Source organism: Athene noctua, chromosome 3 (assembly GCF_965140245.1).
Source record: "Athene noctua chromosome 3, bAthNoc1.hap1.1, whole genome shotgun sequence".
NCBI classification, from domain to species: Eukaryota; Metazoa; Chordata; class Aves; order Strigiformes; family Strigidae; genus Athene; species Athene noctua.
This window is the reverse complement of record NC_134039.1, coordinates 58,252,436-58,306,016: the sequence shown is the minus strand read 5'-3', so window position 1 is coordinate 58,306,016 and position 53,581 is coordinate 58,252,436. Positions and strand designations below refer to the sequence as shown.

Here is a 53,581-nt window from a genome sequence, read left to right as displayed (position 1 = left end):
GACCAATTAAATGTTGGTATATCAACAATTATGATTCTGGGGAAAAAACAAATAGAAGAAATAAATATAGGCTAGGGGAGGGGTGTCGTGGTCTTAATGCCAGCTAATGAGCCATCACTAGGAAATTCAGAAAAGCTGACATAACTTCTCTAGGAACTTAAATGTGTTGATGATTTCTAGGTTAGGAAGAGAAGTGACAGCTTGTTAGTATTTAGAACTGGCTGAGCTTAATAAGCAAAACTTATATTAAGCTAGAACAAGGTAGTTTCTATTCAATTTACTTTGCAAAATGCAACATGGGGATTACAATGGAGAAGTTCTCAAACAAATCCTAAAAAAAATAGGGTAACCATGAATATTCAAATGCATATATATACAAATTTCAGAGAATGAAGAACAGGAAAGGAAATGCAGAAAGTTTCAGCAAGTTCGAGTTATCCCAGACTGGTTTGAAATGGACATAGCTCCCCCAAAGACTCAACGCAGTAAGAGAATATAAACAAACTTTAAAACTTTTTCAGCTTCTAACAGAGCACACCGATAGTGGTATCTATGTCAGAACTGCACATGTGAGGCTCACACCCTCAGCAGCTGTAAATTGAAAAAAATAGCCCTATTATTGCCTCTATGTGTTCTGAATTTAACAGCAACAATGAACAAAACTGAAAGAAGATCTCTGTAATGTTGTGATTGTTGAAATAAAACCTATTTCTTATATGCAGTCTTAAGCTATTACAAGCACAGTGGGAGGAAATCAAGCTGTTCCATTGAAAAAATTGGTATTGAAGATCTGGGATCCCTTCAGTGGGTACAATGACTTCTATTACAGGATGAGGTGGCTTCTGGCCATGATAAGCCTCAAATTCTGCTGCTAAAACTTATTTCTAGGAGCAGTTTATTGCTCTTATAATCTGCAGCTAAAGTGTCTATGTAAAGCCCTGAGTAACAAGTGCAGAAGTTTTGGCTTCTCCTAAAACATCTGCAGGTTGTGACTTTTTTGGTGAGGTGTTGTGGCAGGTGCACCCGCCCAATGAGAGCAGAGCTTCTTAGCTGCTGAAGTGTAGCCGTTGGGGCTGCCTTTGCTCTCAGGGCCTCGTGGTAACTGGGGCCTTTGGCCAATGGGAGCCGCTACTGACCACAGGTCAGATCGGGCCTGGGTATCAATGGAGTCCCCTGGGAGCCATTGGGAGCTCGTCCCCTGGAGCAGCAGCTGCGGTCGAGGACTCTCCCCTTGGGTCAGGACGCTGCCCAAGGAAACCCCTCGAGGGGCCTTGGGTCAGGACGCTGCCCTGAGCAGGTCCGCGAGGTTGAGAGCCCTCACTTGCCAGGTGAGCGATAAAGGGTTTTGGGTTGTTGTTAAGCCCTAGGTAGCAGGGCTTTGTAAAGCATTCTGGGTTGCTGTTAAACCCTATAGAGTTCTTTGTTATGTGTTTTGGGTTGCGTTTAACCCTAGAAAGCTGTTCTGTTCTCTTCTCACAGGCATTCAAACCTGTAATTTACGTAGAACTAGTTAACTGTTAATAATAATTTATTTTTTTTTTTTGGTGGTTGGTTGTTTACTTGAGAGCATCTGTAACAGGTTGTTCAACACATGGATGCCTACAGTGGGATGCTTTTGGTGTGCCTTGCTACTGTAACTGCTTTTTCTAGCAACAAGTCTAAGTCAAGCTGCAGTCTCTCTGACATGCATTGGTCCTTATGTCACATATGATATGAACCCATACCACTTTGTACAAAACTCCTTAGCAAAGCCAGTGTTGCATACAGGTGCAAAAAACTGTGCCAGAATTTCTCAAAGATTCACCATCCTCTGAGAACTAAGAGGAAAATTTTCTCTCTCATAAAAGACGTTTCGGAAGGAAATAAAATATTTAGCCATCTTAGTGCAACAGTATTATATGCTGTCACTATATCACCTGGGAAGTTAAAGAACAGCATGATATCTTAAACCGTGATAGATCATAAGGGAGACAATCTTGTCTTTGGATTTTTTTAAAAGCAAGAAACTTTCCTCATACATCCCCAATACTTGTGCACCCCATTCCTGTCTGCACAGTTAGATACAGCCACAACCATAGTAAATGCTCCCAGAGGTGGTATCTGGAAAAGAAGAGCACTGAGTTTTATGGGGCTGCTTACACACAACTGTCTTCATGATCATGAAGACTATCTTCAGATTGCTCTTACTTGGCCAGACCTCCACCATACAGTATTTACTGTAACTGAAGTAAAAGGTGCCTGCACAGCTTTGCTCTCTGCAATATGTCTTCATTCATGCTCAGTGAGGCACTGACATAAAGACTAGTACTGCCTGGGAATGCTTTACACCTCCCCTTCCTTCACATGGGGACTTATGCCCTGACACTTTCTGTCACCAATGTCCCCAGCCCATACTATCCATACTGCCTCCTCCAGCCCCTCCTGGCAAGGTGGGATGACACAGGCAGAGGTCTGAGGAGGTCAGTCCCTCCACCAGGCAGAAAAATAAAGCCTCATTTTCTTTAGCAAAATTAACATATTTGCAAGAGAAAAACCAAGACAAGAGGGAAGAGAATCAGGCCTAGATTTGTGCTTACCCACTTGTCTAAAGACATACATTAGAAAATGGTTTTATGGCACTTTGAGAATAGCAAATGAAAACTTCTACAGAGGTACAAAATATTATATCATCATTACTGTATTCTTTGAAAAGTAACATGAAAAATGCCATTTTTAATATCCTCCAAGAGGCCTTCTTTAAAAAAAAAAAAAAATCTTACTTAAGGTAGCTTAAAAATAAGAATAGCTGCAACGAAAACAAGCTCACAGCATCTCACCTGTGACAGACCTGCTAATGGACATACAAAGGAAGCAATGTTGCCCTTGCAGGGAGGCAGCCATGACAGCATAGCTTTGGGAGATGTCTCTGCAGTTGTTAATGCAAGAGACCTACCTGCAAACCTTCTAACAAGGAATTATACAGGAAGTGCAAATCCAAATTATTCAAGTGTGCATTTGTTTTACCAGAACTGAATTAGAACAGAGGCAAAAGCATCCTACCACCACACAGCTATTTAGTGTGCAGTGATCCCTTTGACATGCAATTTATCTTTCAAGACGGGGAAACCACCACCTGCATTTTAAAACTCTTTAAAAGATTATCCAGGCTGACATACCTTTGTGTTTCCTCTCTGATCTGAGGTAGCAGAGTCGACAGTAATGTTCCTCGGTGTCACAATCAGGCTGCAATCATCAAGCTGCCCACTTCCAGAGAGGCGAAAATTTACCATGTTGACATATCCTTACTGGCAGTGTAGCTGTTTCATCTCACGCAGAAGGAACATACTGCCGTGTTAGGTTTTGACAGATCTCCAGAGAAAAAATGCACTTAGCTGGCAACTTCTATGCAGACACTGTGATATCTAACCCACTTTCACAAAGACCAACAGAAGCATTTTCATTATTATTGACAATATAATCAGCATGATATGGATTTTCATTATAGTATTTTCTTGTTAGTAGGTTTTTAGAGAAGCTTTAAGATTAAAAATATTGTTTTACTAGTATCTAATCTCTACCAAGAAATTAAGGCCATCAATTCCAAGTTCTAATGACTAACATTTACTCACAATCATTAGTTCCTTCCTCTATACCAGTAGCTGCCTGAAAGAAGTTTTGATGTTGCTAACGCTGTAGAAGACACTGCCATTTGAAATCTGAAGTCTAGCGTGTTGCTGTATATGACCCCTTGTTTACCTGAGAGAAGATAAATAAATTCAACCTCCTTTGTCTTCATTCTAATCAGAATTGCTTCACTGTTAAAATGGAGTGATCATTTATTCTCAACACAAACATATTCTGTCTTGGAAAAGAAATGCATCTTAGTTCAGCATGGGTTTTATAGTCACCAAACTAAACAGCATGTTGCTATAATTGGGGGATAAATATTCTGCCCTGCTGCATGCCCTTTTCTCACTTTGTTGTTTTTCATGATGTTTTTCTCTGGCTCCTGAGCCAATTGTTTGTCCTAAGTTATCCTTGGTGTGATCTCTAATGCCCACTCCATGCTTTACTGTACTGCCTGTGCTCTGCTTTTGGTTACTGAACAAGTCTGACTCTTGGGTGTTGTAGCTAAAAGAACATATTGTTTATAAAGAGTAATAATAATACATAGACAGCATTAAAAACAGTGAACAAACATTACTAATTAATTATCTAAAGCAATTGAAAGGGCTTATAGACAGATACTTCGGGTAGTAGCTGGGCATAATTATAATTACTTTATGGTTCAGAAGCAAGAACAGCACTGGGGATACAGGGATCTGCCCCACCATATCTAAAAACTTGGTCTTGGCGCCAGGAGAAGAATTGTCCCAGAGGCAGCCTGCAAGGCAAGAATGAGGTGTATATTTGCAGTGACTAAGCAGTATTGGACTACTCAAAGATCTCAACATAGTGAGGTGAGATGGGTCTCATTGAAATGACTCTGTTAAGCTGGTAGCACCCAGATGCCTTTTTCTTACATTAAAAATCCCCATTTGTTAAAATAATGGTGGATTAAATCTTCCCCATCAATAACATTTTCTACTAGATGCTGTTTCTAGCATGCAGTCTTATGATTCCAGTAGGATAGAACTGAATCTGTGGTACTTTTTCAAGATTATGTACAAAGATAATCTTCATTTTTAGAACCACCTATATCAAGGAAAAACATTATTTCTATGTTATTTTGCCAGCTAGAGTAGCTAGGCTTGGTATACTTCTCACCAGTTAAAGAAACCTGGGAAGGGTTTGCCATGCCCCAGAATGGGAGCAGAAGAGCCTGTGGTAGGACAGAGATGAGAGTACGTTGATTTGCTGGATTTCCAGCACATAGAAACAGAAACTTGACCAGGAAATAAAACTCTTATTAATCTGTTTAAGGCCTGAACTAATATAAACCTTCAAGACATCTTGACAAAGCAGTGAAGGAAATTAATTACTTGTGATTCTAAATTGCAGTTTCCAGCTTAAACGCTGCCTGGTATATTACAGAATCATAAAATTGTTTCGGTTAGAAAAGACCTTTAGGATGATCAAGTCCAACCATTAACCTAGCATTGCCAAGTCCACCAGTAAACCATGTCCCTAAGTGCCACATCTATCCATCTGACAACCGCCTTGCTACAACCTCCTCTCAGGTAGTTTCCCCTCAGCCTCCTTTTCTCCAGGCTAAACAACCCCCGTTCCCTCAGCCACTCCTCAGAGTACTTGTGCTCTAGACCCTTCACCAGTTTTGTTGCTCTTCTTTGGACACAGTCCAGCACCTCAATGTCTTTCTTGTAGTGAGGGGCCCAAAACTGAACACAGGAATCGAGGTGCGGCCTCACTAGTGCCCAGTACAGGGGTAAGATCCCTCCCCTGTCCCTGCTGGCCACGCTCTTGCTGACACAAGCCAGGATGCCACTGGTCTTTTTGGCCACCTGGGCACACTGCTGGCTCCTGTTCAGCCAGCTGTCGACCAACACCACCAGATGCTTTTACACAGGGCAGCTTTCCACTAGCATTGCATGGGGCTGTTGTGACCCAAGTGCAGGACCCAGCACTTGGCCTTGTTGAAACTCCCCCAGTTGGCCTCAGCCCATGGCTCCAGCCTGTCCAGGTCTCTCTGCAGAGCCTCCCTACCCTCGAGCAGATCAACACTCCCACCCAACTTGGTGTCATCTGCAAACTGACTGAGGGTGCACTCGATCCCCTTGTCTAGATCATCAATAAAGATGTGAAACAGGAGTGGCCCCAAAACCGAGCCCTGGGGAGTGCCACTTGTTAACTGGCCACCAACTGGATATAACTCTATTCACTGCAACTCTTTGCAGACATTTTTTTACCTAGCAAAAAGTTTGCCCATCCCATGAGCAGCCAGTTTCTTCTCTAGGAGAATGCTGTGGGAAACGGTGTCAAAGGCCTTACTAAAGTCAGGGTTGACAACATCCACAGCCTTTCCCTCATCCACTAAGTGGGTCACCTTGTCATAGAAGGAGATCAGGTTTGTCAGGCAGGACCTGCCTTTCATAAACCCATGCTGACTGGGCCTGATCCCCTGATTGTCCTGTATGTGCCACATGATGGCATTCAAGATGATCTGCTCTATGACATTCCCTGGTTCTGAGGTCAGACTGACAGGCCTGTAGTTCTCCAGATCTTCCTTCTGGTCCTTTCTGTAGATGGGTGTCATATTTGCTAACTTCCAGTCAACTGGGGCCTCCCTGGTTAGCCAGGACTGCTGATAAATGGTGGAAAGTGGCTTGGCGAGCACTTCCACCAGGTCCCTTGGTACCCCTGGGTGGATCCCATACGGCCCCATAGACTTGTGTGTCGGGGTGTAGCAGGTCACTAATCATTTCCTCTTGGATTATGGGGGCTTCATTCTGCTCCCTGTCCTTGTTTTCCAGCTCTGGGGGCTGAGGACCCAAAGAACAACTGGTCCTACTATAAAACCGGAGGTAAATAAGGCATTAAGTACCTGAACCTTTTCTTTATCCTTTGCCACTATGTTTTCCTGCTGCATCCACTAAAGGATGGAGATTCTCCTTAGCCCTCCTTTTGTTGCTAATGTGTTTATAGAAACATTTTTTATTGTCGTTCATGTCATTTCATGATCACTATGCCCAAGACAGCCTCCAACCATCACATCAACCACAAGCCCTTCACAGGAACCAATGAAAGTTCAGTCAGATACAAAAAAACTCCAAAAATCTTTAAGAGTTCTGCAGCTCAGAGCACTGCAGGGTTTTTTAACCACTTGGAATCCAAACTCCTGAATCAATCCCCTAGGCTTCCTCTGCAATGTATAGGGACACCTACAGCCCAAGGACAGGACTCTTTATGGGAAACTGGCTGAGGAAGGACTAGCCTAGCACCAGCCCTTCAGAAAAATCTGTGGACACACACATTTCAATCCCTGCTTCTACCCATATCTCAGGCAATACTGTGCTACAGGAAAGTGCTTCTTATACCATATGCAGATCCGCAGTTCTGCATTTTTCACATGACCTATGTTTAATTTGTTTAATCCAGGTGTAATATATAAACATGTTCTTGTGTGGATGCTGGCTCTAGACCCACTTCAGTGCAAGTGCTGCCTGCAGAAGCTGGGCGAGAGCGGTGAAAGCAGCCTAGCCATCCCAGAGCAGTGTTGCACCAAGACTACATATGCAGACACCAGAAACTGTTTCAGCTTTCCCTTAAAAACTAGATGTGTGAGAAAGCCAGATATAGGCAAAAGATAGTTTGAGAAATACTACCTTAATATAATTTAAATATAACCCCCCACTGAACTACACTTCACATCCTAGGACTCTCGTATATGCTCTCAAAAAATAGTCTGTAGCAAATTTAAATTGCAAATGAAGCTACTGTAATCTTAGCTACTTTAAATACCTTACTACATGGATCCTTCAGGGTGACAGAAGACTAGATTTAGTTTTCTTTCAAGTTAGTCTCATGACAGCCATTTGTGAAATAACATAATCTCTATTTTTCTGCAACTCAGGTAGGCTTTGTCTGTTCAATACACACTAAGGACACCTTTGTTGCAGCTCCTTGATACCTTGCCCAAAGGAAAGCTCAGCTACTCCTTCATTCTTAGTCCAGGCTTTGTGTAAGCCTCTGTCTGTGAAAAAAAAAAACAACAAACCAAACCCTTCCAATCATCAGCATTGTGCAAACTATTGCTGAGTATATGGCAACTACCTCACCCTCCTGGACAATTAGAGCATTTCTAGTACATAAACCTTTCTGGCAGAGATCTTTGAGATTTCTAACACAGGGAAAATACTGTCTAAAACTAAAATCTATTGCATGCTATTTACTGGTTAATCACCAAACAGTAAAATAGTCAGGACAATTTCTCAGTAAAACTATATTAAACTCTATTGAAACAATTTAGGGAAAGAGATAATGCTCTGCGATCTAATATTTTTATTTGAGTGTTTACTATTGCTACATTTTGTGTGGACATGTAATTTCAAGTGGCATATTTCAAGTCCACAAATCTTACACCAACATTGTTCGGAAAAAATGTCCCCAATTATTCCACATCTCGGTAGCTGCAGTGGGATTAAATTGAGGAGCAGAGTTCTAAATTGAACCATTACTATTCTCATTGATGTAAATAAAACAGTACTTCAGAACTAAAACCGTGCAGGGAAAAGTCAAAACCTGATTGTTTTTAGTTTTGCTAGATCACATCATAAAAAACTCCTATATTAATATCAACCTCTAGAAATTCAGAGTGAAGACATCTTTCCTTTTAAATAGTCTGACAGAAAAACCGATATTCATATTCTTAAAGTAAAATTAATGACCTATGCACAAAACCCAGCATTGTTTCCATACATTAGAAATAAATCTGAACTGATGAGTACCTTTAAATAAAATATTCCCAGCTATGTTGTCACAAGGGACATTTCTAAGAGGACATGAGACTGCTGCCTTAGGACAATTGTCATAAGAGTAATTACTTTTATACCATTTCCTACTCCTTCTACAGGTTTTGTCAGGAGAATGAATGTATCTTACACTGCATTCTGTACTTGCTGTAGTCTGTCACAGGAATGAATTATCACTAGATTCTAATGCTTCAATACTGTGCATTTTTATTCTCATTATATTCTCCCTTTTTTCTCAATCTTGTGAGAAAAATTATAATAATAAAGAGAAAATAGCAGAACATTTATCCATTTATTCATTCCCTTGACACCATTAAGACTGTAACCAGAACAGAAAATTATATGAAAATGATTTGTTCTTACACTAAATATAGATACAAGAAATAAGTTTAAAATTAATCAGTTCCCTGAAGACTATGAAACCTTGGTCCATTTCAGTGCCCTAAAATGTACTTCTGCACTGAGCATTGTCATCAATTAAAGCTACAGACAGTGTTAAACATTGACATCTGCTACTGTGATGTGGACTGCTGTGAAGTAAGACTGCAGCTGGATATGATATCCCATTTTGGTACAATGAGGCACAGAGAAAGAAAGGCAGAACACTAGACCTCTGAAATGTTTTATAAAAGCATAGATACTAGGAAATCTGAACTCTGAAAGTCCTTGTCTCTAAACCAAAGAGGGACACATTACTGCTAAATATGCATAATATGTTATATTTCATGCTTTTTGGTCATGTGCGGCAGGCGGAGGAAGCAAGCAGCCGATTCAATGTGAATGATAGAGCAAGCTTCAACTTTATTGAAAGAAATCACACCTTATATAAGCACTCTACAATAATCATGCATACTACTCACAAATCTATTGGATACATGTAAAAAGCTAAATTATAATATCCCAGCCCCCTGTGGCATCTCAGACATGTCACAACATCTTCCCTCTTCTGAACCTGTTTTTTCTCCCAGGGCCGTTCCTTTATCATATACAAGGTCATAATGTACCTCAGTTTCTCTCTTTGTTAACATAACAGTCTGTTGTTTGGCATAACTGTACCCTGGGTTTTTTCCTTTGTTTACCTCAGATGGCTGCAATCAGCTTCTGCAGAGACCCATGGCCTTGCTCTCTGCAAGAGTTCTCCAACAGTCATGTCTTTTTTTAAGACAGAATGAGATACAGGTGCATAAATTGACATTTTCTTGATACATAACATTTTCATACCAAGGAATAAAAAAGCCACCAAACAGCTGTTTATGACAGTAACATTTTATAAATATAACCATACTCTTTCTCACCTAAAGTATATAGATATGTATATATGTTTACATACATATACATCCATTACCGTATCTATGTGCAAACACATATGGAGAGAGCAATCACATCCCAAGTAACAATAGCTGAACAACATTTTTCAGGTGAGTTTAGGATGAGCTTGCAGCTAAGTATATAGTCATAACTCTCTGTTTGCATGTCTTTACCCAGGGACAAATGTAAAGAAAATTATCCTGTATGCCTGCAAAGTATGAGTATACTCAATATCAGTGACCATGGTCAAGTTCAGATTGCATCTTTTTCTGATGTGACTAATAGTCCCAGCGTCAGATCTGTGCTGCAAGGCACTCTACCATCATATAGTGAATAGCAATTCCTATCCCAAAGAGATTATAAACTGTCTCAGTGAGAAATCAGGAAACTGAGGCAAAAAGATGCAAAATGACTTGCATGGAAGGGCATGGAAAAAAAGTCAGTGATAAATAATACGATCCTGGTTTCCTGACTGTCATGCCAGTATCCTTTCTCTTTCTAGGAGGCATAGCATAGAATCACAGAATCACAGAATCACAGAATCACAGAACAGTTTGGGTTGGAAGGGACCTTTAAAGGTCATCTAGGCCAACCCCCCTGCCATGGGCAGGGACATCTTCAACTAGATCAGGTTGTTCAGAATGTTCCCAGGGAGGGGGCATCTACAACCTCTTTGGGCAACCTGTTCCAGTGTTTCACCACCCGCATTGTAAAAAATTTCTTCCTTAGATCTAACCTAAGTCTACCCTCTTTTTGTTTAAAACCATTACCCCTTGTCCTGCTGCAACAGGCCCTATTAAACAGTCCCTCCCCACCTTTCCTGTAGCCCCTTTAAGTACTGGAAGGCCGCTATAAGGTCTCCCTGGAGCCTTCTCTTCTCCAGGCTGAACAACCCCAACTCTCTCAGCCTGTCCTCATAGGAGAAGTGCTCCATCTCCCTGAACATCTATTCACCAACATGAAAAGAAAGATAATTTAATGACTGGAGCTGATGTGAAGATTATTTCTGTGATATTGGTGGAGTACATCCAAATGCACCTGATATTTTAACCACCTTTAGAAAATACTTTGTACTTCACAAAGTTCATCTAAAGAAGCCTGATCATTTTACAAACTACAAGTATCTGCACTTAACTATGAATTCAAATTCAGATTAGAAGCAGTGTGAATTGAGGGGCTGTGAATCACATCGTTTGACAGAGAGAAATTTAGATCCCTTGGGTGATGCTGGGAGGGATGCTGCAGCCTGTTTCCCTGCCCTGATAAATTTGTACATCTGTCCTGCCCCTGTACTCTGCTGGTAATAGCACACCTTGTTTTTAAGGACTGTTAGTCACTAATATCACTCTCTTGCCTGCATTATCTTCCACTGGATTCTAAGAACATGAAAACGTGTTCTCATAGATGACAGAATAACGAGTAAACTAGTCCTCGTTATTGTGTTAACAAATTCATATTGATGAATTCACATTAAAAAAAAATGCATTCCCTGATATGAAGGTAACCCAATGCAACATAAGTGTAGTTGCTTATCATTTCACTTTGGTCATATAAACCTTGATTCTCATGGAAGAATCAAAATGAACCTTTGCTTTGAATCTTAGTAAGCATAAGGATTTATCACATACCATATCTGGCATCCTCCACACCTCCAATACATTGTTTTTGCTTAAAAAGAAGTTTCTCTTATTGAATTTAGTTTAAAAAGAGAAGTGCCTTCCTGGCACGAAATTATATCATCTAATCCAGAATCTGAGTTTAGGAAGGCCATAATAAATTCACTCATTATTGGTCTCAAATGTACATTTGTGGATATAGACCAAAAAAATCTTCTGTTGACAAGAAGCAATTAACGACAAGCCTTAGCAGAGTCTTGTAGTAGTTAAAAGTTCACATTATCTGGAAAACTAATAACAAAGTCTGTTAGCCATGTATCTGCAATGTAGGTAAGCTTTAATAATTTAAAAATCAAATAAGTTCTCCATTATCCCCAGAAAGAAAGTAAATTATTTTCATATTAATATTACAGTGATATTATTGTAGTACCATAGTCAAGGTCTTTTTTCTAATTATGCACTCAATAATGAAAATAAAGGAAGTATAAATCTATCAGTATTCAGAAAGAAAATGGAATAGTATGGTCACAGTCCATGGCACTTGCAAAAGATGTTAGATTTTGTGGACAAGGAAAACATACTTATCCTCAAAGATCGTAAATTATGGAAACATGGGTCACGTGGCCTGAAACCATAGAGAAAGTAATCAGAGCCGTAAGTATCCAGTTCTCTTAGAATTTGCCATGAATCCTTTTCCAGCTTTGGTCTAAACTTTGGCAGAACTACTTCTGCCACAATAACTTCTCCTGAAATTTCAAGATACGTTATGTATCAGATGTGTAATACATGAGAATAGCAGTTCTTGGAAATCTGAAAATTAAGAACAATTAGGCAAATGAAATTCAGTATCTGAATTAAATACAGTAAACCTATGGACTTAAGATTTTCAAATGGAGGAGCTTGCAGAATAAACCAAGACCAATGTTAAGAAACACCTTTGCATTCACCACAAAAAGTAAAAAGGTGATTTAACAACTCCTTCTTAAATCTTAGAAAATGACAAGAGACTTGAATGAAGTGGCAGAAGCAACAAGACTTAAGATCAACAAAAGTAAAAACAAATTTTTGCTTGTAAACTGAAAAGAATAACCTGATGAAGTTTATCCAATAGTCAATAACCAGGGATATCAATGTAAGCATCTTAAATACCTAGCAACATTAATTATTAGTAGCTATTGGATGAGGATGAGTATTAAGACATTTTTGTCCTCTCAGGTACTGTTTAATTCCACAAACCGCTGAAGATACCCTCCAGATGTAAGATATTAACCCTTACAACAAGTAACTAAGTAAGCATTGAAATGAATTTTGGGATAAGTAAGAAAGTAAGATTAAGAAAAAGATTTAATAAGAAAGTGTGGAAAGCCTCAGGGAAAACATCTGTGGCAAATACAGTGAAATTCTGTCAGCCTTGATTGGTGAGCAGTACAGAGTTAAGACATGATGCATATTGTCTATGAATATGAATTTCCCTCTGTAGGACTTTGCAAACTGTTTAAATACGTACCTTTTCTGTACCCTTTAGAGACCCTCTGCAGCTATTGCCATGTAGCCTGAGACAGAATGTGGAGGGTCACTTGGAAGCACCTTCCCCTGGTTTTTCTGCTGTGCAACCAAGAAAAAGGATCCTACTCTGGATTACTAGTATTCAGGAGAAATATGTTCTTAGCCAAAAGAGATACAGTGAAACTGTGAGAGCAGAGAGGGATCTTTCAAGTGCAGTTTGAGCATGCCAGAAGTCTGCCATGCTAAACACACTGTTCTAATACAGAGAGACTTTTGGTATGACTCCTCACTACCTCCTTTCCTGACTGGTGAAAAACTGCTGGTGTCTCCTCTTCTTCAGTTCTCCTCCAAGATAAACTGCTCACTAGGTCTTCCTGATTCTCCATAGCCTGAAGCCTAGCAAATTTACAGCAGTAAATAATTATTTTTCCACACTCGACCTCCAGTTTTTGTGCTCTTGGCTTGTTCCAGTCTGTTCTGAGGGTCAGTTTATCTGGACATCTTCAGTCGGGCACATTCTTTTCAAGCAGGATGTACGCACTTAACAGTATAAAACAGCTACATTATAATGCCTAGCTATTGGGCATTAGCATGCTTACCAGCCCTAAACAGTCTTTGCAGGCTGGGAGGGCTTGTCCTCTGCAGCTGTCTGGAAGGGATCCTTGGTGTTGCTGAGCTGCCATCCCCCACCAGCTCCATCGACACCAATGACAATAATGACTCAATTTAATGACCCTAAGATGCCTGACTAACATTTCACCAACTTCCTTGGGTATTTCTTTTAAGGTTTGACAACTTTTCATGCTGTGTTTTCCTCTTGAATGCTTCAACAGCTAATAATCCTGCCTCCACAATCCTACTTCTATTCATAATTTTACCTTTCTGACCTTCCTGCAGAATTTCTCACAGCTCTATCTCAGCAGTATGAGCCAAGGTTATGCAGTAGGGCTGTATGAGAGCTGAGACTTGGAGCCCTGGACACAGATGCAGGATCCTTGGGTTCATCTGGGTGCACAGGAGCATAGTCCTTACTATTATTTGCCAATTTCTGGATCCCCATTTGCTTAATACACATTCCTAGGAAAAAACTCTCCATCTCTCCCAGAGCTGACATAATAACCTCAGATGACTGCAACAGAGTGCAGTTCCCTGCCCATTATCAGGTCCAGATCAGGGTCAATCACGTGAGATGTCAAAGTCCTAACAGACTTGGAACTTTTAGAAAATGAAAAGTTGCTTCTTTCCAAGAACAAAGGGAGATCTACCACTAGTTCTGGGGCTGAGATTGTGTCTTTTAAGGCCTGGATTCTGAGCAAGGGCACTTTGATGTGATATTCAATGGTTTTTTTGTTTTTTTTCTCACAGTCTATTGTTAAGTGCAGCCATAAAACTAACATGATATAGGAAACATGGCAAGCTTTTAGCAGTATACTTCACAGCTGGTGTTTAATACAGCTGCTTGCTCATTCAGCTGTGGCAGAACACATCACTGACCAGATGCTGCCTTCTGCAGGACAGGTGGGACCTAGGTGGTCAGTTTTCTCTCTGTCTTATCAGATATTTATACTGTCCAGAGGTCTTGGCATGTGTGACCAACTATGCACTCTCTTCACTGGTCATGGGACCTTCATTTTTTCATGCCTGAGCAGAAGAGGGGAATCTACACATTAATCACTGACTTAACCATTAGCTTACGATGGAGAGTTATAATGTTTGTAGCAAAGCTGCATGTGCCAGGCTTGGGTACTGTGCTGAAAAAGTGGTTTGAAACAAAGGAAGCACCTAAGTCCTTCACTCCTATTATAACTAGTGAGGGAATGAGCAAGCAATCACTGATCACTCTGGCTACTTTTTGCTCAAGAAGCACATAGTCAGCATGAGCATTTTGACTACCAGCTGTTTTAAATCAGGCCACAGGATTTGGCATTACTACTGCCTAGAAGTTATACTATCGGGGAATAGGGCTGAAATTTTATCAACTTTATCAAATATATTTATCAAATATTTTCCCTAAGGCATTCACATCTGCAAGAATATGGCAAATGCCCTGAGAAATATTAAACCCTGTTGCACAAGTATTAAACATCTTGGTAAGACGTTGGGTTGGCATTTGGCACCCAAGGCTTTTCACCAGAAAATGTAATGTATTTTTTACGATAAGGCCTGCATGAAGGACATTTTCATCTGAGAAAAAAGTAAAAACAATTTAAACTGCTAAACATAAGCAACATATAATTTTCATTCTGTGTTTTGGAATGAAAAGAAGTGAATAATACAGAATGCCAGGGTATTTCATAGTGATTACCATTGTGCCTGCTTCAACAGAAAAGGAGAATCACAAAGATTTCTTGTAAGAGTCATCAATGTTCCTTTTCTAGCTGTCTGTATTGGTAAGCTGAAATCACAACTACAGGAAGATACACAATGGATACAACATAGTGGTATTAATAAAAAGTTTAGGAAATTACACAAGTTACCTAAAAGAGTTATCAGTCCTAAAGTGCAATTACAATAAATATACAATACTCAATTAATACATCTAGAAGGAGTACTGAAGAAGACCTGTTACAACAAAACGATCAAGATGGAAGGCCAGTGTTAATGCCATGATATTTAACTAGTTCAGATTTTTAGAATTTTTACACTGATTGGCAAAAATGAGGTATTCCTACTACATTTCCCCAAGGTAGCTACAGCTACAGTTAAGTGAGATATTTTTCCTGTCAAATCTGCCTTTGCCAGACATGTTATATCTGACAGCAGTCTAACAATGGGCTTGCAGTTTGGAGGACATGAATCGAAGCAATTTATAATTATATATGTGTCTATATACATGATAGTGAGTCCATATTAATTCCCATTCCAGAATAAAAACTGTTGAAACAATGAACCAGTACCCAGGTAGTCAGTCTGTCCGTCTTGGTTGATACAGAAGGAGAGGGATGCCAGCTACTGAGTCCTCATCATGTCTCCTGGGCTCTTCCTAGGTTGGTGATGACATGCTGGGTTTGAATGTGCTTTTCTGTATTCTTTATTAAAGAAGTGTAATTCCTGTTCCTCCTCAGTTAGTTATTAAAACTTACTCAGTGTCCATTGGCTTTTGGGTGTCCTGAGAATCTGTACATGGATGCACTGAGATCCTGAAGACCTCATAATATCATTAACACATGTCATTTTTGTGTTGTTCCTTCTGGTGCTTCTGCATTTCCATTCACTCTCCACTCACATCAGTCTTTATGGTTTGCTATAATTTCTTGCGCAGATAATATAATCACAAAATTGTATCAATGAATCATGTGCTGACAGGTCCTGACACTTTGCTAAACGAAAACAAAACACCTGCACCATTGTTAAAAAACAATGTCAGTCAGTGAAGAACTGCAGGATGAGAAAGAGACAAACTTGGTTTACAAAAAGGCCTATCAGTATTCTAGGAGCTGCCACCACATCCTGAAAATTACACTTTTCATCTCTATAATGATAAATTACAGTCACCAACAACTGTTTCTTGGGAGGTGGCCCCATGGCTTATGCAAGAGTGATTGTCAGCATGAAAGGCAGACAAAGGTGCTTAGGAGGCTAAGGAAGAGGAAGGTCTTGGAAACGTACCTGAGAAGGCCACAGGCAGACACCAAGTACAGAAAATTGTCTGTGGCACAAACAGGTATCCAGACCTGCTACGCCCAGAAGCAGCCACGCTAAGAGACCTGGGACTCCCATTCATCTAAGAGCAATGCAAAGATTAAATGAACACGGTTAGCACAGGTATTTCTTTGGTTGTTTCTGAATATATTTCTAATGGTGTAATATATTACTGCTATTTTTAATACTAATTGTCAGCAGGAAAATTAAAAGATGACACTAGCAGATACGGCTTTTAAAGACTGAGCTTCTCAGGCAGAAAGTCCAAGTGCACACAGCAGAGCCCTTGCAGCTCCATCCTGCCAGCTGGAGACAAACACAGACTAAGCCTGACCCCTGGCCAGATCCCCAGCACTGCACAGATACAAGCAGATGGTACTAAATGCTTCTTAGACAGTGCCTAACTCTGGGATGTTCTTGGCCATGCCTGGAAGATGATTATCAGACATCTAAGACCTCTGCCACTAGTTCCGGGTCACATTGGAGCATAATTCCACCCCAACATAGCACAGTCCCCGGCCTCTCCTTGGCCCTGTACTGTGTGGGGTGAGGGAAAGCCAGAAAATGGTTCTATGAGATCCTCAAAAGCCATGTAGGACTTGATTACACAGGAAAAGGGTTTGGGCTCAAGATAAGCAGCTGACCTCTCTGGGGACACCACTCATTTCTGCCTGGAATGCCAAATTGTACATCTTTCTGTATCTAAGGACAGTTTGCCTTCCTAAGAGAAAGAGCAGCTTGGCAGACAAGACACTCGTGTCTTAAGTGGATAATGCAAGTTAAAGTCACTCCTTTAAATCAGGTCCAAGTAAAGATTTGAAGCTAAAGTTTTTGGGTGCAAGGTGTTGCTCCATGCAGTACACTATGCCATACACACACTGGCATTTACACACCTGGTTCCTGGGCTGTGATGAAAGCTACATCCAGCTGAAGCAGACCTCAAGCACAGCCAAAGTCTAGGGATATGCTGACGTGGTTGAGACCCCTCCAGCTGCATTGAGGATCCCATTTCTGGAGCTGTCGGTTAAAGTCTCTCTTGAACAATTAATGGGCAGCTCATTAACCACGGAGCAGTGTCAACTCACAGATGGTTCTGTACACATCTGGTGGCAAGATTATAGACACTTATGGATTAAGAGACAGTCAGGCAGTACCAATGGCAGTGGTATTACATGGAAATATGTACAGAACCTAAGTCTGCTTGATGAATTTGGCCCATATTTGCCAAGATTATGGCTTTCAAAGTTTTAAATTTTGAATTGTCTACTGTTTTTCCACCAATAAATTGATAGAGACATGGGGCATTCAGTTACACAAAATCAGATGTCATGACTGGAACACTGAAGACAACACTCAGAACTCAGTTCCATAATTCATAGAAAGAGTAAGCATAAAGAAAAAAACAAGGTGCTATGCCAGACTTCCTTAGATGATCACATGGATGATTAAAGAACATTAATTCTCTCATTAGTTGTCTCATCATAAGGTCAACTACATCTAAAGGCTAAGTAATATGCTTTTCTCTAATGCTGAGATCTTCAGGGAAGCATGATTGCTGCATCTTGTCAACTTGAAAATGTCAACTGGAGGAAGTGAACCAAACAAGTCAGTAAGGTTTATTCTACTTTCAGTATTATCCTAAACTGAGAGAAGATACTTACAAAACTGTCAGAAAGAAAATTAATAATAAATACATTCAACTTCCAGCAATACGTTACAGTTTTAGTATCAGCTAAAAGGGGAAAAAGACTTTGTGCTGAACTTCTTCAACACACTAACTCCAGATGCAGTCCAAAGCACAGATCTCTCTATTAGTCACTCACTAGGGTTTGTAATGCTAACAGGTAGTAACACTTTTCCTACCTCAAACTGACATCAAGGGCTTAGCATTTGTCCTTTATGTAGTCAGCAGGACAACTGACACTCCATGGAGACATTATGAATAAAACCAAACACCGTAAGGTTGAGAACGATCAGAGAGTGTGAAAGCGAGATTGACTGGTGGAGCCACACTCTGATGCAAAGGCAGCAGGTAGAAGCTCTACAAGAAATACATGACTCCCTCCCCTCCTCTCACCAGCAGAAGGAGGGCATGTGGGGGACAGGGGGGAATGGAGTCAGGTCCTTCCTTGGAAAGGCAAGCAAAAACTTTCTCAGCCCCCCTCACCTTCCCAGTTGTCACTGTATAACAGGTATGAGGACTTGGAACTAGATGGCCAGCCGAATGAAGATGGAAATGAGGACCCATCCGGTGAGTCACCCACAACTTGTCCCTCAGCCCCACAACTTGAGACTTCTTCAAGTAAGAAGGAAAGGAGGGTAACTGTAGTGGGCGACTCTGTTCTGAGGGGTATGGAGGGGCCCATATGTCAACCAGACCCATGCCATACAGAGGTCTGCTGACTCCCTGGGGCTCGGGTTAAAGATATTAAAAGTATGGTCACTGCTCAAGTGCAGGCCTCTGATTACTCCCCTTTGTTGGTTATCCAGGCAAGTAATGATGAGGTGGCAGAGAGAAGTCTAAAGTCACTCAAAAAGGACTTCAAGGCACTGGGGTGGCTAACTGAAGGCTCAGGAGCTCAGGTGGTGTTTTCATCAATCCCTCAAGTGGAAAGGAAAAACACTGAAGGAGGTGGAAAACACATCTGATTAACATGTGGCTCAGACTGGTGCCACTGTCGGAATTTGGGGTTCTTTGATCATGGCGAAGTTCATAATGCACCTGGTCTGCTGGTAACAAATGGGACAGGTGGGATGCAGCTGTCCCAGAGGGGGAAAGGATTCTGGGGAGGGGCTTATTGACAGGGCTTCTAACTAGATATGAGGGGGGAAGGGGGGTTAACTGGGCCTGTTAGGAATAAACTCAAGGGAAGCATGCCAAGGCTTGAAGGATGGTGGACCGGTGAGGGCTCTCCCTCTGCCATTTCATCTGAGAGAAGGGATAGGTGTTTAGAAACTGTGGAAGCACCTTTGAAGGGTCTGGTAGGAAATGGGGCCCACACTCACAAAAAGGTGTTGGATTCATTAGCTCATCTCAAGTGCATCTATACCAGTGCACACAGTATGAGCAACAAACATGGGGAGCTTGAAGCCATGATGCAACATGAGAACTGTGACATAGCAGCTATCACAAAAATGTGGTGGGATGCCTCACATGACTGGAGTGCTGGATAGCTACAAGCTCTTCAGGAGGGACAGACAGGAGATGTGGTGGAGTGGCCCTGTATGTAAGAGAATGCTATGACAGCTCAGAAATCAAGTATAGTGATAACAATGTTGAGAGTGTTTGGATTAGCTTAAGGGCCAATAAGGCGGATCTTGCTGTGGGAGTCTGCTATAGACCTCCCGACCAAAGTAGTGAGGTGGATGAAGCTTTCTATAAACAGTTGGGAGAAATCTCGCAGTCACTTGCCGTTGTTCTTGTGGGGGACTTTAACGTCCCAGGTGTCTGCTGGCAAAACAACACAGCAGAGAGGGAACAATCCAGGAGGTTCCTGGAATGTGTGGAGGATAACTTCCTCACACAGCTGGTGAGTGAGCCGACCAGGGAAGGTGCCCTCCTGGACCTGCTGCTTGTGAACAGGGAAGAGCTTGTGGGGGAAGTAAAGGTTGGAGGCTGTCTAGAGTGCAGTGATCATGAGATGATCGAATTTTCGATCCTTGGAGAAATAGAGAGGTTAGTAAAACTGCCACCTTAGACTTCACAGGGCTAACTTTGACCTGTTCAAAAGACTGATTAACAAAATCCCTTGGGAGGCTGCCCTGAAGGATATGGGAGTCCAGGAAGACTGGACATACTTCAAGAGAGAAGTCTAAAAGGCACAGGAGCAGGCTGTTCCCACGTGCCAGAAAACAAGCAGGCGGGAAAGGAGACCAGCCTGGATAAACAGGGATCTTTGGCTGGATCTCAGGAACAAAAGGGGAATCTATGACCTTTGGAAGACGGGGCAGGTCTCTCATGAAGACTATTGTCCTGGTTCAGCTAAGATAGTGTTAAGTTACACCAGCAGGGGGAAGGGATCTCCAACCTGGTTATTCATACCACGCTGACGTCAGGTCCGGCGCAGCAGCACGGGAAGCTTTCCTTTGTGGCTTTGGTCGCGGGAAGCACACACGGCAGGCTGGCTGGGTCCATTGCGGTATTTCTCTGTATATCTTTTGTCTTGTTTACCGTTATTACTGTTTATTGTTATTATTATTGCTATTGTTGTTGTTTAGATTGTTATTTGTTACATTGTTGTCTTAAATTTCTCCTTATTTCAACCCCGGAGTTTATGCCTCACTTCCAGCCCTGCCCGGTCCGAGGGTGGGGCAGGGACAACAGCAATGTGGTCTCTGGTCCCGGCAGGGCCTAAACCACCACAACCTTTCCTTGGCACCCAACATGGGGTTGAAATTGGGTTGAAATAAGGATCAAAAAGGGACAGACCCTGACCAGAGTGTATTGGAGCAATCTGTTAGGTGCAATTTTTCTGTTTGTATTTGTATTGTTTGATAAGAAAATGTTTGCAATGCTGGCCCACTTGTTGTGTGGTGGGGCTGGATTAATCCTTATATCCAGTGTATGATCCCAGTGCTGATGTTTGTTGTCGGTGGAAAATGTGTAAAGGGTCTCTTTTTGATGTACTGGCTCCTGACTGCTTATAATGCGCTTGTATCGCTGTGTGTGGGGGCAGGCCGGTACCTGTTTGCTGCCTGGGCTTTTGTTAGGGGTCTCACTCCCTCTATGGGTGAGCCAGGGGAAGAGATCCTCTCTGTTTTTGAGAGTTTCAATTACCCTTGGAGCCTGCAGGCCAGTGTGATTGTGGCACAATGCTTTCTGAATGTCTGCCTGATTTTGGTTTTGGCCATGTGGCATTTCTCTAACAATAGCAGTGCCCGGAAACCTGCCCCGAGGTCAGATAACGGTGAGTGGCAAGGGGTGTGGGAAAAGATGGGCAAACGCCTGAGTCGGTGGGCACCTCCAATGCTTTGGAATTTCACTCTCGAACAAATGCAGAGCCCTGATAAACTGGCGGAGTGCTTAGAAAGGGTGTGTTACCAATCTGGCAAAACCCAGGAGACACAACTTGCTGCAATGTGTTGGGGACTTGCCCATGCCTACCGTGTCCTCTTTAATACCACTCACTGCCCTCAAGGGGGAGAAAGGCCTGCAGGATCTGAGAATGAACTTACTGGTACAGCAGCTGGGCCGAGGGGACAGGCAGAGTCAGTATCAGTCGCCTCCACCAGCACAGCGACTGAGCCAGAGAGCCAGCCAGTGCTGGTATCAGTCGCCCCAGTACAGAAAACCAAATATACCAGAAAGTCAGCTCGCAAAGTGGGGGATGGGGATGAGCCAGGCCCAGCACAGAACAGGAGGAAGGGCCAGAGGTGATCGTCCGATCTCTATGCCCGACCAAGTTGCGAGATATGCGGAGAGATTTCGGCTGCCTGGGAGGCGAGCAGATTTGCACCTGGCTGCTCCGATGCTGGGACAATGGAGCCAGTGCTTTTGAGATGGAGGGGAGAGAGGCCAAGCAGCTGGATCTTTGGCCAAAGAGGCTGGCATTGATAGGGCAATAGGGAAACAGACTCAAACCCTCAGCCTTCAGAGGCAACTCCTGCTCAGTGTAAGGGAGAGGCACCCCTACAAGGATGACATCCTATGTCAGCTAAGCAAATGGACCAGCATTGAGAAAGGCATCCGGAACCTCAGGGAACTGGCTGGGTTTGAGATGATCTATGGTGATCTGAATAATGAGCAGTCACCCATGGACCCAGATCAGGCCCCGTGCACACACCTGATGTGGCGAAAGTTCCTGAAAGGTGCACCAGAAGCACACTCGAAAGCACTGGCAATAGTGTCCTGGTGGACAGACACCCACACTCTAACAGTGGATGGAGTGGTTGGCAAGCTCCGGCAATATGAGGGAAATCTCCCTTCATCTCAGCATTCCTGGGTCTCAGCTGTGGAGGAACTGTCTCAGAGGGTCCAGAAAGTGGAAGAGGATGTGTCCTACATTCCACCTTCACGGGCTGATGTCTCAGCCATTAGAAGTAAATGTTTTCCCACCCAAGAGAAAGGTAGCAGAAGGTACTGTGTGGTTTTTCCTCCATGACCATGGAGAAAACATGGGGAGGTGGGATGGACAGCCCACTGCTGCCCTAGCTGCATGAGTAGAGCAGCTGAAAGGGAAGACCATCACAAAAGGGGGGTCCTCCAAGAAAAGCACAGCTCCAGTGCCCAGTCGGAAATCCCCCAGACAGAATAGAATGGCGAATGTTGTCTGACCCTCTTGAGGGTACCAGTAAATCATTCTTGCAGGGGACATTCTTACAAGAAGTGAGTGATGATGAGCAGGATTAGAGGCGCCCTGCCTCCAGCCAGGTGGAGGAGAGGGATAATCGGATTTACTGGACAGTGTGGATCCGATGGCCTGGCACGTCAGACCCACAAGAATATAAGGCCTTGGTGGACACTGGTGCACAGTGCACCCTGATGCCATCGAGCTACAGTGGGGTTGAATCCATCTGCGTCTCCAGAGTGACAGTGGGATCCCAACAGCTGACCCTACTGGAAGCTGAAGTGAGCCTGACTGGGAAGGACTGGCATAAGCACTCCATTGTGACTGGCCCAGATGCCCCGTGCATCCTGGGCATAGACTATCTCAGGAGAGGGCACTTCAGAGACCCAAAAGGGTACCGGTGGGCTTTTGGTGTAGCTGCCCTGGAGGAGGCTGAACAGTTGTCCACCTTACCTGGCCTCTCAGAGGATCCCTCAGTGGTGGGGCGGCTTAAGGTTGAGGAGCAGCGAGTGCCGATTGCTACCAGGACGGTGCACCGGCGGCAGTACCGCACCAACCGAGATTCCCTGGTCCCCATCCATCAGCTGATCTGTCAACTAGAAAGCCAGGTGGTGATCAGCAAAACTCACTCACACTTCAACAGCCCTATATGGCCAGTGAAAAAGCCTAATGGCGAATGGAGGCTAACTGTGGACTGCCATGGCCTGAATGAAGTTACGCCAGCGATGAGTGCTGCAGTGCCGGACATGCTCGAGCTCCAGTATGAACTGGAGTCGAAGGCAGCCAAGTGGTACACCACGACTGACATTGCTAACGCGTTCTTCTCCATTCCGATAGCGCCAGAGTGCAGGCCACAGTTTGCCTTCACTTGGAGAGGCATCCAGTACACCTGGAATCGATTGCCCCAGGGGTGGAACCACAGCTCCACCATTTGCCATGGACTGGTCCATACTGCACTGGAGAAAGGGGGGGCTCCAGAACACCTGCAGTACATTGATGACATCATTGTATGGGTGGACACAGCCGAGGAGGTCTTTGAGAAAGGGAAGAAAATAATTGAAATCCTCCTGAAGGCCGGCTTTGCCATTAAGCAAAAGAAAGTCAAGGGGCCTGCAAGGGAATTCAATTCCTAGGGATAAAATGGCAAGATGGGCGTCGCCACATCCCAGTGGAGGTGATAAACAAGATAACAGCCATGGCCCCACCAAACTCTAAGAAGGAGACTCAGTCTTTCCTGGGCACTGTGGGGTTCTGGAGGATGCACATCCCGACCTACAGCCTGATTGTGAGCCCTCTCTACCATGAACCTGTAAGAAGAACGATTTTGAATGGGGCCCTGAGCAACAACAATCCTTTGAACAGATTAAATGGGAGATTGCCCAAGCAGTAGCCCTCGGGCCAGTCTGGAAAGGGCAGGAGGTTAAGAACATGCTCTACACCACAGCCGGGGGGGGAGAATGGCCCTACCGGGAGCCTCTGGCAGAGAGCACCTGGGGAAACCCGAGGCCGACCTCTAGGCTTTTGGAGCCAGGGATACAAAGGCTCTGGAGCTAATTATACACCAACTGAGAAGGAGATACTGGCAGCGTACGAAGGAGTTTGGGCTGCCTCAGAAGTGGTCGGCACTGAAACACAGCTCCTCCTGGCACCCCGACTGCCGGTGCTGGGGTGGATGTTCAAAGGAAAAGCCTCCTCCACACATCATGCAACAGAGGCCACGTGGAGTAAATGGGTTGCGTTGATGACACAGCAGGCTCGAATAGGGAACCCCAGCTGCCCAGGGATACTAGAGGTGATCATGAACTGGCCAGAGAGCAAAGATTCTGGGATGTCACCAGAACAGGAGGTGACACGTGGTAAGGAGGCCTCACCATATAACGAGCTGCCGGATGAGGAGAAGCGATATGCCCTGTTCACTGATGGGTCTTGTCGCACTGTGGGAAAACATTGATGATGGAAGGCTGCTGTGTGGAGTCCCACACGACGGGTCACTGAAGCTGCTGAGGGACAGGGTGAATCGAGCCAGTTCGCAGAGGTGAAAGCCATCCAGCTTGCTTTGGATATTGCTGAGCCGGAAAAGTGGCCGAGGCTCTACCTCTACACCAACTCGTGGGCGGTGGCAAATACCCTGTGGAAATGGCTGCAGCAATGGAAACAGAGCAACTGGCAACATAAGGGTAAAACCGTCTGGGCCGCTGAAGTGTGGCAGGATATTGCAGCCCGGGTGGAAAACCTTGTTGTGAAGGTGCGCCATGTGGATGCCCATGTACCCAAGAGTGGGGCCACTGATGAACATCGACACAACCAGCAGGCGGACCAAGCTGCTAAGATTAGAGGGGCTCAGGTGGACTTGGACTGGCAGCGCAAAGGTGAACTGTTCATAGCCCCGTGGGCCCATGAGACCTCGGGCCACCAAGGTAGGGATGCAACATACAGGTGAGCTCGAGATCGAGGGGTGGACCTCACCATTGACACCATTGCAGAGATCATCCACGGATGTGAGACATGTGCTGCAATCAAACATGCCAAGCGGGTGAAGCCCCAGCAAAATGGAGAGCGATGGCTGAAATATAGATATGGAGAGGCCTGGCAGATCGACTACATCACACCGCCACAGACCCGCCACAGGAAGCGCCACGTGCTCACAATGATGGAATTAACCACTGGATGGTTGGAAATTTACCCAGCACCCCACGCCACTGCCCAGAACACCATCCTGGGCCTTGAAACCCAAGCTTTTTCCTTTGTGGCTCTGGTCATCAGAAGCACTCGCGGCGGGCTGGCTGTGTCAGTTGTGGTATTTCTCTGTATATCTTTTGTCTTGTTTATTGTAATCACTGTTTATTGTTGTTAATATTGCTATTGTTGTTGTTCAGATTGTTTATTACACTGTTGTATTAAATTTCTCCTTATTTCAACCTCGGGGTTTGTGCCCTACTTGTGTCCGAGGGTGGGGCAGGGACAATGGCAACGTAGTTTCCAGTCCTGGCAGGGCCTAAACCACCACAACTATAAAGATGTAGTGAAGTTATGCATGGAGAACATTGGGATAGCCAAGGCACAGAGAGATCTCAACCTGGCTACAGCTGTTTGTTAAAGATAATAAAAAATGTTTCTATAAATGTGTTAACAACAGAAGGAGGACTAAGGAAAATCTCCCTCCTTTATTGGATGCAGAGGGAAACATGGTAACAAAGGATGAGGAAATGCTGAGGTGCTCAACGCCTACTTTGCCTCAGTCTTTAGCAATGGAACTGGCTGTTCCCTGGACACCCAGCCTCATGAGCTGGGAGATGGGGAGGGGAAGCAGAATGAGGTCAGCACAGTTGAAGAGGAAGCGGTCAGAGACCTGCTACACCACTTGGATGCACACAAGTCTGTGGGACCGGATGGGTTACACCCAAGGGTGCTGAAAGAGTTGGCAGATCTGCTCGCCAAGCTGCTGTCCACGATTTACCTGAAGTCATGGCTAACTGGGGAGGTCCCATTGGACTGGAGGGTGGCAAATGTGACACCCATCTACAAGAAAGGCAGAAAGGAGGATCCAGGAATCTATAGACCTGTCAGTCTGACCTTGGTGCCAGGGAAGGTCATGGAGCAGGTCATCTTGAGTGTCATTAAAGTCATATAATGGACAACCAGGGGATGAGGCCCAGTCAGCATGGGTTTATGAAAGGCAGGTCCTGCCTGACAAACCTGATCTCCTTCTATGACAAGATGACTCGACTGCTGGACAAGGGAAAAGCTGTGGATATTGTCGACCTGGTTTTTGAAAAGCATTTGACACCATACCCCATAGAACTCTCACAGAAAAACTGACTGCCCATGGCCTGGATGAGCGAATGGTCTGCTGGATCAAGGACTGGCTGGATGGACAGTCCCAGAGAGTGGTGGTCAATGAAACTAAATCCGGCTGGTGGCCCTTGATAAGGACATAGAGTGTATCATCAGTAAGTTTGCAGATGACACCAAGTTAAGCGGGAGTGTCAATCTGCATTAGGATAGGGAGGCTCTGCAGAGAGACTTGGATAGATTGGATCTGTGGGCCAATGTTAACGGGATGAGCTTCAACAAGGCCAAGTGCCAAGTCCTGCACTTGGGCCACAACAACCCCCTGCATGGCTACAGGCCTGGGGAGGTGTGGCTGGAGAGCTGTCTGGAAGAGAAGGCTCTGGGGGTTCTAATTGACAAGCAGCTGAACATGAGCCAGCAGTGTGCCCAGGTGGCCAAGAAAGCCAACGGCATCCTGGCTTGGATTAGAAATAGTGTGACCAGCAGAAGTCAGGAGGTGACAGTCCCCCTGTACTCTGCACTGGTGAGGCCACACCTGGAGTATTGTGTCCAGTTTGGGGCACCTCAACACGAGAGAGATATCGAGGTGCTGGAGCGAGTGCAGAGGAGGGCAACGAAGCTGGTGAAGGGCCTGGAGAATAAACCCTATGAGGAGCGATTGAAGGAGCTGGGACTGTTCAGTTTGAGGAGGAGAAGGCTGAGGGGAGACCTCATCACTCTCTACAACTACCTGAAAGGACATTGTAGAGAGGTTGGTGCTGGTCTCTTCTCACAGGTGATTAGTGATAGAACAAGAGGGAATGGCTTTAAACTGCAACAGGGGAGGTTCAGACTGGACATTAGGAAAAACATTTACACAGAAAGAGTGGTCGGACAGTGGAATAGGCTGCCCAGGGAGGTGGTGGAGTCACCATCCCTGGATGTGTTTAAGGGTTTTTGGATGAGATGTTGGGAGATATGGTGTAGGGGAGAACTTTGCAGAGTAGGGCTGGTGGTTGGACTCGATGTTCCCAAGAGTCTTTTCCAACCTGAATGCTTCTGTATTTCTGTGATTCTGTGATATGAATAAAACCAAACACCATAGGATTATTAAATAGTCCAGGTAACTTTCCTCATCTTCCTAAGAGGAGATTTTGCACACTGTAACTTTCTACAAATATATTACTGTTACAATGACAATGCTGTTGAGATTTTTTAGTCCAAGCACAAATTAAAAAGTGATCATTTGCAACATGAATGACTACAGCATGAAGAACTTTCAGTAATAATTACTGACCTTTCACTATAGAAAACTGTTAAGAGCACTGAAAGTAGAAATGAGGATTTCTCAGTGGCTGCTAAGGGGTTATGCAGCCTTTAATTTGTGTACTAATTCAAATCCCGCCTGAACCAGCATACTTCTTTCAGCCATACTCAGCTGACAATTACCCTGCTAAAGTTAAATGACTGACATCAGTTTGAATGTGGAAAACCCAGTGTTAACTCTTATCCTTCTTTTGTATTATCCAATATAATCCTAGTTCTGTTGGACTTCCCAAGACACCCTCAGGATCATAGCACAAGGCACCTGGTCCAGTGGCAATGAAAGTTACAGAACTGTTCAGAAATTATTGCTTTGCAGCAACAAATTTAGATGGCCTTCATCTGGCTTCATATCTTAACACTTATCAAAACCATTCTTCTGATTTCCTTCCAACAGTACGAAGAATACAACCGCTATCTGTGGCTTGCAGTGTAATCTTCTACCCATACTTTTCTACTAGGCACCTAGATGTCAATAGACCTTAACATATCTTTCTTTTTAAATCAAAATCCAACCTTTTTATATATACGTACTGTTAAAATACCAGTCCATGTTCCTGTCATCTCTCTCTTTGACCCATATAACCTTCTCCTTTATGGCCAGCATAAATCTTTTCTGATGCATCGAAAATAATAAAAAGGCATGAAACAGAAGGACAATGTTTGTAAGGAAAGCAATGTCTAAACAAATCTGCATATAGCTATTGTGTTCCAAAATATGCAGCCTAATGGATATATGTTTTCTAATTGCCTCTAGTCATGGATAAATAAGAGGCTACATTACTACAGGCTGGTGAAGAGAAAGTGTGACTTATTATCTCTATTTGGACTGCAAGTCATAAAAGAGTCAGAATAAATTTTGAATCCCTCAGTGCTTGACACTTCCAGAAGATGACAGATGCTGGAAAAAGGAGTCCACAGAGACGATGAATATGAGCAATTAGCACCACCTATTAAATATTGTCAAGATATTCTGCAATGGGAACAGATAGACAATGTGTTTATAATTTAGTCAAAAGCATTAGAGTGCAGATGCTCAGACAAAACTGGTTTCAAACTTAATAATCTCCTGTCACCTTTTTTTAGGAGTTTACTCTCCACATGCTCGGAAGCATTACACATTAGAATCCATTTTCAAATGTTCTTTAATGCAGTTACCTTTTCTACATGTTTGCATGTAATTACAAAGTTTGTCTGAATGGCCATTGCCGTTTTGTGTGCAGAAGTGTGTGATGGTACGTAACACTGAAGCATAAAACCCAGCTTCTACACACTGGAAAACCAACCTCAATATTTAGAAAAGTCTTATCAAAAAGTGGGATGCCAGTTGAAGGAAATTATTGACTTCTCTGTTTTCTGGGATACATGCTTAGGGCACTATCTGGCAGGGCCCTGAATGTGCTGCTCCTGACACATGAAGCAGTCAACCATGTGGGTAAATTTAAAGAGCTGACTTATCTCATTGACTGGCCAGGTACCACTTATATGCGTACAGGGCAGCACAAGATGAAGCACTTCTCAGGATGTCAGCCAAACGTGCAGACTGTCACACTGCTCGGACTAAGGGGTAAATGAAACATCCTAAATACTTCAAGAGTGTATGTGTGTTTATGCATATGTTTACATACATACAAACACACGTTTTAGTGTGTGTGTTTTACACATTTATATTATCATGGGTATTGGGTGTTTTATCCAAGAAGTGACAAAGTTTGAGCCTTGCTCTGCTCTGATACTGATGAGTTCACAGCCACAGATGAAACGATTTCAGACCATATTTATAGACACTTTTGAAGAGAATTAACACTTCCCTAATACAAAACATATCATTTTCCCTACTCCTTCTCTGAAGAAAACACTGATTCTCCAGAGTGATTACACAAAACAGAAAATAGCCCTCTAAGTGAAGCAGCCTCTATCCCATCTGAATTTGAGCACTGGTACAATAAAACGTTTTTTAAGATGCTACCAATAAATTTTGAAAACTGTGACATAAACTATACATCCAAGTTGTACATATCTTTACAGCACCCATTACAGTCATCTTCGTATCTCAGCTGGAACATAAGGCCCATCAGCATGGAAAAGGTTGAACTTTGTCATTGCAAAATACATCTCTGAAGACATTCATGGGCTTTGTAATTTTGGCAGGAAATTCCATACATCTTAACAGAGACAGCACATTTTCACAAAAGGATTTTCCTTTTCTGTTTCCACAGAAATCTGTGGAAATTAACACCAGCTACAATGAGAAGTGGAAAGAAGGCACAGGATCCTTTCCTGACTTTGATGTTGATCTTCCACAAGAATTTCAGGAATTCATTTCATCTTTCCATGTCTTAATCATTCCAGCTGTAAAATGGGGATGACCATTCCTGCCGTTCTTCATAACATGTCATGAAATCCATGCATGAAAGCTAATATTTAAATATCACCCAAAACCCACTAAATTTATTAAAAATAAATTTCAATAACTTTGATGTGTGAATTTGGATTGAGTGCTCTAATATTGATCTTACTACTACTACTATTATTATTATTATTGTTTTATTTTATTTATATATGTATTACTACTAAACATACATGTAAAATATATATAGCTTCAATATTTTGCGTGCCTCAGACTTTTATCACCATGGTCACTGGAGCCATTAAGGTGAAATATGTCAGTTTTAACTAGATGTATTTACAACTATATTTCTCAGTTTACACATGACAAGTGGTATTTCTTACTTCATGAATTTTCAGACTGGTAACAGAAGCTAAATGCACTTTCCTTTAAAAGTTTGTGTAATCTGTGAAACACAAAGGCATTAAGCGGTTATATTTTTCTGAATCACGGTGTCTTTTGTAATGACAGCTGTGTATCTAGTTCAACAGTGAAACTCAAACTGTTTTGCTAATGAAAATGGAGCCAAATAACCATGTGCTGGAATGAATTGCAGGCTATTGAAAACGGACAGTTGGCTCATTAAATGTGCCCCTCATGAATGATGTCCCTTCCCTTTAGACTGGCACTGAAATAATCCAGATTTACTTTGTATTCTACAAAGCCTTTTTAGGGCCTTCTATGATCAAGATAAGATACAGAAAATACATTCCACAAATAAAATACAATTTGTTACCTTGCAACAGCAAACTTCAGCATTTACCAAACAAATCCAGGTGGCTTTTAGGATAAGTAACTTTCAGTGTAATCATTTATAGGATTTCCTGTGGGCTTACCACTACCTGCTGCACATGCACCAGAAAATTTATGAAGTTTTGGTGATATTGGAAAGAATGATTGCCCCTGTTTTTCAGATGCAGGTGGAAACATGGCCTCACTGAAGGCAATGGTAAAACTCCTGTCCATGTCAAGGAGTAGATTACGAATTCAAGCACAGAAACACTAAATAAAGACATCCACAGACAATTTGAATATTAGTTCTCAATAGAGTCAGCTGCAACTGTGACACTTCCTTTGCCTTTAAAGAGTTTAGTTGTATTCTATTCTCTTTGTCTTCAGCAACTCTCACCGAGTTTCACTCTATGTGGCCCAGATCTTTTTACTTTTTCCTGTTTTCATTCTCCAGTTATAGTTCACTTTTATTCTTTGTATAAATTTGTTTCTTGCCTTGGATATACTTCCTTAAAAATCTACAGTCATCTCAACCTCTTGCTCGTCTTGTAGCAGGAGTGCTCACTCTTCATGCATAACAGCAGAGCAGCCCAGTGCCTGCCCAGGAGATTGACACTGGACCCTGACAAAAGGGTTCTGATAGATCTGAGTCAGTCCCAAAAAGTTCCTCTAGAGCATGTGCTGAGCTGATGAACAGAAATACCAAGCTGGCTTTTTAAGGCCCCATTACAAGGACTACAGGAAAGCATGTTCTAATTAGTGCCCCAGAACCACAGAGCATCTAATGAGAGTGTAATAACCTGAACAGCTGTCGGGGGGTGTATAAATTACCCCCAAATCCCTCTACTCCTCAGAGCAGTGTAAAATTTGGACAGCATAGCAGCATTGTAGGGCCATACTGTTTGCCAACAGCATCCTGGGTTGCATTAGGAAAAGCACTGTCAGCAGGTTGAGGGAGATGATCCTTCCCCTCTACTCAGCACTGGTAAGACACATCTGAAATGCTCAGTCCAGTCCTTTGCTCCCCGGTACAAGAGTGACATGGATATACTGGAATGAGTCCAGCAAGGGGCCACAAAGGTGTTTAAGGGTCTGTAGCATCTGGCATGTGAGAACAGATTGAGAGAACTGGGATGGATTAGTTTGGAGAAGAGAAGGCTCAGGCAGGTTGTTATAGCAATACACACACACATTTGATGGGGGGTTAAAGAAGAGAGAGCCAGGCTCTTTTCAATAACATCCAGTGACACCCAGTGACATCCATTTGCAAGAGGCAATGGGTTCAAACTGAAACTGAAATAAAGAAAACTTCATTTAAACATATGAAAAAAACGTTTTTCTGTGAGGGTGATTGAACACTGACACAAGTTGTCCAGAGAGGATGTGGAGTCTCCATCCTTGGAGCTATTCAAACCCTGAGTGGACACAGCCCAGAGCAATCTGCTGTAGCTTACCGGCTCTGAGTGGGTGGTTGGACTAGATGATGTCCAGAGGTGCCTGCCAGCCTCAGCAATTCTGTGATTCTCCTCCCCTAGGTGAGTTTTGGCATGTAGCACAGCTCCTCCTTCTGAATTCTCCCCCTTCTTCTGACAGAGATACACCACCTTGAGCCTGACATTAACATCTCATTTTCCCAAATTATCTTCTCATTTCAGTAACTTTCCTTTCTGGGCACCAATCTTGAAAAAAAAAAAGTGTATTTTAGGCACGCAAATGTAAGGGACAATTTTTATAAAACCAGTTTTCTTATTTATGACTAACACTCAGATTTAGACGGCTAGAACTCCATAAGTAGGCAAGCTTTATTTCTAACAATGCCTAAAGCTGGAAAAAAAGAAAAAAAAAAGACTATTTATATGTTCCTATAGATAAACAGGTATCCAAATACGGACTAAATCTTCACTTGAAAAATATGATTCTACAAGTTTATTACGTTTAAACTGATTTTTATTTTCATGAAGCTTCTCCTACTTATTACAACCATATGCATGGAAGTCAATAAAACATCTGACAGCATATCTTGGAAAAAAACAATGTACTATACAAAACAATGTGGGGATGACAGCTGCTTATTCCCCCTTTAAATCTCATTCTGTCATTCTTGTGTTGAATAGTATCTTCTTTTGCTTACCATTCAGTACTGATGAAGGTGGTATTTTTAGGCCCTCTGAAGCTGAACTGCTTGGGCTGTATACATTTTCCTTGTTAATATTGTATGATTTTTTTTTTTTTCTCAAGAAGAACCAGACAAGCAATACTCAATATTCAACCTACCTGTGGAAAGACTGATGAATAATGTGAGAATATCTCAATAGCTTACATCAATACAAAGACTGAAATCAAGAAGACTGATTCAGGTTTTACTTCCTCAAAGCTGGAGGGAGTTTGGATGCATCATTCCTGTTGATATCTGCCTTTACTTTGTTATGCTTCTATGGAAACCCCAGGAGCCTGCTCCTCATAATCCAGAAAAAGCATGACAGCACTCTCAATAATCGCAGGGAATCCCCGGATTTGCCATTATGGAGGGGTAGCTCTCACATTCGCCTGCAGAGTTCAGCAGGGATGGCAATCAGTGGTTGTTTAACTCTGGCTGGCATGCGCTGCACCCACTCCTGCAGCTTCACTGCTCCCCGCTCCTGCCAGCACCGACTCTAGAGCTTTTTTCTGCAGGGCTGGCAGCTGCCTCCATGCCTCTCCGCTCCAGACAGCACTGCACAGAGACATCTCTGAAGTGCTTGCAAGAGAAATTAAAGAGGTTCCAGCAGGCAGAGGAGATCCCCTGCCAGGCTAAAGGAGCAAAGGACTGAGGGAAAAAGAATCACTGGGTGATTTAATCCTTTATTTTCGTGTCTGTATAAAGGACAGCAGGAAGCATGTGGTACCAAAGGAAAGAATTTTCCATCAAAAAGTGGCATAATTCTTTCTGTAAGCCTTTCTGTGCTCTCAGAAAGAAGTAACTTTTGCTTTTCGGAGGGATCAAAAGGAATCTGCCAGGGGTGACAAAAGAAAGGTAGAACTTAACCTCCTGACATGGTGATAGGATAAGCCAGTATGAAGGAAGATTATGCTGCAAAGACCTTCCAGGGCTGAGAAGAAAATTGTCTTCAGTTGAGCAAAAGAGGAAATGTAACACCAGAGGATTAAGAAGTGAGGGAACACAGTAAAAATGACAAACCAGAGAAAGGTCCCTTCGCACAGCACTTTGAATAAAAAAAAGTGCAGGGATCACAGCAAGAGACAAGAATAATTGTCAGGACACAACTTTAGGTCATACAGTCAGATGAGAACTGTTAGGCCTAGGAGCTGCTGTGCTACATGCAGTAAGAACTCAACACTGTCAAGGGGAATAAAAAGAGACAAAAGACAAAGAAAAACATGAGTTAATGATAGTATTCAAAGTCATATTTGTTAATAAGGGTGGCCAAGGACAATGTCTAGAGAGTCAAGAGGAAAAAACACAGATGGAAGCCTAGCACACTCTCAGCAGCAGAAAATGAGGGTTCAGCACCAAAGATTCAAGAAGCAGAAGTGAAAAACTGGGAAAGGAGGGGGTTTTTAAAAGGAAGGTATGGGGTTTCTACTGTGTTTGGCAAGTTTTTACTGGATTTGGGAAGAGGAATGAGAGTTTCAAAAGGAATTGAGGAAAAGAGGAATGAGAGCTTCAGAAGCAGTCCACCAGTCAAAGAGACAATGACGAATCACAGTCCTTTATGTTAACATGGTATCAACATGGCATCAACATGAACAGCTCCAGCTGATGGAGGAAGGAATGAGCCATACTGAAGGAGATGTAGATGTAACTAGAGCAGTTTTGGACAGCATGTTGGGAAAGGTTAGAGATGACAGTAATAAAACAGACGAAGTGATAGTTAAAGGAAGGGAATCCAACTGGTGTTTTCATGATGGGAAAGGTCTGTGGCTACTACATTTATTTGAGAGGAAACTGAATGACTTTGAGAAATAGAAGGGAAAAAAGAAGGCAGGATGAAGTAGACACACATGATAAGAAGGGAGGGGATAATGAGAGAGAAAGGAAGAGAAAGGATGAAGTCAACATTTGTATGACAGCAGACTGAGAAGCAAATGTGGAAAAGGTTAATGATAGAATCATGCTGTATTTTAACTTTGTTTTTTCTACAGAAGCAAATAGGTAGTTGTGATAGAGTCTATTTCCTCAGAGAAAGAGAAGCACCCAATAAAGTCCAAATAAAGCAAGTTACGTTTTTTTGTAGAAGAAAAACTGGATGTAGATCTGTGAGTGAAGACATGAGGACATAGTAATAGAGAGCTAAAATGTCAGATTAAGCATCACCAGGGAAAAGTGGCTCAAGGGTGAACATGCTGATGTAGAAGTGATAATCATTGCCCCGTAGTCAATGTCTTATCAGTAATCAGAGTTAGCATTTCTCATTACAGCAGTACAGCTGAAGTCCAAAAATTGATCAGAAAGCTTCTCAGATCAGTGTGGCCGTGCAATAAACAAATGGCTCTCAAAAGAAGACGAACCAAACGGGAGGGGAAAAAAAAAAAACAGCAAATACATCCTTCAGGGTGTAGCCTTGCTCTGCTGATTATCTCATAACTTTTTAGTCTCCAGAAAGTGCACTTATTTTCAATTTCCAGTTTCATGTATACCTCCTTGGCCTTGTGCTCAAAATTTACAAAGCTTTAGTTGTCAGCTCTGGGAATTCTCCATCTTTCCTCTGAATATTAGTTACATAATAGCTTGAGCTAAGCAATCAAAGCAGTGATAGGTCAAAAGAAAGATATGCCTGAGGTGATGCAGGAAGTTGATGGCAGAGCTTGAAGCTGAATACACGTTTCTCTGCTATTCAGACAGCACAAAACCCACTAGAGCCTCCCTCACTGTTTAGATTTTGTTGGCTTTTTTTCAAAGCAGCACTGTTTCTGAAGCCAAAGCTACAAAATGCAATGGTATTGAAAGAGCTAATAAGCCAAGGAAATATCCCCAAATGGCACTGCTTTCTAGCTCTCAATGGCACTTCCATGATATTACTAATAAATTATTTATCTTACAGTCAAGATTTTCCACATCTCTACTGTACTTCTCTGTGTCATTTCAATTGCCTGCAACTTAGTACAGTTGTTGAGAAGAGGGGAGAGATAGTAAAATGAGTATGTTAAGTCCAGCCTTCCCCTTGGATTTTTCATTCCTCACCTTCAAAATACACAAGTCCAAAGATGCCATAGCTCTTTGGTACTGACATTTCTAATTATAAAATACAGACTTGAAAGTCATTGTTCAATGCCCCCCCCTTCCCCTCCCCCCCAATCTGTTTTGTGGAATAAATGACTACTATTGAAAATTTTACTTGGTAAGTGGTGACAAGAGCAGACACAGCACTGAAATTTACAGCGATGATTTAAATATTTTTTGACATTGCAGAACAGTGTAGCATTGACATGTCAAGAGTGCAGGATGTAGTAAACAGGACGAGCAGGGAACCAAAAGGGCCAGGACTCCAAGGTCCCCTCTCAGAGATGACAGCGGTGATGACACCTACCTCCTGCACTTCAAATCACCACTCTTCAGGTTCTGTAGGGGTTACGATTTATCTGTGATTCATTAAGGAACGAGCCAGACATCATAGCATTACTTTCCTCCATGCCATGACAACTTTCTCAGAAATCTCAGGATTTTTCTCCAGTGAGTTTATCTGGCATCAGCTTCTTGAGAAAATGCCTTCAGAACTGAACAGGAGGCATCAAGTACTTCAGATCTGAAAAACTGTGAAATAGGTCTTTCATGAATAAAAGGGATGCTTACCAGTTATACTGATATTTATTATTTTTTGTATTATGACAGAATCTAGGCTGCTTATAAAGAAGATGTTTTCATGCTACTTGGTACAAAGAGGGAGCAAATAGACGGTTCCTTATCCCTGGAAGTTTATTGTCTAAGACAACTGACAGCTGCTGGATCCAGATAGACAGGAAAATGATGGGTAAAAATAAGGAATGATGATCAGACTTGACTTACAAAGTTCCTACTGGCATGAAGAATGGTTGCTCAAGGACAATTAGTGAAATTATGTAAGGCAGAGGCAAAGCAGTATGTATGTTGAACAATATATCTGGATTTCCACTGCTCATCAGCAGCTCATAGGAAATTGTTTCTATAAAGAGAAATGTTTACAAAAGCTGTTTTCTTGCACAAGTCTAATGGAACATTGTGAGAACCTGAGTTACCATGAATTAATGCTTGAAGCCACAGATTACAATTTCTAGGTTAATTTTGTCATTAGATTAGCACAGTTTCTTCTCTGAGCACTCCAAAGGCAAACGTATTTTGAATCTGTAATAATTGGTTACAGGTCTCTTACCCAAACTTAAGCATTTTCCACTCGAAAATAAAAACTGAGCTCTGACTAGGATCTTGCTAGTAACCCCCTGCGGCATTTATAAGACAGATGTTTTAAACCTGTTCTGTGTAACAGAGCAGTGCAACGCAGCGTTTCTACAAGCAGCTTTGTCCAAAGCAGAAATAAGATAAAAATCAGGACAAGTTTGACTTAGGCTTTGGGGGTGATCTCAGGCGATTAGCTGGTAACACTTCTAAGTTTTTTTGGCACCATGGTGGCTCCACACTTTAAAACAGCTTTAGCACTTGGTGTAGGAATGGGCTACGATGGCACAAATTAGTGTTGCATGAGAACCTAGATCTGAAAAGAAGTAGGCCCTGCCTGTAGTCAGACTAAACGTAATTTGTGCTATGTGCTTACTGTTAAAGAGTCGGCAACCAGCCCAAGTCGGTATGTTTTTATAATTTTACTTCGATACAGCCGCAGCGCCTGCGTGCTGCCTCTGCTCCCGAGGCCGCGGCTCATCCTCACGCCGCATCCGCACCACACGGCTCCGGCTGGACGCCGCTCTCGGGAGGCGCCTGGCGCCCCCAGGCCGGGGCCCGGGGACGGCTCGGTGAGGCCGGAGACTCCCGGTGCCGCCCGGCCCTACCGCGGCCCGCGGGAACCAAGCCGTGCGCCGGCGGCCGGCCGGGTGGCGGCCCGCGGGGCGAAGGGCGGGCGGCGGCGATGCGTGCCGGGAGCGGGAGGCGGCCCGGCCGGGTCACGCCCGCCGCCGGCCGCGCCCCGCCCCCGCCCCTTCCTGTCATGGCCGCTGCCGGGCTGCGGGAGCGCGGCGGGGCGGCGCGGGCCGGCGCCCCCAGGAGCTGAGGGCCCCGCCGGGCGGCGCGGCGCGGGGGCGTCCCCCGGCCCGGAGCCGGCGGCAGGAGGTGACGGACGGGCGCCGTGCGGGCAGGGCCTGCGCGGGGGTCTGCCCCGGGGAGCGGCCGTCCCGCAGCCAGCCCACCGGCGGTGCGACGGGACGGGACGCGACGGGGCGCGGGCGAGCGGGGGCCGCGCCGCCCCGCTTCGCGCCCGCTCGGGGGAGGCGAGGGCCGGCCGGGTTGCGGCCCGGAGCCCCGTCACCGGCCCCCGCCGCGGGGACCGGCGGAAAAGCCGCTTGTTGCCGGTGGCCCGGGCGGCCTGGGCCGCCGCGGAGCACCTCGGCGCGGTGTTCCGTCGCGTGCAGCCCGGAGTGACCGTCCCCGCGGGTAACGCTACTGCGGAGCCGCCGGCCGGGCGGGTGCCGGCGCGCCTCGGAGGGCCGCCTCCTCCCGGGCTGGGGGGAGCGGGGGGGTGTTGGTCCCGCAGCGAGGGTGTGCGCGGGGGCGCGTACCCGGGACGGGCTGGCAGCTCAGTTCGCATCCCTGCCAGCGTGCGGTGGCCTCCCCGTGCCCACGGGTCCCGGGGATGCCCCTTGCTGGGTGGAAGACGAGGGTAAGTGGCGTGCGGCAGCTGGCACTCCGAAGCACCCGGAGAAGGCGGCCTGTGTGGCCCAGCATGAAGTAAGCCAGGACTGGTGGCTGCAGGGCAGCAGAGCCGGTGCTGACTTACCTCATGGTAAGGCTCCAGAAGGTTAGTTTCCACAGAGTTGCATAACAACTAGATAGCAAACCCGCCGTGACTCCCTCATGATAGTAAGTCATTTACTTTGGTAACTGTGGAGATAAAGCCTTGATTTCCAGAGTCCCACACAGATACTGTAATACACCGATCACATCAGCTGGCTTTTGGCAAGAAAATGCCAGGGGGAGGAAAGGAAATCCCATCACATTCCTTTTGTTTTCCTTGTAGATACCGCTGAAGTACTTGCTTTCCACTGCTTTCCTCGTTTAACTTGCCCTTGGGGTCAGCTGACCATCAGCATGCCTTCTACTGAGAACACCTCAAAACTTTTCTTGGTCCTCGTTTCATTGCTGGTGGTGTTGCCAGTAGTTGAGGCCCTTGACACAGGAGATGCCATCGCCTTCCTACTAGGCCTCGCTGTCAGTGTCGTCGGATTCTGTGCCTGTCTTGGCTTGTACGCAAGGAAAAGGAACGGGCAGCAATGATTTCAAGAAGATGCTCAGATGAATTGAATTTCCAGACACGGAGTGTCTGGGGTGTAAGACTGAGTTTTGGTTCGGGATAACTTTCAAAACCCATGTAGTAGGTATTTCTGCAAACCCCTCTTACTGTGCAATACAGCAGAATCAAGACTGTACCCAGTAAAAGGGCTTTGTAGGATCTGTCCTCATGGCAGTAGGATGTTTTAATATTGCTTGTGATTAAATACTGCCTTAGAGAAGGGTAAGAACTTTCTGAATGGGGAAGGAAAATCATAGAGTGGTTCACAGTGTTTATAAATGGAACATGTGAGGGAGACCATCAACAAGTTCCACAATTTTGGTTTCAAAGGTTAATCAGGAGGAAGCAGCTATTAATATTCCAGTCAGGGTGACAGAGCTTTGGAAGTACTCCTAACTAGCTAGCTAGCTAGCAGACTGCTTTGACTTCCATGCACGTGCTCGCATTCTTTGTAATGACAGTTAACACCTAACAGCTCACTTCTGCTGTCACAGGGATGAGACTTCAGAGAACTAAGAAAATAATGGAAAACTTTTTCTTAGGGTTTTTTTTTTTTTAGAATGTGCCTCCCCTGTAGCCTATGTTCTTGTTACCAAGTAGATATACTTAAGAACAGGGCCACTATTTTTCTTTAACATGTATTGGACAGAAAAGTACATGTAAGGCTACGTAAATCAGATTAGGGATATGGTTTTTGTTTCTTGTTTATTTTTTGTGCTTGGCTTTCCTTTAGGCACAGCAGGTTTAAGGCTTATTTCATTTGGTGCTTCTATTTTTTTTCCCCAAAACTGAAGACTTACCCATTTTAATGAGGAGTTATGTGTGGTATTTCTGCATTAGGGGGTTATTAGAATTATAACAAGACCATTGTGTGTGTTTCTTTTGCAATATGGAAAGAACGTGTTTTGTTAAAACCCTAGTTTTAGTCAACAGGTCCATTATTCTCAAGTGTCTTCCTCATGACCAAGTTATGTTGCTAGCTTAATATTTAGTCTTCTTACCTAACTGATGCATATGAGTTCCACAAAAGATTAGGACCGAAACCAAATTAAAAAATCATGATACAATATGGGAGATGTAAATAGTCTTAATTCTATTCATGCTCAGTCAGATTGCATGGTATATGCTTGAAAGACTCTACTCAGTAGCATATCCAGGACCTATTTCTTTAAGTACCAAAGGTGAAATGGCACAGCGAAGAATGTCTACCCCAAGTCCCTCTCGCTTATTAGAGTATTCCAGCTGTTTGCATGAGACAAGGAGCACAATCTGTGCAGAAGGAGTGGCAGAGTAAGGATGATAGGAAGGTGAGCTCTCCACAATTCACAGAATTTCCTTCTGATCCTATGCTGTGGACACTGCCACTCTTGCTAGAAATCTTGGCTTTTATCTTTCAGAGCTGGGGAAAAAGGTTAAAGATATTGCAGGACTATATGTTTTGATACTATTCCTCCCCTTCCTCTGTAAATCTCTGTTCACTAGAGCACACTGCAATGGCTAGAAGAGTTATGAGGCAGGTCTTATATAAGTAGTTGGGTGGGCAGATCATGTTCTCCATATTCCAAGATTTCTGTATGCCATTTGTGGCTGGTTTGACTTCTCCAGCCTCTGAGAAGACACAAGCCCTGGTTATTTCAGTCTTGCAATTTATGTCCTACTCTTATGATTGATAGAGGGAGGAAGGTAAAGTGAAAGCTTCCAGAATTGCGTGGGGTTGAAACTGTAGGAGTCAACCCAGCAAGCCACAAGAATATAGGTTTCTGCTCCCAAGTTACAGAAATAATAATGGTCACAAGGTTACTCTGGTGAGATGCAAGTCATACCACATAGCTGTTCTTGAACCCTTTCTGTGGCTTCCAAAAGTCAGAAAGGGACATGGTGCACGATTACTATGTACAAATGAAATTTAGAGCCTTAACAGGAGCTTCAGACATTAGTGTTGCCTTTGAAAGCTGCCTGGCAGCAGTAGATGATCCTGTATGTGATTATTCAACTGGGTGGATGCAAGCACACATCAAGTGTGATCTTCCATGTTCCAGCTTGGCTAAACTCTTACCTTTAAAAGGCCAACCATAAAATGACCACTCGATTCACCTTTTTTTTTTTTTTCCCCAAATTAGAGAATTTTGCCATTTTTTCAGTAGAATATTAAATACTGCTCTTTCAATAGATTTTATCACAAGCAGCTTTTCAAGACTCCTTTATCTTTACTTTGGAAAAGATCCCTGGCAACAGTTTCACTGCAGGAGAACAAAATTTTAGCAGAGTAATTAGCGTCAGGCAATAGGGATATGAAGAACTGTGTTCTTTGCCCGAAGCTGTATGTACTTCGTTGAAGGATGTTTGCACAGCCTAATGGCGTTGTTTCCTGGGTTCTGACAGAAGCTTTATTGTTAAAGACCTGCATTTGTCAATGACTTGAGTGTAAAATTGGATATCCCTGTTTTTCTTCTGTCTTAATAAACTTTCATGTATGATTTGTCATCAGCTTGATGAAGTAGTTTTTATGAAAAGGAAAACTGGGATCACAGAAATGACTGAAACTGCTGAAATTCCTTGTATTAAATACTATTTTCTTACATACTTTTGCTTATGTTAGGTGACCTTACAAACTGATTTGTAAGGTGTGTTTTCAGTTGAACTTTTGTACAGTGAGTGTACTTTTGGTCCTTATTACCTGTTTATCTCATTTCAAGATCAGTTACTTGAGAGCACTTCAAGGTGGCTGGTCCCCCTACTTTGAAACTGGCAGCTTGCCATTGTGGAGAAGGCAGTTTCTCAGGTACAGCGGACATGGAAGTATTCATTTTTCCTTTTGGCTATGAATTTTCAACATTACTATTATTTAGTTGCCTTTACACTAGAAAAGCCATTTATGGCGGCTTTCTAGCTGGAGACCCAAGGATATAAAGACCATTTTATTTTTTTCTAAAGAGAAATCACATTCTAGTGCTTTGTAGTTATTTGAATGATACTTTTTTTTAGAATTCAAAAGAGCTTGTTTTATCGCAGCATTTTATGAAAACGGGGTTCTAGCTCTTTTGGGACTTCAGCTAGTGCACAAAGCAGTTCATTTTGGCTGTCTTGGGAGCAGAAAGCAAAAATGGCCTGACAGTGTCCACCTCTTAACAAATACAACCTACCCTCTAATTAGTGCAAGAAAGCTGCAAGTCAGGAATTAGTACCTTTTTACTGCTAGGATTTCCATCTGCTTTAACAATGGCTAGCTCAAAAGCAGCCATCCTGCAAACAAATATTTAACAGCCTGCCTACAGTCCCTTTGTGAATGGACAGAAGTCTTTCACTCCTCATGGCGTACCTTCAAGTGCTGCACACCAGCGAGGTGTTACCTGGGTACAGCAGTGCTGGGGACTGGAATCCAAACACTTCAACCAGTTCCTAATGAACTTGCTTCTATGGGTGTATGAAAACTGGCAAACCACTGCTGTGAGACTTTTATCCCACTCAGCTAAATCCTGCTGCTGGTGGTGATGCCACTTTAATGCTATCGTGAGACTTGGCAATTCTATGGCATCTTCCATCTGAGAACCCTACTAATGTTTGTATCCCTATCATATCCTTTGATGAGTGGAACAAGTGGAAGGAGAGTCAGTGACTTGCAGTGGTATCATGGGAAGGAGGCGGTTACTCCAGGATGCTCACTGAGATTTCTGGAGTGTGTTGTGCTTGTGGTTCTCAGCCACCATGCCCCTGCCATGCAAGCTGTCCCTGGACTAACCCAGAGACTCTTGTGTATTGTCCAGAAACAGTCTGAAGACCTGGTTCGTCTTTGCACAACATTGTTTACATAAGCTTTGTGAGACAGGAGTAGGGAGTTCACCATTTATAGTAAGATAAAAGATGACTAAATGGATGAACCATAATAGGTCTGTTACCATAGTAAGTGCTCTAATCATTATACTACAAAAGTAACCTTTCCTTTCATTTTTATATCTGATGACAGGTTTGGCAGATCTAAACTGATGTAATAAGAGATTGTTAGGAGTGGTGGAAAGGAGGGCTCGGATCTGGTTGTCCTCCTGGTTGACACTTAAACAAATTGTTAGTAAATGATCTAAAGTCAACAGAAAGTGTGGATTGTTCACCAGATTAAAAAAAATAAGACCACTAATTCTAAAACAAATGCAGCAAAACATACTGGGTGAGATTTGATGTGACTAAAGATGCACAGGACACATTCCTTAATTCCTGCTGAAATCAATCTTCAAAACTTTTAAGGGACAAGTTTAAATACATTAGATACTGACCACACTGTTAAGTGTTAAATTGTTAAAGAAGGTAACCAGTTTTGCAATTACAAAGATTTTCCGTTCATATGAATACCCAGTAGCACCTAGATATTACATTTCCAATATTCAGAAAGCAGGCTTTCCAGCAAGCAAGGTGGAATTTACATACCAAGCTACGGTATGGTAAATACCATAAAAGCACATCTACTTTGAACTAAAATAAAGGAGCAATAAAATTATATAGAAATGCAAAACATTTCCAATGCTGTATTGGTCTCTCTGGCTCAGTTTCTCTGTAATGAAATTTGAAAGTACATGGGAGGTTCTGTCACATTAAGGTGCAGGCACACTAGACAATAGCATTTTGTTTCTGGAATATTCATCTGATCAGATCAGAACAGATATTTTCATGAGAAAAACAAAACAAAACATCCCTTTAGGGTGATAGGCAAAGACATCTGTATAAGCTCTCAGTGTAAGTGGAGACCTGAACATGGAGTGGCCTCCAGCAGACCTAGGAGTTGCAACCATAAGAGGCAGGAAAGAAAGAATCGTGTCCCCAGACAGGCTATTGTAGAAAACTGGAGTTTGCTGCTGGGTATGGGTAAAAGTTTGTGTTCTGCTTGAGCCTTCCTGTATTGGCTGTATTCCTCCTCTCTAGTCTTTGTCTTGGAAGTTTTAACTGGAACCAACACTACCGGCATCCTCCCCAGCTGCCGTTCACTGAAGGCACTAAAATGTGTGCGCAGATCTCTGTACTGCTACTCTGCACTTCGCAAGTATAAAAGCATGAAAATTACCTTCTCTTCCTGAATGGAGTTAAAATGCTACAGCGTAACACAGTTCCGTAAAACTTACTAGAGAAGGCTCCGTCTTTTCCTTTTGTTCTTCAGTTTGTGTGGCTCTTTGCACATATTGTGATGATACTAATCATAAATTACACAACTACACGTCCCTTCCCTCCCTTCTCACAGAAAAGCAGCAGTCCTAAAACATGACCAATTTTAATCTTGGCATGATTGAAGAAAATTGTCACTTTTATCAAAATATGTCCACTTTGATTTCATGAATTACCTGTGAAACAAGAATATCTTTACTTAATTCTAGAACTGTTCAAGGACATTTTCTGCCAACCTTTTTCTGATGGCTATAGAAATTACATGGTCAATACCTGCATTATTTCTCAGACTTTAACCTAACATGATTTTTCATAAGTCACACGGTAGCAGTTTTAAACTTTATTTGAATCTACTCAAATGATCTAGAGGATTAGCAGAACCCATGTTGACTCATTTTTCCTCAAAAGTACATCTTTATTTCAGTGTCTGCAAGAATAGCGGGAACAATTACACCTTTTTAAAGTTTGATCTTTTCAGAAAGGCCATTTGTGGTCAACTTCCAAAAGTTTGAGATTTGGAAACAGCATATCTTCTACAGACTCTATAGACTATAACCTGTGTCTACAAAAAGAAAAAAAAAGGTTCTTTTTCATAAAAAGCATATTGCAGTGGGTCTTACCTAAGTCACTTTTCATCTCTTCATAAAAATTAAAGATGTTGATCATATATCTGGAGCAGTTGTCAATAAGAAACCAGTATTCAGCAATAAATGTCACACAGTCATGTTTTTCATTCTATTGTATTTGCAGAAAGAAAACATAAATCCCAGAAACCATTACACATTAAGGGTAGGCAAAAAGTGCTTTTCCGAAAACAAGTCAGTGTTATCTAGTAATAATTATGGCCCTGCTGAAAATCTCAGTGAAGTCAGTTCAAAAAATTTTATTGTCCTAAAATGAAATCAAGCTCTCCTAAAGGGATGACAAAACTGTGTCTTTTGAATCTCATGCAATTTTGCCACAACCATCTCCCATGCCAGGGTTATGGCAGCAGGCTGTCCTGATGCAAGGGCTGCTGGATAACCTTAAATCCTGCCTGGGAAGTGACAGACAGCTGGGTCTCTCCAGATGCCAAATGCATGCCCAGGACACTGCTACCCTCTTGCTCCACAGAGCCATCTCCTGCTGTGACAAAAGCTAGGTAGGTGATCTGGTATTTGTTTAGACATTCAGGAATAGCTGTGTGGCTTATACATCTTTAACCTTCATTCATGCCACATTTCAAAATTTAGTATTGTATTGAAGTTCTAAGGCTTGGACAACAGGCCCAAGCCAGAGTTGACCTATAGATTAATCCTGTATTTTTTATAACTGATAACCATTGTGCTAGTGGGTATTGTACTAAGTTATAACAACCCACCTATGCTGATGTAAAAAGTGCTAAAGCGTTGAAATACTGAAGCCTGAACAACAGGCCCCGAGCCAAAGATGCTAACAGTATATGGTCATTAGTGAAATATGTATGCTCATTACTGAAAGATGTAGCTTAGATATCATATACTCATGATGAATGTAATGAAAACATCTATCCTGAATGTATCTTTCTTCTTCCTTGTGTAGGGGCAAGTTAACAAGGCCATGAAGCCAGCTGTCCAACCTTGGGACCAGACGCGTGGCCTTGTTCTAAAAAGAACATAAATAAATTAGATAAGCAGGGGAACTCCCTTAGCTTCTCCCTTGAGCCCTGGCCAGGCTCTGGGGGAATCTAATGTGAGAGTGAAACCAGAAATTTTCTGCTCAAAAGAAAGGTGCCAGCTATTCTGGCTTGTCGATCTCTGGTATATAAGGCTGGACCCGCTCACAGCAACTTTGTCAGCCTCACCTATGTGTGGAGGCACTGCGTAGGATTTCCCCCTTGCCGGGACAGGCTCTCCAAACCCTCGCTGTAACCGGGGCTGCCCAGCCACTGCGGGGCTGGATGATGGTAACGTGTGCAAGTGGTGATGTGTCTTTCTTAATCACTGTTCTCTCTCTCGTGTAGTAATGATTTGATGCATTACCCTGTATTTTCCAATTTGTTTGCTTTAAGTGCGCTATTCTGTCTTTTCTTACTGCATGTTTTCTTATTACTTTGTTATATTATTTAGTTATCCCCAGTAAAATACGCCTATTCTTTTCACTCTGGTGTCCGAGTTTAATTGATATCCTTAATCAGCAAAACGTGTGTATTACACTTTATTTTTAAAAACCCTATATATAATCTTTTAAAATATGGAATATGTGCATGGGCTTGGGTGAGTGCTTGCATTTGAGAGAACTAGGAAAGCAGAGGTCATTCTGTCAACTGAAATGATATTTCTAAATTGTCAATCCACAAAAGGGGAAAAAAGAAATCATCTTTGGGAAGAGGCTGAGCCAGGAAATGTACGAGGTGACCTCCAGAGGTCCTTTCCAACCTAATTTACTGTATGATTCTATGAAATCCTAGTTGTAAATGTGATGCATAAACAGCAGCTCAATTCACTCGTATCTTTATGGCAAACAAGGATATATTTGTGGTGAACAAATCTAATCACAGTGTGAGCCCATAGGGAACCTGACCGCAAAAGCTGTGAGGCTGTTCAGTCATCATGTAAGACCACAGGGAAACCAGATGTACCAAGATTCTCCCACTGCGTCTAGTGAAACTCAATCCCTGAGGCATTAAAAGGTTATGGAAAAAAGGAAGCAAATAGCATATGTACAGTAATCCTCTTTTCAGAGCAGGATTTTTAGCAAAGGGTTTATGGGGCCAGTGCTGCGCTCCAAATGGAATTCAAGTGCTTCAGTGCAAAGCCCCAAAGGCGAATTACCTCAACTCCTGCCCAAGTCAACATTTTGAAAATATTAAGATTTGACAGCCTGAATAAACGACTGTGTTGCACATGGAGTTCTCATTGGCATCAGTGGGAGTTTAGGACAAGGTCAGAACCAAAATACAGGTCTGGATGCAATAGCTACGTCGATAGGATGGAGGGGTCCTTGTCATTTGACCAGTAGTGCACCTTGCACCAGATGGTGCTCATGGGGAACTGCAGCCACATTAGGCTCATCTCTATCTCTTTCCTTAGGAAAATATTAGCTGAATTATTCACTACAACTGAATGCCAAATTTTCATCTGGTTGAAAAACAGCCTGAAGTTGCTGAAATCAGTGCAGTCATCCTGATTTAAATTAATTTTGGACAGAAATCACAAGAGGCTTCATTCTGACCTTGCACCAGCTCTTACACTTCTGTGTAATGCAACAGAATTATTCTAGATTTCCATTTATGTGAAAATCTAAATTGGTTCCTAAAATAGATGCTGGGTTTTTTTCTTTCAGCCTGCTACCAGTAAATTATTTGACCTACATCTTAATAAATATTAGAAAAAAATATTCTCTCCACTCTTATTCCAGAAATACACTTCATAACATCTATATTCAACTTAGACTCCATTGTTTCTCTCTGCCCCAAGATTTATCAACCAAGGCCAAGAGAAAACCACAAGACAGCCCACTGTCAAGGACACCATACTAATATAAAGTGCCTCTTCACACACTTCTAATGTATGTGTGCTGTACATATCTGACATAATATCAGCTTACCTTTCTGCCTTGTTGCTCTTACCATTTCAATAATAAGAGCAAAGAGTTTATGTGAGGTTCTCTGTGTCAAATGAGAAGCACTTTGTAAATTTTCTTTTCCTATCCGGAATTAACAATGAAATACCAGTAAAAAGGATTATATGCTCTCAATTTCAGAAGGACCAGCAAGGAAATTATTATAGCTGTAGATACAAATGTAAAGCACACTTCATGAGTTTTGCCAGAGGTTTCTCTGCTTAACACCCAGTACTCTTCACTGGAATTAAGAACTAAAATCCCTTCTGCTTCCAAAGGAATACCGACTATCCAATAGCGAATGTGATCACTTCATGCACACTGCCAAAATAATCTGAAATCGGCTGTACATAATAATTTTCAGACTGCTGCCTTAATATATTGTAATGCCAACTGTACTCAGGACAATGAAAATTGCCTGAGTTAGTGCAAAATACAGGCCTTGGGAAGCAGATGTCATAGAAAGAGGGTGAAGAGTCACTGACATACATACCTTAAATACATTCTCTTTCATGCAGTAGTAGCTGAGCCATTTGCTCAGTAAGAATTCCATGTCCTCTTACAGGACTGAAATTTTGGGGTTTTTGCTATCTGGTGTGGAAAACCCACTTTCCTTTTGCCCAGTGTTTGCAAAAGATGTGTTCTGGTTTCACAAGAAATAAATGTTAAGGAAGTAAATTTCATGAGCAAAAGATTCTTTTTTTCGTCTGACCGCTTGAACCCTGCCACCTGCTTACAGTAAGTATTTCTGGTCTTATTACAAAGACTGAAAAATGTGCAGCTTATATGGAACTGAGGCATTTGTAAAGAGTTTTATAAGTACATATGTTTCTCTAAACTTACCACAGAAATACTAAAAGCCCATAAACTACACTGGTTCAAAAATTTGCTATATAATGCAGTTTTATTCACATTACAGCATACCTAAGCCTTAAACCATAATGTTGAGTCAAAAGTCTACTAGACTTGTATCTCTTTCTTAATTTTAGCACTTGGAAGCCCAATGTTAAAATCTCAACATATTCCTAGTATAATATATATAATATATATATTCATCCTCTTACTCTTTCTTATATTTTTCAATTTCAGAAGCCTCCAAGCATGATTCAACATGTAAGGTTTTTACAATGAAAAGCAGCATTTAGCATTTTCTGTTTTGAAAGGCATCTTACTGTATCTGTTCATTAGGAGCCATATTTGAATATCCATATCCCAGTTTGGCAGATTTTTAAGTGAAGGTTAAAGGGTTTAAGGGTTGAAAACCCACCTCACCTTAAAATAGTTTTGGTTTAAGTAGGTTCATAATTGTATTCCAAGACTGACAAGTTGAAGTGAAAGATTCATAATTAAGACTATAACTTTAGCTCTTTCCAACTTCTCACTGTATCTACCGGAGGTTATCCCAGCTGCATTCATTATCTAACTAGGTTTGCCTAAATTGGTCAAAAGTGCATTTAAATGTGGCCTTGCAATCCCATTAATTCTATATTCTCAAATTCCTCTGTTTGCTTGTGACAGCAAACAGTAACTTCTTACATTCCTGCAACAAGTATTTTCTTCTGATTTCTTCTGTCTTACTCCAGAATGGCCATTAAGTTATCTTTTCTAACTTTTAATTCTCTTTCAGCATCACCCAGTTTTCCAAGATGGGATCCATGTTTTGGTAACTAACCCGCTTAGGCAAATAAATCATTCTGAGCAATTGCCAGGTCTTTTTGTCTGAAGGTCTTCCATTTGATTTCGGGTTGTCGGCATTTCATTATGTTCATTGGTTGGCTTTGTGGCAATGTCCTTTGAAAATCCAACGCACTGAAAAGGTTAGGAAAAAAGAAAGAACGAACTGCTCTTTTCAATATACAACGTGCAGGTTGAAACAGATATATCTTGAGGACTCATATCAAAGAGAATTCCTAAGTTTTACATAAATCCCTCAAATTGCCACAGTTTTGTTATACATGCATATTTATGAAGAGATATTATACATAATAGAGAGATACAGTATATCAACTAAATGTTCTGTTCGCTTTTGAAGCATTACATTAATACCAAATCTACAGTGAAGCACAGAATTACACAACAGGTACATTTTACTTGGCTACTGCTGGTCCTGTACTGTGAGGAACTGATGTGTTCACTCATCAAAAGAGTGCTTTTATGTCCAGGTACATATCCCAGATTACGAAAAACAGATTACTATTATTTAGATCTCTTATTTCCACATTTTATTTTAATAATGGAGAGTGAATAAGTTCACCGAGGCTTAATAAAATTGTGAAGTAAGGGGCTGTAACAGCTTAAGAGGTGATTTAAATATCTAAAACACGGCTTGAACAGAATTTAGGACATACACCCTCCAAAAAGGGACCAGAAATCCCTCGCTGCAGCAACAGCAAGACTTACCAGTGTTCACTTTTCAGTTGACATTTACACATTGGATCTGAAGTTGCCAGCTTTACATTCATGTGCAGAACTTCCCAGGAGTGCAGTGCAGAATCTCTGTGATCCAGATGTGAGACAGAGCATACTCTAAGTGTCTCGCTCCCAACAATGTCCCTAGAAGAGTCTGATCTGAGTAGTATGTTCAGGTAAGGTACATCAGCAGCAGTGCTGAGCCCACTGAATACACAAATGCTGCAGGAAGCCCACCTTTTCCATAACCACCTAGTAGTTACATTACATGAAACAGAAGATCTGGAATTCAAGCCCAGTCTCCTACCTCTAAAAAAAGTTTCCTGGAGTTCCAGGAGGAATCCCTGAAAGCATGCTCTCCTGTTTATCCTGGACCCTCTATGTGTGAAAATGCAAGAGCAATGGCAGGGGTGGGGTTGGGATGTGGACAAGAGAGACTGACTCCCATGTCATTGCTAACATTACACTTGACTAGTTTTGTAGGTGACATTTCAATAAAACATTCATTCTTTCATACCTCCATGAAATAGGCAACACAGTAATAAATCTGTATTTACAGTTGCATCATAGAGCTGTGTTCACGCAGTTCCTCCTACCGTGTCATCACAGTGTTATTCTGATAGTACCTGCAGAATTCAAACTTTCATCTTTAACAGATGACCTACCTTTATCCAGAGATAGACTCGTCTCTGCAAGTATAAAACGTAAAATTGTTTCTCCTTATAAATGAGAACATTTCATACTTAATATCCAACAAACTGACAAAATGGGACGATGGCATTAGGTTCTAGATATCAAATTAGTTGCAGTGAAAAGCTGAGTTGACACAAGAATTTTTCCACCTTCTAGATCATAAGACTTGAAGCTCACTAGTAGAACATATATTCATGCTAGCTGCTTGCAAAGCCAGTGTTCACTCTCCATCTCAGACATTACAGACCTGACTCTCCACTGTCTCAATCTCATGCATTCAAAGCAATTATCATTCTGCAGTATACTTTTTTAACCAATTTATTATTTTCTTTGCAGAGCTTTAAATCAAGCCAGTCATTATACTGTACATGTCTGTATTAAATTAAAATTTGAAAAATAAATTAGTAGTCTAATTTCTAGATGTGAACTGGTCATATAAAAAAAAAAAAAGTATTTCTAAAATTAACACTGTTAATTTTTGCCCCTGAGCACAGCCCAAAAGTTCTCTAAAAGATGTCAGTGACAATTATCCTATATTATCCTATTATTTTTAAATCCCCCTCTCAGTATATTGCTAGAAATAGAAAATGCTGTTGCCAAATAGTCTCTCTAATCCTACAATATATTGTCCACTCATGGTTCACCTCCAACCCAACCTTAAAGAGTATTTATATAGTATTTATATATCTCTGCTCTACAGAAGTGATTGATTTGACATATATCCCTACACACTAATAATACTGTACTGGGTCTGGGTCAAACCACCACAAATACTCATGCAAATATGAGCACTGGAAGAAACAGCAGTAACTGCAACAGAAACAAGGGGGAGCTCAGCAGTGTGGCAGTTGATCCGCTCCATACTGAACTGATGAATAGGGGTTGTGTAGTCTGTCACAGAACCAGCATGGGCTCTGGGTCTAACACAGTGCTATGCCTGCTACTTGCCATTCTGCCCCTGGATACAGAAACCATGGTGACATATCTAGTGTCCCGTTCAGCTGAACAGCTGAGCACAGCCAACCCTGGTCACAAAGAGTTCAAATGCATAAGGGATTAAGATTCCAGGCCATGGCCGTTTTTCACCAGCAGATGAATCACTGCTGTATGCTGAAGCCTCAGGTATGGACCAGTGTCCCTAGGGAGTGATAGCCAGCCTGAAAGTGGTGTCCAGCCTGAAAGAACAGCAAGGGAAGAAGGTAAACTGTAGGACAAGCAATCAACACCTACATTCACAAAATTTATAGGAACCTCACCTGCCTCTGAGACCTTTCTGCTCAAGTATCTGACTTCACTAAAATCAGCCTCCAGGTTTAAAAGACAGTGGAGGGGAGGAAATGTGCATAAATTCACTTAGTCATTATATAGCTTCATGACACAAAGTATATGAAAAATAATGAACCATAATCACTCCTTTCATTAGGCCCCGACAACGTCCTAATACTCTCCAGTGAGCCAACAGCACAGAAAGAGATGGGAGCAATACATGCTGGAAAACTACAGAAGAGCCTGGGATACAGTAGGTTTACATAACTGGTATAGTTATGTGCATCATGAGGCTGTCTACACTTAATATCAGGTGCATAAAAATGTTGGATGCAGCTTAGCTGGAAGAAGTCATCCTTCTGTCTCTCAGGCATTTTTAGGTTCCTCTCTCAAGGCAAGCATTCTGTTCTCTAATGTCACTAACCCCATTCATTTTGCTCCACTGGTGTCTGCAATGGTGACAGGAAAAAAGCGTTTTTGAATGCTGTGATTGGCACTGTTAATGACCATGACACTGCAGAGCTGCTGTGTGCTTCGGCAGTGGTTAGCTGATTTCAGGTCCTGAATTTCTATTTAGTAAAGTAAACCAAGAGTACTACATAGCCTGTGAGAAAGCATTTTACTGAAAACTCAAGTGTTAAAATAGCACAGACAAAAGGACTATAAAACATAATACCTGAGAAGGGGTGAGGTGCCCAAACACTTCCTTTGTTTAAAAAAGAAAACCTACAAGCTTTTGTCTATCGTTTCAAAAACTAATAGATGACTTCTAAAATCACAGTAACACATTCCCTGACTGGAGTAAATTAACACAGCTTTCTACGTTAGTGGTCTGACATGCTGACTTGCATTGGCTGGAAATCTCTTACGTGGGGATGCTCCACTTTTACCCAAATGTGGTTGGTAGTGTCAGAAGGTAAGATATGAGAACAACGGTCAGTGAAGAGACCATGCATTGGAGTCAGAAAGCCCTTAGCATGGCCCTGGGAAGCGCTCCCAGTTCAGCTTCTAAATTTTGAAAGATTCTCTACGCGTTTCTCACCAGATTGTTTTCATATTATCGGTTAGA

General features: G+C 42.5%; 1 protein-coding gene across 2 annotated transcripts; it reads left to right on the top strand.

Moving 5' to 3' along the window:
- The first annotated feature begins 38,108 nt into the window (after positions 1-38,108).
- On the top strand, positions 38,109-41,898 carry SMIM30 (small integral membrane protein 30). 2 transcript variants are annotated; one of them, XM_074903118.1, is made up of 2 exons: positions 38,109-38,237; positions 39,142-41,898. In XM_074903118.1, exon 2 carries the CDS (start codon positions 39,213-39,215, stop codon positions 39,396-39,398), a length of 186 nt encoding a protein of 61 aa, XP_074759219.1. In that variant the 5' UTR covers positions 38,109-38,237; positions 39,142-39,212; the 3' UTR covers positions 39,399-41,898. The 2 variants fall into 2 exon arrangements, with proteins under 2 accessions (XP_074759219.1, XP_074759220.1); XM_074903119.1 differs by lacking the exon at positions 38,109-38,237 and adding an exon at positions 38,246-38,558.
- Positions 41,899-53,581: the final 11,683 nt, after the last annotated feature.

What these genes read in the sequence shown, in the direction of transcription:
- SMIM30 (XM_074903118.1), top strand. Translation starts at nt 39,213, where the DNA reads ATGCCTTCTACTGAGAACACCTCAAAACTTTTCTTGGTCCTCGTTTCA.